The sequence below is a fragment of the Mercenaria mercenaria genome, chromosome 19 (assembly GCF_021730395.1).
Source record: "Mercenaria mercenaria strain notata chromosome 19, MADL_Memer_1, whole genome shotgun sequence".
NCBI classification, from domain to species: Eukaryota; Metazoa; Mollusca; class Bivalvia; order Venerida; family Veneridae; genus Mercenaria; species Mercenaria mercenaria.
In genome coordinates this window covers 27,005,416-27,077,504 of record NC_069379.1, presented here as the reverse complement: position 1 = coordinate 27,077,504, position 72,089 = coordinate 27,005,416, and the positions used below count along the sequence as shown (strand labels likewise).

Genomic DNA, 72,089 nt, shown 5'->3' with positions numbered 1-72,089 from the left:
CGCCAAGGACCAAGACAGCTGCCTTTTTGACAATCATGGAGATGATAACGCTAAATGACACTACAGTTGCGTGGTCTTAAGTAGGAGTCAACCCAAGTTAACGACTTAGGACAAACACCATACTGGCTTTGAAGTTTATTAATAAGTATACTGTCACAAATTGACATACGGGCCTTATTTTATATGTATTGTAAATGCAGGTATTGCATCATCATTTTGTAAATTTTTGAGTTATTGAGGTAAATGTCAGATTTCACGCATGAAATACCTCTCATGTTTTTCTGTATTTCATAACTTAAATTTCCATGTAAATTTCATTAAATTCTGTTCAGTAATAAGAAAGTTGATATTTTATAAACTTCAGTAATTTATGTTTTTATCCCCAAAACCACTATAATGGGCCTCAAATTGTCAATTTAAATTCGCGCCAAAGTAGTTAGATTCCCCGGCTATATCGTGAATCCCGTGAAAATAGAAATAGTAAGAGTCCACGGCTTAGCCGTGAATCCTATGAAATTTAGTATTTGGCGGGACATTATCCTTTAAATAGACTGGACTAGATATGCCTTGCGCACACCACCTTCCGACATTATAGACGAATCTATGTCTGAATTATTTTCTTGCTAGAAATTTATGCTCGATCGAGCTTCTTCCGCCAGACGATTTTCCTGGTGATGTCATAACCCGGAAGTACAATGCCCGAGGTTCACTTGTCTTCACTCGCCTGGATGTGATATTCCCAGCGCAGAGCTTTCGTCCCATGGTTGTGCCGTAAACCGCAAAGACGATGATTTTTGTTATCCTCTGAAGTCAGCTCAGGGATGCAATCACCTACCACCATAGGGAGCCAACACGGAATCAACGTATTCACGGTTTAAAGGGACTGTATTTTGAATTTAGAAGCTATGTTTTGTTTGTGCTACTTAAAGTTCACAATTACATTAAAGACCTGTGTCACGTCAGATTAGAATGGACTATAAGAACTTTTGTATCTAGAGATACTGAACTTTCTTTTTTTTTCTTTCTTATAATCAGTTTTTTTTCTTTTCATATCTATTCATTGTTAATAATCATCTTATGTAAATAAATTTGTAAATATTGTAAAGGGTGTTGATTTGTTTTGATGGTTACTGTCGCCGGTACGGCCTTTCCTGTCACATATACAGTGTCAAAGGCTGCACAGCGATCATTTGCAATCAGAACCTCTTGTCACTCCATTCCGTCAAGCAAGTTATTCACATGTATAAGTAATTGCTGACTTTGAATCACTTGCTCCTCAACGTTGTGGGTTTGAGTATAGCATTCTTTCATGAAAGGAATCCTTCCTGGTCGGTGGTTCTACCACGTTTCCCGCCAGTGACGAAATAATGGCCGAAGGGGCATCTGGAGTCTTTTTCCACCACAAAAATGCTGGAAAGTCACAGTATGACCTTTAAGTGCGCCTGTTATGCATTAAACCTAACTGAACAAACAAACAGAACTTTGATTTAGAGAAATGTCAAACAAACTTAAAACGCGTCTTAAGCTTCGTATTACACATGAGAAATTATATGTATATGTAATTTTACAGAATGCAGAACATCTAACATACGATTCATTTTATCATTATATTGGTGGGCAATACTTAAATGATACACACAAAATAATAAAATCTGTAAGAACACTTGATAGAGTCTGATCAAATTTATTTCAAATTCATTTAAAAAATCGGAGAATGTAGTGCCGTGTAAGAATACTTTTACTTCAGGATGACTGTAATTTCATTAAAATATTATAAAAATTGTGGTGTCAGGAGCTTTTCTCCTGATTCGAACAATTGTATATTTTGATATCTGTCTGTATTCGAGCTGTAATTTGATTTGTTTGTTTGTTTTGGGTTTAACGCCGTTTTTCAACAGTATTTCAGTCATGTAACGGCGGGCAGTTAATCTAACCAGTGTTCCGCGATTCTGTACCAGTACAAACCTGTTCTCCGCAAGTAACTGCCAACTTCCCCACATGAATCAGAGGTGGAGGACTAATGATTTCAGACTCAATGTCGTTATTCAAATAGTCACGGAGAACATACGCCCCGCCCGAGGATCGAACTCAAGACCCCGCGATCCGTAGACCGACGCTCTACCTACTGAGCTAAGCGGGCGGGCTGCTGTAATTTGAAGCACAGACTCACTATAAGGACATTATCAGGTCTAAATATGTACGATACTGACACAGGCAAACATTAGCAGTAATGAAATCTCCCTGAAAAGAAATTTACCAGTATATTTTAAAAGTGATGGCGATATACAGTAGTGGTGGCGCCGTGGCTATGGTATGCGTTTTCAGTTCAATTGCGGCTACCAACGTACACGTCTCCCTTGTTTAAAATCTGAACAAATTGAACAGTTTTATTTCTCTTATAAACAAAACATCTCCAATCAATAAAAGAAAACACACACAGGAAAGACAACAGTTAGTATATATATAACTAAGCATTTCCGAAATAAAAGTGTCCACGACTTAATATTTACTATAGCCATTTTCCCCCGAGAAATATATCGTTATACATATCTAATTAGCTGAATACCATCTGCATTGAATCATTTTATTACATCTAGAAATTACATACATGTAACATCAGCATCTGGAATTTTCCTGGCCGCGACTCTGAAATGACAGAAACTCAATTTTTACATTTTCAAATATTTCCAGCACATCTATTAATACTTCTGCAATGGTTTTCTCTTTGTTCAAAACAAAGGAAACAATTTACTTATCTGTCTTATTAATGACAGAGTCTACACGCGCACCAAATTGATACAATTAAGTGTCGCATTCCTCCATTTCGCTAATATTTTCAAGTACTTCTCCATATTCATACTCATGGTTAGAATCGTCTCATATCTTAAAGTGTTTCTTGATTTGAAGGTGACTGACTTGTCAAAAGTTTTGTTCAATTTGGAACGTGATTTTAGTTTTATGACCTATTTTTGTATCTGTAAACAAATTAAGCCCTTTTTGGGTGGCTGTATTTTGGAGGAGTATGCGTTCTTTTTGTAGAATTTGCATTCAGTTGGATAATTGTGTTAATTTGAATTAATCCGTTCGGAGATAAAGGCTTGGCAAGATATTGTTCTTCTTTTAATTTGTTAGGAGAGATCTTATTTTCCCTTGTCGCTTGAGACTGTTCATCTGCAATGGATAAACAGTGTCTACATGATACTTGAATATATAAAAGTTTTACAATGTGGTTAAAAAATTAGTCGTTCAATCGTTATTCACACACATTCTTCTCTTAATTCTAAAATAACTTTAAGACATTATATTTGAATAGGTAAATGACAATCCCTGTAATCATACCTTATTTCTCATAAATAAAACTAATTATTTGTAGTTAGACGTTCTAACGTCTTAACCGTCTGCGACATCACCACCACTACTGTATAGCGCCATCACTGATGCGAAAGCTCCACCACTTTTAAAAATGTCGGTGTACTAAGTATTTCATTTACGGTAGCTTTTATTAATATAAATGTATGTCTGTGTGCGTATCATACACATTTAGACAATTTGCATGCGCGATAATGTTCATATAGTGTGTCTCTGCATCAAAATTTAGTTGGAATGCATACAGATGTCAAAATTAACAAACGTCAAAATCAGGAGAAAGGCTCTTGACACCACAATTTACATAATATCTTAACGAAATCACAGTCAGCCTATAGTAAAAGCGTTGAAACCGGTGATGTCGAAAGCTCTTTTCCTTATCACCACTTTTTGGTGGCGCTAGGGTTTAGTAGCCGTGCATATGAGCTGTGGCAATTTATAGAAAGGTTAGAAGAATCTATGGTAAAATGAACGAAATTACACCGCAAATGATAGATATGTACAGTATCGTTATCTCACAGAAATACACGAAAGTTCAACTAAAGCAGAAACATATTTATCTGTACCATCAAAACGCAATTTGACTGGTCAACCATCAAATATGCAGACTACCTTTAAAGGCAAGTACATGTTATTTGCTGTTCGCCTTATATAAACTCCATAGGCTTCATGGGCTTCATAACCGCATGGACTTATATGAAATAAACTAAAATCTAGAAACTGGTTGAGCGTTTATTTCAAATACGTTGGTCAATACTGCATCTGTTTACAGACGTGAAAAGATTCAGATTTTGAGCATACACTTTGTGATACGTTTTTATTATTACACGAATTGCCCTCTAAATTGCTAATGAAACATACTTCATCCGTTTTTGATTTGCAGGAAAGTCACCTTACACTATTACCATCGTACTACAATATGCAATTTAGTACAACAATTATATGTCTACTTTCAAGCTGGTTCAATTTCGAACATTTACAATCGTCGTGCCATTGACAGACAGTTAATATTTGTTTATAATTCGTGCTTTGAAGCAGTCCGACAATAAATTTCAACCATGTATCAGTTAGAAGTCTGAAGCGTGGTATGAATGATAAGGTCACAAACCATATTATTTTGTGTTTGTTTGTTTGTTTGTTTTTGGTAGGTTTAACGGCGCACCGACACAATTATAGCCTTATAGGTCGTATTAATTCGACTTTCCAGCTTTGATGGTTGGGGAAGATCCCAGGTGCCCATTCGTGCATTATTTCATCACGAGCGGGCACCTGGGTAAAACCACCGACCTTTCATAAGCCAGCTGGATGGCTTTCTCACGACGATTGAGGCTCGAACCCACATTGGTGAAGGGCAAGTGATTTGAAGTTACCGACCATAACCACTCGGCCACGGAGTCCCCACCCCTCTCCGTTTTATATTAAATGTTTGTTTGTATGATATATATTTGCAACTTGCTATAATTAAATATATGAAATTTCCGATGGCATGGAATTCATTAGCATTGTGACCTGCCTTACTGATCTGGTTAAAACATTTTCCTTATCTTTTTATTGATCTATTTAATTCAGTGAAGATTACTTAAAATTAAAAAAGCCGATTTCTGAAATAACAAACTGTATGTTCCCATGTCAGGTTTGCAAGCATTTCCATTCTTGGGTATTTTGAGAACTATACCAGGTTGATACCCTTCAGCGTGTAATTTGTTTTAGTGGTGATTTGCCCATGTGACGACTATTTCTGTGGTAGAAAGGAAACGTCCAGTTTTTTGTTTGATATAGGAATTGGATAGCGGTATACATGTATACCTTTCTAGAAATGGGGGCAAATAAAGTTTTTTTTGGCATACTTTTACAGGAATTATCCCTTTTTCGTTTCTTCACAGCCTCCTTATGGCCGTATTGTCACACCAGTATTATACCTTCACAGCCTCCTTATGGTCGTATTGTCACACCAGTATTATACCATACGTTTTCTTTCACTTGTATTTTATCTTTAAAGACTCTCTCGTACGTATTGAATGTGAATGTCCGTTGGGTATCATACAAAAACACAGGAAAATGTTTTAGACACTTCCATGAAGCTATTGCTGATCTTTACTCAATTGCTACGGGTACATCCAAGAAAGTACTTTTACTGGTTGAAGATGTTAGCTAGTCCTTTGTGTGTGGGGGTGGGGGGGGGGGGGGGGGTCAAGGGAAAGTAAACTTGAAAATTCTACTCCTTTGCATTATAAATACCCATGGGGGAAATCATTAATAGTAGAGCAGCAAACCCCCAGTTTTAGTATTCAACCTGGCCACCAAAAGTTACAAAATATGTCATCATACCAAAATGTTTGGGAGGGTCTGAAGTTTATTGGACTGCCGGTGTAATGAAGTATTTCGACCCCCATAAAATAACGACCCCCGGTCATTATTCTATAGAAAATGTGACTCTTTTCCTGTAAAATATTGACTCCCCTTATAAAAAACTGACTCCCTTTGAAAACTCTATAGAATAACGACCCCCGGTCATTATTCTATAGAAAAACTGACCCCTCCAAGTAAAATACTGACTCCCTAAAGATGACTCCCTTCGAATCTCATAGAATAACGACCCCGGTTATTATTCTATAGAAAAAGTGACTCCTTCCATGTAAAATACTCACTGCCAAAATTACTACATTCGAACTCTCGTACAATATCGATTCCCGAACATTATTCTATTTAAAAAAGTTACTCTTTCCGTGTAAAACACCGTCTCCTAAAAAGACTTTCGACGATAATATCTATTAAAAAGTGATCCCCTAACGGACAATTTTACTAGATCTACAACTCTAATACCCTCCATTGCCAATAGTTAACATTTTGATTGTACTACTACTACTACTGGTGCCGCTACTTCTATTGCTATTACTACATGTACTTCTTCTTCTTCTTCTTCTACTACTACTACTACTACTTCTACTACTACTACTACAACTGCTACTACTGATACTACTATACCTGCTTCCACTAATACGTCTTGTTCATCTACCTCTTCTTCTCCTGCTGCTGTTGTTGCTGTCACTTATTCCTCTGCTGCTGCTGCTGCTGCTGCTGCTACTGCAACTGCCACTACCACTGCCACTACTACTACTACTACTACTACTACTACTTTCTATTGTTGCCGCTACCGTACTTTACTGCCACTGCTAAGTATTGCAACTTCTATTAATACTAAGTTCTATGCTAGCAGTTTCTTGTGCAGTTTTCTTCTGAAGAATTACTTCATACCGAAGTTTGCAGGGATTATTGACACTGGTGTTTTGTGAACGTATTGTGAATTGTTATTTTCTTGAAAAAAATGTATACACCAAGATACAGCGTCTAGAAATAGAATCCCTTTTCCCGTTGCGGAATGCTCTGATTTCTGTGTCAAGTGATGGTATCTGGGGCTAATTGTCAAACGGAAGGACGGACGGACGGACGGACGGACAAGGGCAAATCTATATGCCCCCTCCCCCGAGTGGGGGCATAAAATGCAGCAATTAGGCCTTAGATACATGAGTTATCACTAAATTTGACCAAATGACCGGAGGTCGTTTTTTTTATGGGAGTCAATATTCTTCGTGAGGTTCAGTTTACTTCACGTGGGGGAGTCATAGTACTATGATCTGGAGGTCATAATACTATGACCGGGGGGTCACTTTTTCTATAGAATAATGACCGGGGGTCACTTTTTCTATAGAATAATGACCGGGGGGTCATTATTCTATGGGGGTCGAAATACTTCATTACACCCGGCATAAACTGCAAATTTTTGGTGCGGACCGAGAAATCCAAGATGGCGTCCAAGATGACCGCCATTTTAGTCCTTATACGTAGATCTGTAAATAAGGCTAGTAAGTATTTATAAAAAAAAACAAGTGACTTAACCACATACAGGTATCTAAACTAAGAAAGTATTAAATAATTGTTATATTCTCAAGGTCACTCAAGGTCATGTTAAGGTCATATTTAAGGTCAAAAGGTCAAAAACGGACTAAAATCACTGTTTTAGCTACAATCTTTTTATTGTCTCCAAACTGAATGACGTAATATGTCATTTCTCATATCAGAGTAGATCTAGGTTTACTGCAGTGTCATTTGCACTACTTTACAGGAGTATATTTGGTTACCATAGTCGAATAACTAAATGCATTTCAATATAGCCGCTATTTCAGATCTATTTGATGGATTCATGTACAAGGTTTTGAAAAGAACAAATGTTACAAACTTACTTCTGTTGTGTGTAGTAAAAAGAAGTGATATAATTTTGGAACTGGTCAATGTCATTTCATGGGCAAGGTCAAGGTCAAGGTCAAAATAGACCAAAATTACTTTTTCACTTACAAATTGAGAGGATAGATCTGGTAACTATAGTAATACCTAAATGTTCTTTACTATGGCCGGAATTTAATCTCTATTAGGCAGATTTAGATACTTATGAAGAAAACGCATGTAACAGAAAACCTGTTTTTTTTCTGAAAGACAGTTTTTAACAAACAGAATATTCTGGTTCATGGTCAATGTCATTGCAGTGTTTTAAGATGGCTGCTATTATTGTCCTTTTAGGTCGCGTCAAAAATAAGGCTATTAAATATCAATGAAGAAAACACATGTGACCTAATGGCATACAATTATTCGAACTAAAAAAAAATTAAAATAAATGTTATATTTTTGAGGTCACTCAAGGTCATTTCATGGTCATACACAAGGTCAAATACGGTCTAAAATCACCGTTTTAGCTGCAACTTTTCTTCTTCTGAGACTCCAAAATGAATATCATTACTTTTTATTTTTTATATATCAGACTAGGCTTGTGTGTATGACAATTCATTTGATTTTAATGGTAAAATATTTTGTTACCATATACTGTAACCATGGTGAAACCAAATGCATTTCAATATAGCCACTAGTTTAGATCTAGTTAGTGAAAACCGGTCACGGCCATTGTCAAGGTCATATTCAAAGTCAAAGGGTGAAAATAGCCTAAAATCACCTAAACCCTATACACATTTTCAATATTTTAAATTGCACGAATTTTCATATTAAAGATTGTTCATTTGTTTAAACATATACTATAATGATACATATTTTGCTTGTTTGACTGTGTAGAAGTAACAATAGTAGACGTCAAGATCACGGTTTCGGTGGGCGTTCTAGACATAATGACCCGAAAGCCAATGTGAAACTAGATGTGCCATTAGTATGTACCTTTTCAGCTTGATTATGATGAAAGCTTAAAGCTTATTTGAACCACTCTCGAGTCCGTCTCATGGAAAAACTAGTACCGATGCCATATGAGTTTGCATGGTCATGACCCCAGTAGGGCTCGTACTCAGAGACCCCGGGTTGAGCGGTTGATACCTTAACCATAAAACCACTGCCATTTAGAGCAGAACGCACACCTAAGTCGTTTATTGACAATATCATGTTATCAACAAATGTACCAAAAGGTTTTTGTTTACTTTTAACATAAATTTTGTACTATTCATACTAAGTATATAATACGTTTTAACACTATGGCTGTCATTAGTGACGTCACACGCCTGAGTTAACAACAATATTGACAGATGTTCCATTTCAAAGTTGAAAATAGTATGTTATAATAGAAATTACATAATCACTTTAGTTACGTATGCAACTTTTGATTTTCTAATTGGTATGGTAAATAATCTACACCCAATTGTTATAGTTATCATGTCTTCTTCAAACATCTTAATCATTAAAATATGTTACAAAATATTGCAGATATAACGCTTCCTTTAGCATTTTTAACCACATATAAAAGAATGTTTCAAATCAAAAGGAAGTATTTCCTTGTACAGTTAGTTAATATCTCATCTCAGAATAAACATTATCTTCAAATGTTTTTGATATCTACCAATTTCCGTCGGCTTCAACATCTACAAATGTAAAATGGTTGACAAAGGCATATCTTTTGTGGTAACTGATGTCACCAGCACAATTGTTTTTGCAAGTCACTGGAAAATGACACTGCTAACTGCTTTTCACCTTCAAATTGCCACTTTTCCGATATAAAATATATTATTTTATAGTTAAACTCTAGTAGATATTTACATCCAACTTAAATTTGTAGTTTCAGGAACCATGAAATCAAACAATAAAGCAAATTTATTAGATACCAAGTTTCAATTTGTATTAGTCAACAATCACCATAATCTTTCAAACAAGAAAAGGTTTTCAAAAACAGAGGGTCTATATCTTTCTATTGTAACATTACCAGTATCCCAATATTTCTTAAATCCTAAATGAGAGAATTGCATGGTCTAAAAGTGCTAGCTAACCTTTTCTCAGACAAAGCTTCAGAATAAGACTGTATTCACCCAGTTGTCCTTAAGCGCGTCGGGTAGAAATTGTTGATGTTCCAAACCTATTTCCTTTGGTTACTAGCCTAGCGGATTAGTCCCGCTGCTCAAAGAGGGAGACCCAATAATTTAGCAGACTATTGGCTTATGCCATAAACTTGTATGTTTTGGTTAAATTTTTGCTCACCTTACGTAACACAACATTCTTCATTACCTCCTACATGGCTTTCATGACAAAGTCTTGTCTGACTGATTATATTTAATCTAACAGATGAAATGACTAGAAACATCACCATTTATAAACAAACTAACTTGATCTTGCTAGACCTAAGTTTAGTTTTTGAAAAGTTAAACCACTCAAACTTCTTCTTAAGGTGTTTGCCTACAATTTCTCGAGTGACCTGTGGCATTCCTACTCAATAGATTCTCTTATTTCACACAATAGAAGTAAGTTTGTAACATTTTTTCTTTTCAAAAACTTGTACATGAATCCACTAAAGCTATATATTAAACAGTTCAGACAAAATATGGAATGGTTTGCAAAAGTTAACTAATTTCTGTGTCAGAGGATGGCCTTAACTGAGCTACAGTACTTGTCCTAGTTATGTAGTCTTGCCTACATTTGTAAACTATGGTGGTAAACAAGTGGTCAAAGCCATTTGACAAACATGTTTGACAAAATATGGACTGGTATGAAATATTTAACTGATTTCCAAGTCCATAAAGGGCCATAATTCAGCCGAAATAGTTCAACTATTGCCTAAAGATCGAAATCATGATGAAAAGCAAGTGTTAAAAGTTTCAAAGCCACATATCAAATACAAATAGTTTCGACGAAACATGTACGAAAACTGAACCAATATTCAAATCCAAAAAGGGGAATAATTCAGTCAAAATATGTAATAGAGTTAAGTACTTTTGTCTACAGATGGAGACTTATATAATAAACAAGTGTTCAAAGTTTCAAAGCCACATGTCCAATAGCTGATGCAAAACATGGACTTGTACGTAATCTGAACCAATTTCAAAGAATAATTCAGCCAAAATACATGACAGAGTTACTTACTCTTGCTTACTGGTAATCACTGTTATAATAAACAAGTGTTTCCAAGTCCATAAAGGGCCATTATTCAGCCGAAATAGTTCAACTATTGCCTAAAGATCGAAATCATGATGAAAAGCAAGTGTTCAAAGTTTAAAAGCCACATTTCAAATAGTTTTTACAAAGCATGGACTTGTACAAAATCTGAACCATTTTTTAGTCCAAAAGAGCCACAATTCAGCCAAATTACTTGATAGAGTTATGTACTCTTTCCTAAAGATAGAGACTAATATATATAAACAAGTGTTTAAAGTTTTAAAGCCACATGTCAAATAGTTGTTAGAAAACATTGACTTATCATTAGAATAGCTTCAAATGCAAATTTAACTTTAGGCTTCATAAAACGAAACATCACAACAACCAGTGAAAAAGTCAAAACTCTACCATATAAAACTCTTATCCACCCATACATGACATAGCTAGAATATACACCTACCATCTGCATCCATACACTCAAATTAAAACACACAAAATTGAAATTGCTCTACATTCCCATTTGGAGAATTTTCCTGCTATACTTTCTTAAAGAAAAAAAAAAACATGTTTGAAAAATAGAAAAAATGAAATTAAAAAAAAAAACACTGCATTGTAAGCAATGTTTTTATCATTTAATTGTACTTATTTCATAATTACACACATAACGTTAACAGATTTTTCATCTTATTGTGCATTCTCACTTTATCTGATGTTAGACCCATAACTAATAAGTCTGAAAGAGGCTTTGGCATTACCACAAAGATAGAAAATAGCGTTGAATTTTTCAGAGTTACGTTACAAAACAGCCTTATTTCTTTATATCTCGTATAAACCCAGTCCTTGGTTAGCTTATTTTCTGTCTCGCTACAGGCAGTAGTTTTTCAAAATTCAGAAAAAGAAAAATGTTTACGTCAATTTTAAGCGTTGGAACTTAAATAAAGCTTCAAAATGAAACATGCAGCGACTGTAATTCAAGATGTTTATGCAAGTGCTGTTTAAGTATTTTATAACTACAAAGAAAAAATGATTTAAATACAGGTATTAATATTGATGTAACTGGATTCATATTAGTTTAAGTTTATTTGTTAATGTAGGAAATAAATACGAATATGTCTTTTTGGAAACGAAACAATTTAAAAGATAAAAAATGATATAAATGTCATTTTGTATAGTTAAAAAATGATACAATGGTTATTTTGACATTTTAACCTCAATACATATAAACTTAAAAATTATCTTGAGAAACCTAAAATATAACATATTTTAAACATTTGAGTATATTGCAAATATATCTTAATTAAGATTGCAAATGAAATTGTAAAACATATAGGTCTATTCTGAAATGAAAATTTGTACCATTTGAAAAAGAATGAACACCTGTGTACGCCTACAGTATATTAAAAAGTGTTCTTTTTTGTGTTCTTTTTTGCAATTTTGTTCAACTTTTCTTGAATGACCTCAATCACTCCCAACAATGTAACATTTAAAAAAATCTTTCACTACAAACAATTAAAGAGAGTTTGTAAAATGTGTTGTTTTTTTTCACATTTGTATGTGATTCCACCAACTAGATCTTAATAACAGATGTATTAGAACCAATTTTGTTTCACCATGGTAACCATGTTAGCCAAATGTACTCCTCTAAAAATACTGCAAACAAAATTGTCACGCACACAAACTTGTTCTAATATGAAAAATGGCCAGTTATGTCATAGAATTTGGAGAGAATGTAAAACAATTGCAGACAAAATAGTAATTTTAGATATTTTTGACCTTTTGACCTTGCCTACGGCCTTGCAATGACCTTGAGTGACCTCAAAAATATAATATGTTTTTACACATTGTTAGTTTAAATACTTGTATACAGTTAAGTTACAGGGTTTTTCTTCATAAATTATTTACATCTTTATTTTTAAATTTACCTATAAAATCTTAAAGTGGCGGCCATCTTGGACGCCATCTTGGATTTCTCGGTCCGCACCAAAAATTTGCAATTTATGCCGGCAGTCCGATAAACTTCAGACCCTGCCTAACATTTTGGTATATGACATGTTTTGTAAAATTTTGTGGCTAGGTTACTCATTAACTAAGCCATTAATTAGGTTTTGCTGCTCTACTATAAATACAATCTTGCAAAATTTCAGGAATTGGTAGAGCGACTGTATTACATATAATTTCAGAACTTCATCAGGATATATTTTTAGTCTGTTCACTGTTGTTTTTACGATAAAAACGAGAAAAATTCCGAGTTCAGGACACAATCTTTATTTAATGCAACATATACATACTGAAATGTAGTAGAGTCAAAGAAAACACGCTGCTTTTCAGAAAGGGCACAGGGTAAACAAAAGAAAGGTAAGTATGGTGTTCCGTTTGGACCATCAAGATTTTTATTTCTGAACCCCATATCCACGCTGGTTAGGCAAAACGACAGTGCTTGCGTTGTTACGTCAGACCGAGCATATTTGACCACCTTGCGAAAACATGGCGAATTTTAACCACAATGTTCAGGAAAAGCTTATTTTTTCATTGTATTTTCTGTTGTATGCACATTCCACTTAGTGTACATGACTTAGTTCTTTAGATCAATTAATGAGCACTGGGGCACACTGTATTTCAACATAGGCATCGGCAAAACTAACCATCAACGCACTCAGTAGTCAATTAGTTTTCCATTACTTGCCATTACTTATCTATATATTGAGGGAATCCATGCTTTTATTGTCTTTAAAACAAATATTTCAATAAATAAATGCACCCTCTGATCACAATGTAGGTGTTAAACAGTTCATTGTTTGATTACATATAAGGTGCGAAGGATAAGCTATAGAACAAGTACAATACCTATTGTTATGGACTGTAATAATATATAACATTATATATATAGTAAAACAAGCAGGTCTGAAGGATCAAAAGTCCTATTTCAGCATTTTAAAACTAAATCCTGTGCAAAATTTACCATTCTACAATTCTACAGTACTGCCGGGGGCAACTCAACACAGTATGTTGTAAATACTATGCTTTATTTTTTATGGTTAACAAAACTCAGGATACTTATTCTATTAATTCAAGAATAGTCTGTTATTATGTTATACCTTATATGTTCACTGTATAGATTAGTATATAATTCGCATCTAGTTTGGAGTATAGTCAAGATGGAAACACTGAAAACCCATTTTGGGATTCCTTCTGGTATATCTGGAAACTGCCGCCATTACCTGACATTTATAAGTGGCAGTTTTAGAGGAACTTCCAACTTCAGACCAAACAGATGCAGGCTTAGTGGCTTTGATGATGATCAAATGTAACTAAGACAACTGAGAAATTTTAGATCAAATATTTGACATAAATAAACGGTCTCTAAAATGTTTAAATATCATTGTAATGCATTACAATGGCATGTTAATGGTAATAGTAATGCACTATCTTCAAAATTGATGTAACTGTAATAAGTTAATCTCACTGTTGTAATATGGTAATGGTTATGCATTACATTACCAAGCAGTTGACCCCCATCAGTGATGATGGTATAATTTATAGAGAAATTAAATGACTCTGAACTCCTTCAGTCTGATCTGGAAGCTGCGGGTAAATGGGAACATAATTTGTTGATGCATTTCCATCGTGATAATTGTAACATCCTTAGTATAACACAGAAAAATAATCCCATCCAGTTTAATTATAAACTTTACCATCATACTCTAGAAAAGGGCATTACCAACTTTTAGTAACATCTCGAAACCGATAAAGCGGGACAGATCTACCTATCATAAAAATCAATAAAACCAATAATCCAATATCATCGCTACCGGACGGATTCGTTGATTTCCGTACTAATTGTTGTTGTAGTAACACGGGGGGAAAATCGATAACATCTTTGGTCATTATCTGATGCATTTACGGGCGGGCGGTTTGCTAAACGATATATTTGAATTGAAATGAAGTTTTGATAATTATTAAAGTGAAAATCGGAACAAGTCGAAAATTTATATAATACTTTAATTGTCAAATAAAAGTAATATTTATGAATATGTTATCTAAAATATTTAGAAATTGTTACATTTTACACTTCGAACACATAGATTTACTTTCTTTTTTAATACATGAAACATCATGCTAACGTATATCTATGTACAGAAAAGAAATATTTACGCACAAGAAACTGTCTGTAAATAAAATAAATATTCAAGAATATGAATATGTTATCTAAAATATTTAGAAAGCGTATATACATCCTCTATACGCGCTTTCTTTCGCATATTATGAACATTAGAATATGAGCTTTTGATTCTAAAATATTTTCAAAATTCTAAACCACTAACGTTTTTCAATTTTCATCGTAAAAGGTAGTAAAAACAGCAAATTCTCATGTATTTCCATAACATAAAGTTTGTCAGTAATTAAGTTTTGAAGCCTTCATAAGAAATATACCATTTTTTTTCAAGATATCTAAAAAGTATTTTTGTTGTCGAACGATCTGGAGGCCAGTCGTTTTAAGGAAAAAGAAGTATAGAAATAAGTCTTATACTTTTAAAGGAAATACTTAACCCTTACCATGTTGGACACGACTGGTTCTTCCTTTGTAATCAGTGTAGATTATGATCAGCCTGCACATTCGTGCATACTGATCATGATCTGCACTGTCTGCCATTCAGCCAGTAAGGTTTTTGGTATGCACCCTTTTCATAATTAATAGTACTGTCCAAATTGAAAGATAGACAAGTTCATTATTGTAATTTAGCATGGTAAGGACGAAGTTTCTTATATCGTGTCTAAATAGAAATATCATATTTGCGTGACTTGAATAGGTACTGCTGACAAATACTACTAGAACATTAAATAACAATAACTTCATCAATATCTCAATTTTAGAATAGCAGACTTAACTAAGTAATAACTTAATATTTTTCGTGAAATTTGGGCCAGGATCTATACTCAGTAAATATTTACGGAACAACTCTGTTAACGACGTGAATTCTAAATTTGTACTGATTCTTTCTACTGTCATACGATTCATGAAATAAGGGTAAAAATCGTAAAAACAAATTTCATGAAAGAAAGGGAAAAGACTATATAAAGACAGAAGAAAGTGAAAGACATATATTACAACGCAAAAAAAACATAAAACCATAAAAATACCTATCACTTATAGTAAGTGTGGTAATATATCTTTTATGACCCGCCTTGAAACAACACTGACCGGATATTGTTTACCCCTAGGCAATATTGTAATACACAAAAGTCAAAGGGTAATTTTAAGTTATTTGTTACAATTAAATCAAATAATAGATATCGCAATTTTTTTAAAACGAATGATTAAAGAATGTACCAAAAACATGCATTAATTTAAGAATACAGAATAATATATACAAAGGAGGTTCGGAAAGAAGCAGAATTATCAGTTCATCAAGGCTATCTTTCAAATTAACGTTTGGTCATATTATGAAAAATAGAAAATGATTTAAAAAATAAAAAAATATTTTAAAAAATCCTATATGAAGAAAAAATGATGACCGCGTCGGAGATCGGACCCGGACCGCCGCGGCAAAAAAGTCTCCAGATCCTTCGGCAAAAAATAAAGGTAACTGGAAATTAATAAATTAATCGTCGTTATATTTCTTAAGAATGCTTTGAAACTCAATTACTGACAGACTATATTTTACGGAAAGACATGAGAATTAGTTGCTTTAAGTATATTTTGCGTTTAAAATTAAAAGCATTTGTATATTTAATGCGAATTGAACACTAAATCCTCCCTAGCGTTATTTTAAACGACAGCGGATCTAGGTTTCGGCGTTTCTGAGTTCAACAATCAATTTGTTTTAAATTGTCTAATTACAATTTCTTTTTTTTTTTTTTTTTTTTTTTTTTTGTCAATGTGAAGTTGCTTACAATTTATAGGCTTTGAGCTATAGCAATTTGTACCCACAAAGTCAGACTAGCAGACGACAATATTTTCCGTAACAGCTTCCGAGTACTTACGGATGACGGCGGAAAAAGCCGGAATATTTTAAGAAATGTTCACTGTACACACTAAAATGCAAAAAGGACCAAACAAACCATTATAAAATTTAAAACAAATTACACATAACGAAAACTGAATAATTTTTCTACATTTTTAGGGGTATCGAAGTTTTGATTTTTTGCGGAAAATATCTGATTTTATCTGTTATATTTGAAAAAGTCAGTTTCTTTTTACCCGTTTCCTACAGAGTCTATATGAACTGAGGTGGGTCCATTTAAAGTCAAAAAGGACCAACCAAATATTAAAATAATTTAAAAAAAAAATATTCATAATATCCGGAATAAATTAAACTTTAATTTGCGGGGTATCGAATTTTTGATTTCAAAATAAAACTTTTTCTATTTAAGTTTAAGTATTTTTTTCCTTCTTTGTTTATATAGGCAAATTTATCGATTTTCCAGTAGATCGATGTTACTAAAAGTTGGTAATGGTCAGTCATCAAAGTCTGTCACTTCAGAACTTGAAGTGGGGCAAGCAAATAAACTCAATAAATAATAAAGCAAATCATTCTCTTGGTTTTCTGCGTAGAAATTAAAAAAAAACTCTTCTAAAGTGAAAGAACATCGCATATAGGGCCATAGTAAGACCAAAGTTAGAATATTCATGTACTATTATGGACCCACATACTATAAAAGCCATATAGATCAGACTTAGAAAGTTCAGAGAAGGGATGCCAGATTTGTCACAAATCGCTAGATCATAATACAAGTTCAGTTTCTGATATGTTAACAAATCTAAATTGGTGATCGTTAGAGATAAGAAGAACTACAGCCCGCTTAATAATATTCTATAAGAGTGTCCATCATGTAGTAGCTATATATCCAGAAAAGAATTTATTAATTCCAGCTGATCAAAGACCAAGGCATGGTCATGGTAACATATACAACTTCAGACAAATTGGCACATCCAAAGGTTCTTATAAAATTCAATATTCATTTTTTTTTCTAAAACAGTAGTCAGCAAGTCAGTGGAACATGTTGCCCGCTGCCGCACACACAGCAGACGCAGTTAACTCGTTCAAAGCTTTTGTCATTGTGCCTGTCCTACCTCTAAACAGCTACCAGTGTATAAAGTTTTAATGATATAAAATTTGGAAAGTTTTATCGAGTGGCTCTTTAAAACACTTAAAAAATTATTCAGCGCCTGCACATAATCTTCAAAGTGATGAAGGAATGTAGTATCTAGAAAAAGAAAGAGATGACCGGATGTTGCCGTTTTATATGAAACAAAGAAGAATCCTTCAACCTCTACTTTTCCCACACTTTAGTACATTTAAGCCTACACCGTACACTCTAGACGTTCCGGACGGGATTTAACGTCACTTAAACGAAGTCACAAATATTCAGGAGAATAAGTTTTATTTTCTTGATATAATCTAGAGAATCTACATGATGATTATATCTATGGCAGTGCATTTAATTCTTTGCTTTTATTTTCACTCCTTTGATTAAAAGCCAAATACAGACCTCAACAGTGTTGAAAACGAAAGTCACGTGCAATCTCGCGAGATAAAATCTTGCCAACAAAATGGGGACGAAACATTTTGACAGCAGTGCAAAGGCCTGAATGATTAAGCGTATGTTAATATGATAATAGGTAATGAATATTCTCCAGTTCCTCCTCTAAGCAGTGTAAATTTACATTTCTGTAAATAAGTCCATGAGTAGCATACACAAATTATTTCGTAAACAAAAATCGGTATATTTCTTGCTAAACAGAATGTGTATCGTACTCAAAGATACTCGAACCAAACGAACACTTGCAAAATTCGTGAGCGAATTTGTGTCTGTCTGTCAGTAATGAAAAAAAGTATATAATTGTACTGTATAGTGGTGATTTTAATTGTCCTAAACTGCACCTGGAAAAATAGTTTTCCTCTTAATTTAGTTAACTTAGTAAAAGTGATGCCATTATTTTGAGTATATTCCCTTATAATATTGCAAAGAAGTATAAAATACACAGAATGGCAACTGGCTGTAATCTCATGTGAGCTCGTGTCAGAGCGTGATTCAGCGTTATTTTACTAAAAACAAACATCGGCGAGCATGGAGTTACAACTTGTACCTTTAAAACTACATTTAAAATACATGTTAGCTTCTAAAACAAAATTAGTTTAATGAGAAATGGTCTTAAGACACGAAGTACAGGGTTTTTTTTGCCATCGAAAGAAGCGTGGTCATACGGTGTTAATTATTTTACCGATGAATAATTGCTTTCGCATACAAAATGGCGCGTGGAGAAAGCGCCACTTCCGGTAACGAGATCTCGTTTTTTTGTCACGGGAGGTTGGCGAGATTTGCTCTATATGCCTTTCAAGTTGCCAATCTATTTATTTTTATAGCTCTTTGAATATTGGAAGTGTTTAGGGGTGTGGATCCGTACCTCTAGACAGATCAGTAAGGGGTTTTCTAGGGGTACGGACTTCCTTTTTCTAGAGATTTTGGGTTATGTATATTTTAAATTTTGTTGAAAATGAAATGAAAAATAAGACTTAACCAGTGTTCACTTAAAAGTTGGGTCTAAATGGTTTACAGATACCAGCGTTCACCGATTGTTTACCTTCTCTTTCAAAACCTAAATAGCCGAGGAACTCCAAATGAATACACTGTTCCGTGCCGATTAGCTTGTTGTAAAATAAACTGTGGATAACATATATTATTAAATGAGTGCATGTAACCCGTAAATGAATTATATTTTGAATTCAGCAGGAAAAAATGAATTAAGCATAATAATATGCACAAATTTATTTTGTTATTTAACAAAATATAATGATAATCGGCACCAAACTGATTGTTTAATAATCAACTAACCGACATTAAGTAAAAGAAACTGTTTGTGAAAACGGCCCTTGTATCTCGTAACGGCTACCAAATGTGTGGAAAACATAAATACCCTAAAGGTTAATTATCATTAAAAATAGTTTTTTCCCCAACATGTTTAACATTATTTTGTTTAATCTTTACATCTTTTTTTCTGCCAGTTGGAATCCTCATGTTTTTTTTGTGTTCCTCGGTTATTTACTTTTCGAAAGAAAATGTAACAAATCGGGTGAACGTTGTTATCTGTAGACCATTTAGATCCAAGTTTAAGGTGAATTCTGATGAAGTCTTATTTGTTATATCATTTTCAACAAAATTTGAAATGTAAAATGACCCTTAATCTCTAGAAAATCGGAGGTCTGTACCCCTACAGCCCTTTTTTTGTAAATTTGGGGAAGGGTACCAGGTCCCTTTTGGAGGGGAAATTTACGTCGCGAGATCATTGTTTGGAGGAATATATTTGCTGAAAACTGGTTAAAATCAGGACTGAAAATCAAAACTAATTTCATTTTTTTTTGCATGGGGAATTTTTGGCCAAGGTGGGGAAAAAAGTATACTTTTTAGACTGGGGAATGGGGCCGAATTTCGGCCCTAAAATCAGCTTAAAAAAAGGCCTGCCCTAGAAAACCCCTATCAGGATTGTCTAGAGGTACGGATCTGTACAGGTTCTAGAGGTATGGATCCGTACCCCTAGACACATGCACTTCCTATAATATACACTTGACCTTTTAGTAACCATCCATCTCTGAAGAAGTATTTGTGTCGGATTGATTGAGACTGATGTGAGGTATTCATCCCAGAATCAAGTTTGTTAATTGTAAATGATTACTAAATCTATTGCCTGGACAACATTTAAATATAACATAATGATGCCTTTTAGAGAGGGAATGGGGCCTTGGAAAATGGAAAAAAGCACTGTATTATTGAAGGGATGTATTTGGAGGCTGATGGAAACTGATACAAGTACATAATAAATTTGAAGAGGACATATAGATTATTTTTTAAAAACTTCTTAGATGAGGGCATGAGAAAAGATGAAAAAGTCTGTGCATGTTTCTCATCCATTTATGTAGAACAAAATAGCACTTCATGCACATGATCTAGGCTTCGCTCAAAAGCTCTACATACAGAGCTTATGTTAATTGTTTCACAAAGCGACGGTAAATAAAATTTACCTATCTAGGCATCATAACCTTTACCCTGCTAAATTTCTAAAGTAGACTGCTTTATCATTCAATTTGGGCAGTTCCATTTATGATTCAAAGGGGTGTTCACAGAAAATTTACTGACTGACTAGTGAACAGTGCAAACCATGATCTTTGTCAGCACTTGCCGCAATGCTCAGGGCTTAAGCTATGCTAAGATTTTAGGGAGAAGTCACTTCTCCCTCAGGTAAGATTAGGGAGAAGTGGAGAGATTTTAGGGAGAAGTGGCGAGATTTTAGGGAAAACGTTGAAAGATTTTAGCACCATGACATGCAAGCTGAAAAAGGAACTAAATATGCTAAAATCTCTCCACTTCTCCCTAATCTTACCTGAGGGAGAAGTGACTTCTCCCTAACATTACTTTTTTATTATTCCCTGTCTTTGTTTACAAAGTCTATTAATTTAAAGTAATTAAATAACAAATTCACTGAAAATGTCAGTGATTCTGTTTTCTTAACCTTGTGAATCTAATGTGATTAAACTGCAAATTCAAGTTTTTTTCACTCTTGCAATGATTGTCCAAACCAAGAAAACCCTTTAAATATGAATACAATTAACATGATTAAAAAAAGTTAATTCCATATCTGCAAAAAAAATCAAGCTCCCAGTGCTATTGCACTCAAAGTCAGTCACTTTAAATAACAAGTATGTGAATTAAATACATGTCAATAGCAGTGACATCACTATGACATCACACGGAATACACATCTTCTTTGATCTTCTGGTGTCTCTATGATACGCTGGTGTCGGCACACATTAAAAGAAACAGTTGTCAAACAGGTTTTACCCAGTTTCTGATGACAGGTGCCAAAAATCTGCGTAAGCTTCAGTTACGTTATTTTAGTCACAGAAAGTGTCAGTGATAATATTATGTTTCTAAAGTTTGGGTTTTGAAAAATACGAGTAAAATTACGTGGATTTAAGGAAATTACTCGAGCTAAACACGGTAAGAAACTTTCTAATGGTCAAAAAATAATGTGGAAGCTTATGTAATATAAATCCCTACTGCTTTGTTTATCAACAGTCAGTTTACAAAACAAGTGTCACCTTCGCACTTCTCCGTAATCTGAAGTAGGCGGAGCTTAAATTATGCCATCATGTATTACAGTCAAGTGTCAACAGGCCGATAGCGGATAACTGGAGGAGTGTGGATACAAAAATCGGGCGACTTGAATTTCGCTTTGATGTTAGATTAGAGCGAGGTGGGGAGCTACAAAGCGACTATTTCGCTCAAGTCGCTCCCTAGCTCAAGCCCTGATGCTGGCAACAGGCTAAAGGTTATTAAGGATATATTAGCATACTCTATTACTCTAATATCTGTCAAAAATCTTGTGACCAAAGCATCCATTCTGCAACCCTCTGCTTAGAAGGTATTATAATTAACAGTGACATCTTCAATCTTTGCTCCTTAATTGCTATAGGTATGTTGCCAGAAGTAGGTAACATATATGTATCTGGGATTAAATTATTCAGAATAACCATAGTTCTAATGATTCAAATAGTTCTGTTAGAATTCTGGAAATAAGGATTTTCAATTTAGTATTTAGTTACCAAGTAGTTCAGACAAAATTGAAGTTTGGAATTAAATTCTTAACCCTTACCATGCTAGACCTGATTGATTCTGCCTTTGCGACCAGTGTAGATCATAATCAGCCTCCACATCCTGATCATGATCTGCACTGTTCATTTAGTCAGTATCTTTTTGGTAGTCACCCCATTTATTATATCACCCCATTTATCAGTATTGGTACTGTCCAAATTGAAAGATGGACAAGTTCATTATAGAAATTCAGTAGGGTAAGGTTTAAGTATGAAAATTAAAGCACAGGAAAAAGACCTTCCTGTTGTTAATTTTCTGTATGTATTTTTCAAAATCATTTAATTGTTTTCCATTGAAATATTTTTCCTCATCAATAAGTGTTTAAGGATGAAATTTTGGTTAGTTCTCCTTTTATAAATAAGCCTACCACTTGTTTGGAACTGATTGTTTGACATTCTGTCAGAGAAAGTTACAGTTATAGTCTGACCAAAAGAAAATTTCTCTGACTGGTATTTTTATGATTCATAAAGTTTATATTCAATAACAAAAGACATTCTAAGGTTGGCAGTTATTTACAGTAACTGATAAGTCAAAAGATTTATTACATTTTTGTCTAACCCACTTGTGGTGAACGTTACTTACTCGTCACTTTTGGTGGATTGGTGTATGTGCGTGGGTGTGTCCATCCAATTTTGTCCAGACGATAACTTTTACATGCATGGACCAATCTTGCATGAATTGGTCAACCTCAGTGAGAAGAAATGCCATGCACAAACCCATGTTCCCATCTCAAAGGTCAAGGTCACAGTTGGAGGTCAAAGGTCAAATTGAACTTTGTCCAGAGCATTTCTTCTTCATGCATGGTGGGATTTTGATGTAACTTGGCATGAATATTCACCATTATGAGATGGAGTGTCATGTGCAAGAACCAGTCCCTAGGTCTAAGGTCAATGTCACACTTAGACAGCTGGCGGGCTCGACATTCTGCCCGTGGGCATACTTGTTCATCAAGAGAAATAATTATTTTGCCGTTTTGGAATGTATGGTTAGTTATGTAAATGTCTGGTTTCTTGTCTGAGATATTTCAAGAAGGCACAGACTTCAAAATTTGCCTGACATGTCAGATGATAAGACAAATTTTGCATTTTTTAGCCTGTATATAATGTACATATATTGAAATTCAAAGGAATATTGTGGTAAGAAATCTGTAACAGGATATATCACCATTAATTCTGCTACACATTTGATATATAAGGTACTATTTTTAGCTCAGCTATTCGAAGAAAAGGCAGGACTGTAATACTCGCCCCGGGGTTGGTCTCCCTATTCCATTCAGGTTAAAGTTTTATGGCAAGCTTTCCAGTTTCTCTTGTTTCTCCTTAACTATTCCGCACATGTTACCTTCCGACTTCACATAAGTACATGTAGTCATGGGGCAGGTATTCTAAAGGTTAAGGTCACTGGGGATCAAATGTAGTTCCCGTAATAGTTCTGATTAAAATTTTTATGAGAAACTGCTCATTTTTACTGTATTTTCCTAACGACTGCCTCTGTAAGCGTGGAACCAAATAGAAGGATTGATGATAGTAAAGGGCAGATAACTTTTAGCTTAGGGTCAAGTGCCTTAAAGATCAAGATCACAGGGTTGAATATTGTAATAGTGGAGGTCAAAGTTTTATGGTGTATTTTTGTACCCCATCTGCCCACCTCCCCAACTCCCCAACCCCTCGTACAAATAAACAATAACGACAGAAAAAAAATCTTCACACTAAATAATACCCTATATTGTTAGTTAAACTCTATCATATACATACAGCCTCCAGCGTCCACCCCCATTCCACACTCCCCTTCCCCAATCCCACTCCAGCCACTCCTTGCACCCCCCCACCCCCCCAAAAAAAATCTTCTTACATGTATATAATCTAATTATTATCTACTTTGTACATTTCTCACTCCAACTGATATTGTTTCCTAGATTCCCTTATACTTCAGCACCTACCCTTCTTCCCCTCCTGTTACTACTCACCCCCCTTCTTTTTACATTCCTCAGTCACACTAATACTGATTTCAGAATTTCTCTTGGTTAAGAGTGCAGTCCTTCCGACAGGTCTTGTTTACAAGGTATATGCCGTAAACAGATTTTTTAGTTGAAACTTTGTTTATTGTTCATAATTAGCATTATGCCACTTGATAAAAAAAAACAAACTGTAAATCCTTAGGTCATCTTTAGACCTAATTTATGTAAATATATTCATATTCTGTTGATCAGATTTGCATGTACATGTATATCCAGGAAGCATGATCAGTGTATTCTGTTCGACTTAAACCCCCTAGGCAATGTTTGTTTAATTTAAAGTTTCAGTGTTACTGGACATTAATCAAGTTTTGACAGTCTGTTTCATGCAGTTGAAAATGCATGTAAAATGCAGGTGAAAACAACTCATTTATCATACTTATCAAGTTTATTGTAGTGTTTTATTTGCTATCAGTGAGGATTTGATAAGAGCAGTTTTGGATTAGATTTAAGTTCAACAATGTCAATAAGGTTTTGGTATTGGAATAGTTCATGTGAGTTGTTTTCTTTTTTGAAAACCTTTATTTGAACAAGTTGTACACACAGCCAAGTGGTCAAGGTAACTGATTTCGAATCATTCCTTGAGGGTTTGAGTTTTGTTTAGATCTGGCTGACTGAAGGTTGGTGGATCTACGTAAATGCCTTTCTGTGTCTGAAATAATTCCAGTCGCCATGACAAGCACCACTGGTCTTTCTCCATCATTATAACTGCCTTGGTAGCCTAGTGATAGAGGGCCAGCTTTAGGTGAGGGATGTCCTGGCACACTGGCCGCTTTGTACCAAAGACGTGCAAAGTGCCATTAGTAGTTTCATTACCTTGCGTTTACCATTAAGAGGATGATACAAGAAGTGGTCTGCCTAGTGTCTGTAATCATGAATGTAATGTGACTGGGTTATCATGTCACGTGTCTATGGCGTGATATTTTAGGGAGGCAGCTCTATAAAGTTGGGCATTGTGCTCACTGCTACAGGTAGACACTGTCACTGATATGACTGTAAAATTGTTGAAGAGGATGCTAAACCTAAACATACACAATACTGATCCTCCAGCTGGAATGTGGCCATATCACCTAAATTATATTGGTGTGACTTAAAACCCCACTGAGCTTATTAAATTAAGTATAACAGGACTTCAAGTATTTAGCATCTTTTAGCAGTATACTCAATGAACATGTATGTCATTATGGAAAAGGTATTCAACTGTTACTTGGTTTTGGTAAACTATTTTGTATTTTAGAAAGTACTATGTACTACAGTTTTTCAAAAATAAACCAGTTCCCATCTGTTTTATATCAAATTTTGAAACGTACAAATGCCAGATATATCAAAGGAAATATATGCTAAACTCACATATGATATATTGAAGTAAATACCAAGGTTGTAAAGATACATTGAAGGAAATATCAAGACTCCAAGATATACTGTAGGATCTGGTAAATAAGCGCATATTCGAAATTAAGCGCATATCAAAAGTAAGCGTATACAGCCTTACTGTTATTGTACCCCCCGACAACAAAGTTGTAAGGGGGGTTATACTGGTTTCTGGTTGTCTGTCTGTCCGTGTCTGTCTGTCCATCTGTCCGTAGATGCAATCTTGTGCGCACCATCTCTCCTTATCCCCTTGACAGAATTTAATGAAACTTCACACAAGTGATCAGTACTAACAGTAGTTGTGCATGGGGCATGTTAGGTTCTTTTAGAAAAAAAATTTGCTGAGTTATGGGACTTTGTTTTTTTGTTACTATACTATATACATAGACACAATCTTGTGCGCACCATCTCTCCTCATCCCCTTGACACAATTTAATGAAACTTCACACAAGTGATCAGTACCAACAGTAGTTGTGCATGGGGCATGTTAGGTTCTTTTAGAAAAAAAATTTGCAGAGTTATGGGACTTTGTTTTTTTTTGTTACTATACAGTATACTATATACATAGACACAATCTTGTGCGCACCATCTCTCCTCATCCCCTTGACACAATTTAATGAAACTTCACACAAGTGATCAGTAACAACAGTAGTTGTGCATGGCGCATGTTAAGTTCTTTAAGAAAAAAGATTTGCAGAGTTATGGGACTTTGTTTTTTCGTTACTATACTATATACATAGACACAATCTTGTGCGCACCATCTCTCCTCATCCCCTTGACACAATTTAATGAAACTTCACACAAGTGATCAGTACCAACCCTAGTTGTGCATGGTGCATGTTAGGTTCTTTCAGCGACAAAAATTGCAGAGTTATGGGACTTTGTTTCTTATTAACATACTATATACATACAGTCTGCACATGCAATCTTGTGCATGCCTAATCTACCAAACCCTTGCACACAATTTAATGAAACTTCACACAAGTGATCAGTACCAACCCTAGTTGTGCATGGTGCATCTTACATTCTTTTAGATAAATATTCTGCATAGTTATGGAACTTTGTTTTTTTTTTTTGTTACTATACTGTATACATACAGTCTATATACATACAGTCCACATAATTATGCAATCTTGTGTGTGTCAAATTGCAATGTACTGTGTCAGTGCATGCGGGGGTGGGGGGGGGGGGGGGGGGGGTACATTCATCACCTTTAGTGATAGCTCTAGTTCCTTTAGGGATAATAATTGCATGTCATGCCCTTACCATAATTTTGTCTTGAAAGTAGGTGCATATCCAATTACTGATAAACAAACAACCGATGCAGCAAAAATACATAATAAACAGTATTATACCATGATAATTGTTTATCATAAAATGATAAACACAGGTGACAAGTGTTCTTACCTGTTGAATAGCCGATGGGTGTTAAAAGATTTTAATGTCTGTTGTCTGATAAAATGATAATTGTTTACGATAATCATGCTTTTTGAATAGAAAATGTTTTCAGTAAATGAAAATAAAAGTTTGAATACCAGAAAAATTGTTTGCGTTGTCTTAACAGTTTGTCATTCTTTTGTAAATCTGTGAAAAGAATATGGATGAAATGCTACAATCTTAGTGAAGTTAGTGTTGAACAATTATTGAATGGTCCGAGAGGTTGAACATTATTTGCAAATGTAGTTCATTATGCTTCCATTATGTATAAATACTGTGGGCCTATGCAGTAAAAGGAAGTGTTTCACTGAGCATGTCCATGACCATGTTTTACTTTCATTTTTTTTTTTTCAAACAAGGTAAGCACTGTCAATATTCATAGGAGCACACGGCTTGTCTATAAGCGGATATAAAATATAAGCGCATAGTTTTGGATTAAGTATAAGTGCATATCAAAAATAGGTGCATAAAAGTGTCACTAAAATTATTATAAGCGTATACCAGATTTTACAGTATTTAAAAAGGAATTATCTGCTATTCCGAGGTGTCAGTGACAGAGATTGTTCTGTACAATTTTCTGTAGAAATCAGCATTGAAATATAGAATTAAGTTGTACCATTAATTCAGAATAGCAACTTTTTAACAACACTACAGAGCAAAGGCCTATACAAAAACTTTACATGCTGGCCTTCGTAAGGCAGATGTTTTCCCAACCCTACGGACAACATGTGAATAGAAAACCTCGCTAATGTTCAGTTTTCCATTATACATTGTCCCTTAGATATGCAAAAACCCTGTCATTTTTAGCTCATCTGATTTTTTGAAAAAAAATGATGAGTTATTGTCATCACTTGAGGGGTTGTCGGTCCTTCGGTCTGCGTCGCAGTTGCCTGTTAAGTTTTATGTTAGGTCAGCTTATTTCCTTACTATCAAAGCTATTGCTTGAAACTTGGAATACTTGTTCACCTATTATAAGCTGCACCTGTTACAAGAAACATAACTCCAAATGCTTTTTGCAAGATATGGCCCCTTTTGTAAATTAGAAAAGTATCAGATTCTTGGTTTTAAGTTTTATGTTTAGGTCACTTTTCTCCTAAACTTCAAAGCTATGCGTTGAAATTGAAAAAATTTGTTCACACACTCAAAAGCAGCCTGTACATCAAGACATACTCCATCTTGCTTTTGCAAGAAATTATGGCCTTAAGACTTATAAAATCAGTTTGCTTGGTTAAGTTTTATTGTAAGGTCAGCTTTATCCTAAAATATCAAAGCTATTGCTTTAAAACTTGCAAACTTGTTCACATCATAAGTTGACCCTGTATAGCAAAAACATAACTCTGTCCTGATTTTGCAAGATTTATGCCCTTTTGGACTTAGAAAATATCAGATTTTTGGTTAAGTTTATTTAGGTCAAGTTTTTCTCTTAAACTATCAAAGCTATTGCTTGAAACTTGCAACACTTTTCACCATCATAAGCTGACTGTACACAAGAGCATAACTCCATCTGTTTTTGCAATAATTATTGCCCCTTTTGAAAAATCATTTTCTTTGGGTTTATATTTTTGATAAAGTCAAACTTTTCTCATAACTATCAAAGCTATTGCTTAAACTTGCAACAGTTTTTCACCATCATAAGTGGACTTGTACATTCGAAAATAACTCCATCCTGCTTTTTGCAAAGATGGCCTTTTTAGACTTAAAAATCATGGTAGGAAACTTTTATTACACAAACAAAATAGATGAGGTCAGCACCCGCAAGGCGGTGCTCTTGTTCTTGACTACCGTTACTATTATTGAATCATTTTCAAAGATATTGTAAATTAAAAATCGCTTGTACACTGTGACATCATAATTTGACTTCAAAATATGACAGCAGTATGTGCATGTGTGGCTTCTGTTTTCCCAAGGAAAAAGATAAGGTGATCTCCTACCCGGATAACTTTGTCTTTTCCCGCATGGTAGGCAAGAAGAATATTTCCTTTCAGTAAGATATTATTCTTTTTTAATTAATTCTCAGATTTCTGTCTTCCTAGAAATGTTTCCTCATAAGATGTTTCATTTCATAAATTTGATGTAACTACTTAATGAGCTGCGCCATGAGAAAACCAACATAGTGGCTTTGTGACCTGCATGGATCCAAACCATTCTGCTCATCCGCGCAGTCTGGTCAGGATCCATACTGTTCGCTAACAGTTTCTTTAATTCCAATAGGCTTTGAAAGCGAACAGCATGGATCCTGATCAGACTGCGCGGATGCGCAGGCTCGTCTGGATCCATGCTGGTCACAAAGCCACTATGTTGGTTTTCTCATGGCGCGGCTCAAATGAATTATATATTAGCTCTGGAGTATTAAACCTGAAAATTCTTGTACAGTGATTATTATTTATTTTCCAGAAAAGTGAACCAATGGATACAAGATTGTGTTAGAGAAGTATTGGATCTCTGGAAACAGTTTGACAGAATGAGACGTAAACATATCATCTTCTTTGTGGTGGTGATGTTCCTCACCTGGAACATGCTGATGTATGTTACCCTGGTAACCAAGCCACAAAATCCAGAGGTAGGTTATGTGCTAATTCATGTTACCCTGGCAGCCTCGTTATAAAAATACAGAGTTAAATTGTCTTGTTTTTGTGCCCCCCAACACAGAGTGGAGGGGGCATATAAATTTGATCTTATCCTTGCAGATGTCAGTGCGTCAGTCCCTCTGTCCGAAAAAAGTTTGTGACGCGCCTAGCTAAATAATTGTTTGATGAAACCTTGCATGAGTCTTTATCATGATATGAACTTGCGCACCTCCTATTTTTCATCTGGCTCTGCACCCTATTTCTAGAGTAAAGGCCCCTGAAAAAGTTTTTAAAAAAATGCGCATTTTCACCTAATGACGAACCTAGCTCAAAAAGTATTTCATATAAATTGTTTAAACCTTGCATGAGTCTTTATCATGATGTGACCTTACACACTTGGCATTCCCTTGAGATTTTAATACTAGTTACAGAGTTACTGCCGTTGAAATAGCCAAAATAGATTTTTTTGTGTGTGCGATGCTCACAGCTCGAAAAGTATATGGCCTAGAATAATGAATCCTTTTTAGCTCGACTTTTCGAAGAAAAAGGAAAGAGCTATTGCATGCAGCCCGGTGTCGGCGTCGGCATTGGTTAAAGTTTTTGATAAAGTAAAATATCTCTGTTACTATCAAAGCTATTGACTTGAAACTTAAACTAGTTACTTACTATCAAAGTTTACACCAGGAGAAACAATCCCCATAACTCTGATTTTGAATTTTGACAGAATTATGCCCCTTTTTAACTTAGAATTTTTGGTTAAAGTTTTTGATAAAGTAAAATATCTCTGTTACTATCAAAGCTATTGACTTCAAACTTATAATACTTATTTACCATCAAAGTCTACACCAGGAGGAACAATCCCCATAACTCTGATTGAATTTTGACAGAATTATGCCCCTTTTTAACTTAGAATTTTTTGTTAAAATTTTTGATAAAGTCAAATATCTCTGTTACTATTGAAGCTTTTGACTTCAAACTCAAAATAGTTATTTACTATCAAAGTCTACACCAGGAGACACAATTCCCATAATTTTGATTTAAATTTTGACAGAATTATGCCCATTTTTAACTTAGAATTTTTAGTTAAAGTTTTTGATAAAGTCAAATATCTCTGTTACTGTGAAAGCTTTTGACTTGAAACTCAAAATAGTTATTTACTATCAATGTCTACACAAGGAGACACAATTCCCATAACTCTGATTTGAATTTTGACAGAGATATGTCCATTATTAACTTGGATTTTTTTTTACTGGCAAAGCTCTAATTTAGAGTCAAGCACTGAGAAAAGTTGAGAGCGCTGTCTTACGGACAGGTCTTGTTATAAAATGTTTGAGGCTATACACCCTTAGGAATGCAAACATTTGAATTATTGCCTCTATTTGTGACAAATGTACCTGTGGGGACACACCCTCTGTCCTACAGGTACATTCTAGTTTACCTAGAATACGCTAAGGTATTATCTATGTTAGTCTGATTAGCAGTTCAAGGGATACCAATGTAGGTCATCTTGTTTCTGATCTGGAACGTGCTGTTGTATGTTACCCTGGTAACCGAGTCAAAAAGACATGATTCTGCATGTAGATGTCAGCAGATTTTAAAGTGTTATTGAAATTGAAGTATTATACATGTATGTAGTGACATTTTTGCTATTTTTCTAGAAATTTCCCACCTTTTCTTGTAAATCTTTATTGAATTTATCTGAAACCACTAATAAATACCACTGAACCAAAAGTATTTTATTTTACGAAAATGTTGCTGTTAAACATTAACGATGTGAAAGGTATTTTTAATAGTATAGGCCATGTTTTGAAAATCATGGAAAAAAACTAATTACTGATCATGATATTTCCTCTCTTATATTCTAGCATCATCACCATGGAGATGTCAAGGTCAGGTTGAATGACCTTCAAGACCAAATTGTTCTGCAAATCAAAGAAAATGAGAAAATTTTACAGGATCTTCGTAAGTTGAGGGATGAGACAGGTAGAGTGGATGTTGTATTTAAATTTGTCTGTGATATGTGTTATATCGTGCGTATACTGGCAGGCATCTGATGTGTTCCTAAAAACAAAAACTTGACCATGTAGATGAGATGTTATCTGTATGAAGCTACATATCTGAACAGTTTTTACACAAAACTAATGGTTAACTAACTTAAAATTAGCTTCATAAATGATACAGTTTAAACAAATGGTGGACTAACTCTAGTAACATAACATAACTGAAATACCTTACACAAATGGTTAGCTAACTCTATTGTTAACTATATAACTCTTCCTGCATATCTGAAATATTTTTATGCCTATTAGTTTTCAACTGTCCGTCTATTCGTTCGTTCGTCACAACGTTAACTTTTTGCATGAAGGCATTTTACTCGCGAACCACTGCACCAAGGAACTTCGAACTTCACATGCTGATAGTACTTATTGAGTAAACGACCGCTATTGACTTTGGGGTCACCAGGTCAAAGGTCATGGTCACCAAGTCAAAGGTCAAGGCGCTGCGGGGGCATTTGTCACCATTAGTGACAGCTCTTGTTTCATAAATGATGAACTAACTTGTTTCTATATGACTGAAATATTGTTAAATTCAGATAATCTTTTGTTTTACTGTACAAATTTCTTGTGAAAGTGTGCATGCATGCAAGTGGGAATTGGGTCAGTAAGCCCATATAGAAAAATGTTACGTCAAAATGGTATTGCTAGAACTTAACATGTGTTAATTGCTAAATATGTATCTGACATACTACTAGTCTACCAAGGGTTGTGTTTAAAAAAAAGGAATAGTTCTGTTTTACCATTTTACTACACTGTAAAAAACACCACATTGCCTCGGTGTTTTCTGTGTAACTGCATCACTGTTGACGAAATGTTAGGCTTTATTTGTAGAAGAAAAAAAAATAGCTTTCAAAAAACACACACCTTAAGACAGAAGACAGGTAAATTTTATGAAAAATTCGGAACATTTTTATCTTTACATTTTAAAGGCACTTATTTGCTGTTTGGCATTTATCATTTTAATGATTGAAGATAAGTATCAGTTTGTAAGCCTTCTTACCAATTGACTTGATATTTACTTTTCCAAATGCCCTTTGTGTTTACGGATATACAAACTTGCACAATGACCTCTGGTTTACCTAAACATGAAGAAATTATCTTCTACTGATATGATAACATTTGTGAATTCTCATGTCATTGAATTTAAAGATATTGCCATAAATTTCATTGATAAAGCATAAAATGGGGCATAGTGCACATTGACATAAAAGTGGTATGCTTCTAATATTATTATTTATATAAATAAATAAATGTCATTTCATTTGTATGAAATAAAGTCACATAGTGAGTTCTAGACAGTAGTTACAAAAAACTTGTATGACATATGAAATACAGTTGAACCTGTCTTAGTGGCCAGCTCTATTAAACAGCCACTTGCCTTAACCAGCCAGTCAGTTTACCTCCCAAATTGACATTTTGTTCTAATTTCAACCTGTCTTTAACAGCCACTGCCTGATACAGCAGATTATTTTTCTTCTGACTGCTTAATACAGATTTTTACTGTAACAATAATACTAACTGAAGAATTCGGACTCAAAAAATATTACTAGCATCAGTTCTCTTGAAAAAAGGCTTTCAAATACAGTGAACCCTGTCTGTAAAGACTACCATTGACAAATAAAAATGCGGATTTCATTGACAGGTGCTCTCTCAACACATAAATTTACACTTCCTTTGATCAGATGGGAAGAGAAAATAGTTACCTTTATAAACAGGTTCTATAGTAGTGGCTATTTTGGGAGATGGTCTTTAGTGCAGGTTTGACTGTAAGTCCTGATGAGAATGCCCTTTTTTTTATGCCCCCAGTGTCAAATACCTGGGAGTTCTGTAGTGTTTGAACTGTCCCTCAGTCTGTGTGTCACACTTCCTTCTATTCTCAACTCCTTCTACTGGTTTTATCCCGTAAAAGTGAAACAAGATATATACATAATCAACTTAAAGGGGACATGTCCATAATTATTTTTGGGACTTTCATGTCCATTTATTATCTTTTGAGTGATACCTCTTTTTAACACCTGTGAAACAAAACATGCAGGAACATGTGTACCTGGTGCCTCTGCTGAAGATTTCAGCTCTTTGACTTATGCAGTTCTTATCCAGTGTTCACCAAACTTGGTGACAATGTTTTATGGGTGTTATGTCTCTGCCAAGTTCAATAACAACTAGATTGTCTCAGCGACTCTAGAGTTATGGCCCTTGAATTACTCAAAATTGTGAAAATTGACAGTGTCCACGGTCTGTCTTGATTAGTTCTTATCCAGGGCCCACAAAACTCAGTTACAGTATTTATGGGTATAATATCTCAGCGAAGTTTGATTACCATCTGGATCCTCAAAAATATTTCTGGAGTTATGGTCCTTGAATTACTTAAAAATGGGAAGTTGAAAAATGCGATGTTGAAAAGTAATATTAAATCCCACTGAAGAACTAAAACTCTAATTCAATTTAATGTGTTAAAAAGTTGATATCTGCCACTTCATATCCCCATAAATAGACATTTTTGCCCAATCCACGATATATCATGCCTACAAAATTGATGTCACAGCATCTTGTATCAGTCATAGTGAAATAGAAGTAGCTTGAAATAGAAGAATGGAATGTATATTATTTTATAGCACTTTCAAAGTGTTATACTGGCCTGGGATACATAGGTCCAGTTAGTAAAATCATGAAAATTGCGCATCCATTTGGTCAAAAGTAGGAAATGATCAATATTAATTAACTAAATATGTCAGGAAAATATGAGAAATATTTTTTGTACAGCAGCTTGAAGGATTTAATATTTGTGCATTATTCCACCTTAAAATGTGTTCATATTTACACAAACAAATATGCCCTATGTCTACCATTTTCAGAGAAAAAACAGAAACAGCCAAGTAATGAAGTTGTGAGCCAAGCTGTTCCTAAATTAGTGAGACCCAATGATACCGGTGGACTTGAAAATAAACTGAGTTATAACAAGGTGAAAGCTGACAATGTTATTCTACCAATACTCATGATAGCTTGTAACAGAGCTGATGCTATACAGAGAAGTCTGGATCTTGTGTTGAAGTAAGTTTGTTTGTTTTTGTTGGGTTTAACATCACACTGACACACTGTCATGGTGACTTTCCAGCTTTCATGGAGGAAAGTGACCCCAGGTGTATGCATTATTTTATTACAAGTGGGCACCTTGGTAGAACCACCGACCTTCAATAAGCCAGCTGGATGGCTTCCTCACATGAAGAATTCAATGCCCCAAGGGGGATTGAACGCACATTGGTGAGGGGCAAGTGATTGGAAGTCAGCGACCATAACCACTTGGTCACGTACGCCGCTGTTTAAGTAAGCACAAAGTCATTGATATGTGACAGAGTTTGTATAAAGGGAATTCTTGGCACACCAATTTCAGATCACTGGCTCCTCACCAGCTTGGGTTTGAAATCTTTTTTGGTGCGTAGATGAAGCCATCTAGCTTGCTTTATGGAAGGTCTCTGGTTCTTCTCAAGTGGCCTCCCTTGTTGAAATAATGGCCAGAGGGGCACCTGGGGTCTTCCTCAATGGTAAAAATACTGAAAGTTCCCATATGACCTATAACTGTTTTGGTGTAACATTAAATCCATCACCAACCAAAAAAGAAAGAGGTTGTGCAAGACAGAGGAGCTTGGATTTTGTAATGAAAGTAAATACACATTAGAAACTGTTCTAATTTATAATTTTATATGAAATATTTACTCTGTCTAGTAAATCAGTTGTTTTTCAAATGAAAATGCTTTTGTCTTGTAGATACAGACCAGATGATGAAAGATTCCCCATCATTGTGAGTCAGGACTGTGGACATGAACAAACTGCAGAAATGATACAGAAATATGTCACTGACAAAGGCATCATACATATCAAAGTAGGTTGAAATATGCATCAATGATATTTCTACTCACTAGTATGTTTTACGCTAGATGAGGTACTATGAGGTATGAGGTATGACATACTTTGAGATGTGACATGCTATGAGGTATGACATAATATGAGATATGAGGTACTGTCAGATATGAGCTGTGAGGTGCTCTTAGATATAAGGTACTATGAGATGTGATGTACTATGAGGTGTGACATACTATAAGATATGAGGTGTGAGGTACTTTGAGTAAGAGGTACCTTAAGTACTAGGTACTATGAGATAGACTTCTTTCATGTCAGGCTCCATGCTGTTCGCTTTTAAAGCCTATTGGAATTGGAGAAACTGTTAGCGAACAGCATGGATCCTGACCAGACTGCGCGGATGCGCAGGCTGGTCTGGATCCATGCTGGTCGCAAAGCCACTATGTTGGTTTTCTCATGGCACGGCTCATTTGATTTTGTTGGCATGAAATTTCATAGTTTTAGTTTAAGCCAAATGACTTTTTCCTAGGGATGTTCATAGATTTCAAACTTTGTCACCATGTTAATGGGCATAATACTTCAGACAAGTTCTATAAAAGCAGGGTAGCCATTGCTGATATATATATAAAAATAGATAACATTTTTCTGACTGATAAAACCTAGCAGGAACAGTTAGGGTATGCTGTATTCAAATGTGTCGTCTTACACAATTATGAAGTCCAAAATACCAACAAAAATATTATAATGAAAAATATAAATAAATGGCCATTTGTTTCAGCCGGTCCCTCTGGCCAAGTGGTTAAGGTTGCTGAGTTCAAATAACTAAGCTTTTCTTTGCTGTAAAAAGTGTTGGTTCCAAACTTTATTTTGTGTCTTGCGGAGTTGATTTGTTTCATGTAAGGAAGCCATCCTGCTTGCTGAAGGAAAGGTCAGTGATATTGCTCGATATAATGTTTTGGTGGGGGACCTTGGGCAGGGTGTTCCTGCACCATCAAAAATTGAAAAGTTTGCCATATAACTTATATACTTCTTGATACCTCTGCTATATCAGCCATTTGATATTGAGATGTTTTCAATTCGAGACAATTACATTTTGTATTTGAAAAATGGATAAAATGAGTGCTTATGGTGAGGTATTGTGATCATGCTGTGTCCATCGTCCGTCCATCAAGTTTTCCATTGTCAACATTTGTGTTTAAACGACATCTCCTCCAAAACCACTGAATGGATTTTGATGAAACTTGGTCATGATATTCCTTGGGAGGGTTTCTACAAAGTTGTTCAAACAGTTCCGTTTGGCTGCACATAGGGGCTGCCAGAGTTAAAAATAGAAAAAACCTTCAAACGACATCGCCTAAACCAATGGTCTGATTTGAAATAATTTCACACAAATGGTTCTTATGCTACCCTCTACCAAGATTGTTCAAATTATACTGATTTATCAAAAAACATGGCCGCCAGATGGTGTGGTCATTTTTCCCTATATGTATATAGTGAAAACTTTAAAAATATTTTTTGTGTGAAACTGCTGGCCCGATTTTGAAATAATTTTGCACAAATGGTTCTTGTGTGACCAGCTACCAAGATAATTCAAATTTTCCAATTGTTAAAAAACATGGCTGCCAGGGGTTGTGGTCACTTTTCTACTCTGAATCAATTATAGCTATAGAGCCTTGATATTTGGCGTGTTATATCAGATTTGTAATGTCTACCATAATTGTTCAAGTTGTTGCCCTAGGTTCAAAAGTGTGTGTGACATTTATATAACATGTATAATATAGGCTAACATAGAAAAAACCTAACTCTGTACTTAAACAAACACACTTGAAGCCTTGTTCACAGGTGAGCGCTTTAGGGTCAGTAACCCTCTTGTTCAAATTCTATTACATTTTCCCCCCATTTAGAGAAATGTTTGTTTGTTCAGGTACCTAAATTCAAGGTAGGTAAAAAGGGTACAGTTGACAGAGTTGCTAGATTTTTATCGAGACAAATGCAACTGTTTTGCAATTGCAGAATTGTGCATGTTTTTTTTTAGCTCACCTGTCACAAAGTGACAAGGTGAGCTTTTGTGATCGCGCGGTGTCCGTCGTCCGTCCGTGCGTCCGTAAACTTTTGCTTGTGACCACTCTAGAGGTCACATTTTTCAAGGGATCTTTATGAAAGTTGGTCAGAATGTTCATCTTGATGATACCTAGGTCAAGTTCGAAACTGGGTCACGTGCCATCAAAAACTAGGTCAGTAGGTCTAAAAATAGAAAAACCTTGTGACCTCTCTAGAGGCCATATATTTTATAAGATCTTCATGAAAATTGGTCAGAATGTTCACCTTGATGATATCTAGGTCAAGTTCGAAACTGGGTCACGTGGGTTCAAAAACTAGGTCAGTAGGTCTAAAAATAGAAAAACCTTGTGACCTCTCTAGAGGCCATATTTTTCATGAGATCTTCATGAATATTGGTCAGAATGTTTACCTTGATGATATCTAGGTCAAGTTTGAAACTGGGTCACGTAGGGTCAAAAACTAGGTCATTAGGTCTAAAAATAGAAAAACCTTGTGACCTCTCTAGAGGCCATATTTCTCAATGGATCTTCATGAAAATTGGTCAGAATGTTCATCTTGATGATATCTAGGTCAAGTTTGAAACTGGGTCACGTGGGGTTAAAAACTAGGTCAGTAAATCTAAAAATAGAAAAACCTTGTGACCTCTCTAGAGGCCATATTTTTCATGAGATCTTCATGAATATTGGTCGGAATGTTCACCTTGATGATATCTGGGTCAAGTTCGAAACTGGGTCATGTGGGGTTCAAAACTAGGTCAGTAGATCTAAAAATAGAAAAACCTTGTGACCTCTCTAGAGGCCATATTTTTCATGAGATCTTCATGATTATTGGTCAGAATGTTCACCTTGATTATATCTAAGTCAAGTTTGAAACTGGGTCACGTAGGGTCAAAAACTAGGTCATTAGGTCTAAAAATAGAAAAACCTTGTGACCTCTCTAGAGGCCATATTTCTCAATGGATCTTCATGAAAATTGGTCAGAATGTTCATCTTGATGATATCTAGGTCAAGTTCGAAACTGGGTCACGTGCCATCAAAAACTAGGTCAGTAGGTCTAAAAATAGAAAAACCTTGTGACCTCTCTAGAGGCCATATATTTCATAAGATCTTCATGAAAATTGGTCAGAATGTTCACCTTGATGATATCTAGGTCAAGTTCGAAACTGGGTCACGTGGGTTCAAAAACTAGGTCAGTAGGTCTAAAAATAGAAAAACCTTGTGACCTCTCTAGAGGCCATATTTTTCATGAGATCTTCATGAATATTGGTCAGAATGTTTACCTTGATGATATCTAGGTCAAGTTTGAAACTGGGTCACGTAGGGTCAAAAACTAGGTCATTAGGTCTAAAAATAGAAAAACCTTGTGACCTCTCTAGAGGCCATATTTCTCAATGGATCTTCATGAAAATTGGTCAGAATGTTCATCTTGATGATATCTAGGTCAAGTTTGAAACTGGGTCACGTGGGGTTAAAAACTAGGTCAGTAGATCTAAAAATAGAAAAACCTTGTGACCTCTCTAGAGGCCATATTTCTCAATGGATCTTCATGAAAATTGGTCAGAATGTTCACCTTGATGATATCTAGATAAAGTTCGAAACTGGGTCACGTGCGGTCAAAAACTAGGTCAGTAGGTCTAAAAATAGGAAAACCTTGTGACCTCTCTAGAGGCGATATTTTTCAATGGATCTTCATGAAAATTGGTCAGAGTGTTTACCTTGAAGATATCTAGGTCAAGTTCGAAACTGGGTCACGTGGGGTTCAAAACTAGGTCAGTAGATCTAAAAATAGAAAAACCTTGTGACCTCTCTAGAGGCCATATTTTTCATGAGATCTTCATGATTATTGGTCAGAATGTTCACCTTGATTATATCTAAGTCAAGTTCGAAACTGGGTCATGTGCGGTCAAAAACTAGGTCAGTAGGTCGAAAAATAGAAAAACCTTGTGACCTCTCTAGAGGCCATATTTTTCACGAGATCTTCATGAAAATTGGTGAGAATGTTCACCTTGATGATATCTAGGTCAAGTTTAAAAGTGGGTCACGTACCTTCAAAAACTAGGCCATTAGGTCAAATAATAGAAAAACCTTGTGACCTCTCTAGAGGCCATATTTTTCAATGGATCTTCATGAAAATTGGTCAGAATTTTTTATCTTGATGATATCTAGGTCACATGTGCTCAAAAACTAGGTCACTATGTCAAATAATAGAAATAATGACGTCATACTCAGTTCAACACTGGGTCATGTGGGGATAGGTGAGCGATTCAGGACCATCATGGTCCTCTTGTTTAACTTTGTAAAGAGGGCAGATTTGTCTGTGCAAAGCTTATAAACTTCTATAACTTGCACATTTATGCTTTTGAATGATAACCAATGGTGAAATATATGCTTTAAATGGATGACGTGTGACATTGCCATCATGGCCGAGTGGTTACAGTCACTGACTTCAAATCATTTATCCCTCCTCCATGTGTGCTGAGCCTCACTCTCGGCATTTAATTCTTCATGTGAGAAAACCATCCAGCTGGCTTACAGAAGGTTGGTGGTTCTACCTAGGTGCCTACTGGTGATGAAGTAATGCACTGAGGGGTCTTCTTCCACCATCAAAGCTGGAAAATCACCATATGACCTATTATTGTGTTGGTGCGATGATAAACCCAACAAAATAAAATAAAGTGAAATAAATTGCAATTGCCAAACCTGCCACTTGTCGGTATCAAAAGACATTGAATTTCATGGACATAATAATAGCACATAATCAATTATTGCTGAAATTTGGCGGACAGTTGTTACAGAATTACAACTTCAAAGTCTCCTTGCAATCTATGGGTATTTGATATGAAAATTTAGCAGTCTACATTTCAGCCTTTAAAAAATGATGATTATAGGCCAAGATTACCAGCAAAACATGTAGCAAATTGATAGCACCATATTTGAAATTCTAGCCTGCTGACATGAACTGAAAATAACCAGTATCTTTTCTTTCTTTTTTTTGCATGACATTGCTTGTTTTCTTGAAATTGTTGATTTTCAGAAATTGCACATTTTAATATTTTTTACTTCATAAACATGATAAATTTTCCATTATCTGCACTTTTCATTTTTAGCTCACCTGAGCACAAAGTGCTCAAGATGAGCTTTTGTGATCGCCCTGTGTCCGTCGTTCGTCCGTCGTTGTCGTCAACAATTTGACTGTTAACACTCTAGAGGTCACAATGTTGGCCCAATCTAAATGAAACTTGGTCAGAATGTTACCCTCGATAAAATCTTGGGCAAGTTTGCTATTGGGTCATCTAGGGTCAAAAAACTAGGTCACCAGGTCAAATCAAAGGAAAAGCTTGTTAACACTGTAGAGGCCACATTTATGACTGTATCTTCATGAAACTTGGTCAGAATGTTAATCTTGATGATCTCAAGGTCCAGTTTGAATCTGGGTCATGTAGGGTCAGAAACTAGGTCACCAGGTCAAATAAAAGAAAAAGCTAGTTAACGCTCTAGAAGCCACATTTATGACCATATCTTAATGAAATTTGGTCAGAATGTTAATCTTGATGATTCCTAGGTCAGGTGAGTGATACAGGGCCTTCATGGCCCTCTCGTCTTGCATTTCGGGAAGATATTTGTTTGCTTTTATGTGATTAAGATTTTCATAGGATTCTACTGAAAGGAATGTATTCTTGCTATTAATCCTGAGGGTGAATGTAGCATATTAGAAATTACGTTTTACCTAAACTGTGGTTTAATGAAAGTCTGTTACATTCTGTACCTTGGGATATATTTGGGGTGATTTATTTTCAATAAAATGTCATAAAAAATACTACTCGCAAATTCAAAATATTTGTCAATATGAATCTGCATTATGTCATAGAACACAAACACTTGCATTCTGCAAATTCTTAACACTGCTAATGAGTCAGCTAACCATGAAATAGCTTAAGAAAGTGGAATTTACCAAGTCTGCGGTAACCAGTGCCTCTGGATTCCATATCATAGTGCGGGTGACTTACAACTTCCACACATCGAAGATAGAGGATGGATTACCTTAGACATGTCCATAGCAAGTCTTCATGGAGAAAGTATGCCTTGTCTAGGATTTGAACCGGCGACTTCCTAATTAGAAGTCTTTTGTTCTATATATTGAGCTATCAAAACAAAAAGCAAAATAACCTATTTTAGCAGTCACCTTCATCATACAGCCATTTGTCTTAAGTAGCCACATTGCTTGTATCCATTTCTATCCTAACAGAGAAAATTAACCCGTATTTAGCAACAACCTGTCTGAAAGGTTAGCTTTTGCTCGTCCCTTGATTGGCTTCTTAATACAGGTTTGACTGTTGAATAATATTATTAAAACTTTTTTACACAAAGGAATATAAAATATAATGTACATGCTTTTTCAGCAACCAGACTTGGGTAAAGTGAATGTACCATGGCCACAGAGAAAATTTGAGGGTTATTACAAGATTTCCCGACATTACAAGTGGGCGCTGAATCAAGTGTTTCACACGTACAACCACTCAGCTGTGATTGTTGTTGAAGGTAAAGTTTGTTATGTATATTGTGTTTCTAATTTTTAGCTCGGCTATTCAAAGAATAGTCCTAGCTATTCTACTCACCCTGGCATTGGCGTTGGCTTTGGCATTGGGATCGGGGTCACACCTTGGTTAAAGTTTTGCATGCAAGTACATATAGCTATCATTTAAAGGCATATAGCTTTGAAACTTATTTTTTCGATTTCTAGGTCAATTACCAACTTCACTGGGTCTAGCCCCATAACTCTGATATGTATTTTAGGCAAATTATGTCCCCTTTTGGACTTCGAAAATCCTGGTTAAAGTTTTGCATGCAAGTTACTATCTCTATTCTCTAAAAATAATGCAGATACTAGATTGAAACTCTGTAGATATTTTAAAATTTAGGATAATATTCCTGCTTCTGGGACAACAGTTTGAATAGCACTGGCTGTCTTACGGCAGCTCTTGTTCTTCTTTTGAAGGGCCCTTTTGGCCAAGTGGTTAAGTTGTGGACTTCGAATCATGTGCCCCGCTGTGGGTTGGAAAGCTTTCTTGGGATGTACAGTTCTTTCATTTGAGGTCTGTTGTTCTACCCAGGTGCCTGGTTGTGCTTGATAAAACTTCTGGGGCGGCTCTTGGAGTCTTCATCCGCCACCTTAAGCTAGTCCCAGAATTAGCTAAAATAATATCCTGTGTGCACTTTTAAATCAAATGTGATTTCTTGGTAGAGTAAATGAATTTGACTCAAGGTCAAACACATAAAATTGTAGTGTTTGTAAGTCGGCCATTTGAAAAATGATATTGTTTCCGAGAATGCCTACCTTAAGAGGATATCCGTTTCTGTAATAATAGAGGTTGTTACATGAATGTGTTGTTAATCCATATACATGATAAAAAATGCAGAAAATTGTTTGCTATTTCAGTACAGCTATGTAAATTTAAAACCTCAGGTTTTGATTTAACAAGAACATTTTGAATGCTTACAACTAAATAGTGCAAAAGTTGAAGTGGTTTGAATTTTGAGACCTCTTTAACTAACGTGTGAAAATTTGAAACTCTTACTTAAGAACAGTAAATATTGAATTTGCCATGACTTTGTCATATAAACTTTCAAGATTTCTGTAGCTGTCAATTTCACATTCGTGCTAAGTTTCATTGCAATCTGCACAAATATAACAATGACAGAGCAAAGAAAATTTGGCATACTAATATCTTAAGTCTAAGTTTCAGATTAGAAATGTAAATGAAAACGAAACCCAGATGCTTACCTGAAATAAAGAATGAAATACTTAAACTTAAAAGTACACAACCTTTCTAATGAGTCTTTCTACCTGCTTACAAATTTAAATAAGTAAATTGATTTTCTATTTCAGATGATTTAGACATCTCACCAGATTTCTTTGAGTATTTTGCTGCCACGTTTAGAGTTTTGATGTCGGATAACTCATTGTGGTGTGTGTCAGCATGGAATGATAATGGGAAACGAGGGATGGTCAAAGATGATCCAGGTAATGAATGTTTGCCAGACCTTTTTAGCTTGTCTGATTTTGTTTCTAAATGAAGCTTTGTTGTCACATGATTGTCAGCATTGTTTAAGATTTTTGTTTAGGTTGGTGACCTTTTCTTGAATACTATAACAGCTATGGCTTTGAAACATAGAAAACTTGTCTGTTATCGTTTGATAAGTGAGTAGAGTAAGAACAATAACTGTCTTGCATTTAGTCAGCCCTTTTTAGCTTGGATTTTCTTAGAAACTTGTTTCTTTTAGGTCCTCTTTTCCTTGAATACTACAAGAGTTGTAGCTTTGAAACTTCACACATATATCTATGTAATCAGTAGTTGAGTAACCAGTGCAAGAAACTCTTTCGTGGGTATTGCCATATGTAAGTTTTTCAAACAATGTTGGCACACACACAAGCAGTGTTCTTGTTGTTTATTTAGACTCTTCTTGAAAATCGTAAGAGCAATTGAAAGCATCTCTGATAAGTTAAGATCTAATTATCTACTAAAAACCATTTGCAAATGACTTAATCTACTAGTGTACAAAGTTTCCATAGGCAGTCAAGGTTTGAGCAAAACCAAAGTTAGATAGTATTTAAATTTTTCAGTAGCTTTACAGATTTATTTGTTGTTACTCTTGCAGAGTTATTACATCGAACAGACTTTTTCCCAGGACTTGGGTGGATGTTAGAAAGAAGCATGTGGTTAGAATTAGGGCCAAAATGGCCAGAGGCGTAAGTAAAGCCATGAAATATGCATGTGTCGGTGTTGAGATTGAAGTGTATACTTAAAATGATTCTCAAAACTTGATCAAGGACAATGTACATTTTGACCTTTGTTCTCAATGTGTTGATTGGAGATAGTATGTATTGTATACGAGTCAAGTTTGTCTTGACAGGCAAGGATGGGTCATTTGCCATATGGATTAACAGCCTTGGTTTAGGGTGTTAATTATAGTGTATGGGCTTTGTATGTAGAAATGTGCGCAAGTTCTTCAGTGGAAATACTGCGCCACATTAGAAATGCTGTATTATTCCGCAATTGGTAAATGAGTACATATTTCTCGATACGAAATTAAAAATCTTTTTATTACACACAAATGTAATGTTAATATAGTGTTTATTTAGATGGAGTGAAATTGAAAATATTGCTGTTTATGAACTTCTTTAACGCAAAGACACACAGGATGACATCACAGATGATGTCACATACCTGATAGAAAATTTGCACGGCAGTATGGAAAAATATTGACGTCTCAGGTCCCATTGTAGGTACATGGAAATTGAAAATACATACGTAGTAATGTATTATATTGTTTCTAGGTTTTGGGATGATTGGATGCGGCACCCTGATCAGAGAAAGAATCGGTCCTGCATACGTCCAGAAATCAGCAGGACAAGTACATTTGGGAAAAAGGGTGTTAGCAAGTAAGTGTAGAAATATACATGTTCAAAAATCTCTCATTTACCTTAAAGTTTTTGTATTAGATAATTTATGTACTGTAGAATCTAAGTCATGGCTGCAACTGGTATTCTCTCGGTGAAAAATATATTTTGATCTTACACTGAAACAAGCAACTGACCTCTATATATTATACTAGTTATATATCTTAATATTATGGTTTCTAACTTGTGCAAATTTTGGCCTGCTGTTTTCTTAGTCCCGCCATAATGACATAATTGTTTTTTAGCTCGACTATTCGAAGAATAGGGGAGCTATCCTACTCGCACCGGCGTCGGCATGAGCGTCACACAAATGTTAAAGTTTACATACCACCCCAAATATTTTCAAAGTCCATTGAGATATTGCTTTGATATTTGCATACTTGTTTACCATCATGACCCCAGTCTGTATAAAGGAGGAGGCAACTCTATCAAGCATTTTGACTGAATTATGGCCCCTTTTCGACTTAGAATATGCTTATTGTAATGTTAAAGTTTGCATACCACCCCAAATATTTTCAAAGTCCATTGAGATATTGCTTTCATATTTTGCATATTTGTTTACCATCATGACCCCAGTCTGTAAAAAGGAGGAGGCAGCTCTATCAAGCATTTTGACTGAATTATGGCCCCTTTTGACTTAGAATATGCTTATTGTAATGTTAGAGTTTTACTCATAGCTTAGTTATACTATCAAGCACTGAGAAGAGTCGAGCACTGACAGCTCTTGTTTTCCCATTGTGTTATCATATTTTTTCCTCCAACAGATGTTATGGGCTGTTAAACAGCATTTATATTTATAACCATGATTTCACATTTTGATGTGACTGGAATGGCTGTCAAAAACCTGGCAGAAACTAGTCAAAGTGTAAAATTTGAGGAGTCTCCGAGGCCAATGGTTATGGTTGCTTACTTCAAACCACTTGCCCCTCATTGCTTTGAGTTAGAAACCTCGTTTGAGATGTAGAATTCTCTTGTAAGGGGAAGCTATCCAGTTGTACAGCGGAATGGTTTTACCCAGTTACCTGACCATGGCTGCAATAAGTCTTCCTCCATCAATAACAGAAAAGAAAAATACTTGTTATTGCCGGTATAGTTCACTGCAGTTGTTTCAGTCGTACATCAGTATTGAAACTTGTATTTTTATTTTTCAGGGGCTTGTTCTTTGAGAAGCATCTAAAGTTTATACAGTTGAACGAAAAATATGTGCCTTTTACACAAAAAGATCTTTCTTATCTTATAAAGGTAAGACTGTCTTATACAATATTTATTTTAGGGCTTTCATTGATTAACTTATGTGACTTTGTCTGTTCAAAAAGGGGTTAACAAGTTTACTGGATATTTCATATAATCCTTCACTGTCAAATAAAATGGCAAAATCAAGCCATTCTGAGGATTTTGGATGCCCTAGCATATATCGCCACATTATCACTAAGTACATTATATGCTTGTTTTGGACAGAACAGGAAAAAGGTCGAAAAAGCTTGGTCAGAATGTTTATTTGTACTATTTCCATAATCAGAGTTACATCCCTTGTATTATTCAAATTGTGATGATTAAATCTGTCTGCTCAATAACTTGGGCAGTTTTTTCCAGTGTTCACCAATCTTTGTCAGGATGTTTATGGAGATGAATCTAGTACTAGAGTATTTTTGTCTTTAAACTAAACCAAATTTATACGGAATATGTATCTCTATAAAATCTAGTTCAAGTTTGATAACCAGGAGGATCAGGATTATTACCTCCTTTGTATTACTCAAAATTGCAATTTTCTTTTATAACTTGATTCTTAACTTTATATATTTCACCATTCAGATGAATAATTTTGTTTCTCCTGTACCAAATGAATAATTATGTTTTTTGTTGTTGTTTTTATTTCAAATTAATTGTTGTGACAGTGTTTTACAAATCAATAATTTTCTTTATTCCAGGAGAATTATGATCCACCATTCCATAAATTTATATATGGTATACCTGAGATCTCACTGAATGATGTTGCATCTGATAAAGTGAAACATTTACCTGAAGTGCGTGTTACATACAGGACAAAGAATGATTTCAAAGCTATAGCTAAAAAATTAGGCATTATGGATGATTTTAAGGTATATACATTATTTGTGTTCTTTTGAAAGTCAGTTCGTGTGTATTTATTATCCCCTGCCAAAGGTGGAGGGATACTGTTTTTGCATTGTCCGTCTGACTGTTTGTCTGAGCAGACGAGGGGACATCTGTATGGTACTGAGGACAAGATGTAACAATATATTCTGTTCATACCATACTTCCTCTCGCTTGTTAGGTACTTTGTATATATCCAACAAATGTCTGTTTGTAAGAACGTATGTCCATTTATTCGAAATTGAAAATGCTTATTATTCAAAAAGTATTTAAGCTAGAATCACTAAACATATAATTAGCACAGGGGCCTCCGACTAAACATATAATTAGCACAGGGGCCTCCGTGATGTGGTTAAGGTCGCTGGTTAAATCGATGTGGGTTCAAGTCTTGATTGGGGCGTTCAATTCTTCATGTGAGGAAGTCATGCAGTTGACTTAACGGAAGGTTGGTTGGTTTTGTCCAGGTACCCACTGGTGATGAAATAATGCATAGAGGGGCATCTGGTGTCTTCCTCCACCATCAAAGCTTGAAAAGTTGCCATATGAACTATAGTTGTGTCTGTTTGAGGTTAAATCCTACAAAATAAATAAATGAGCCGTGCCATGAGAAAACCAACATAGTGGGTTTGCGACCAGCATGGATCCAGACCAGCCTGCGCATCCGCGCAGTCTGGTCAGGATCCATGCTGTTCGCTTTTAAAGCCTATTGAAATTGGAGAAACTGTTAGCGAACAGCGTGGATCCTGACCAGACTGCGCGGATGCGCAGGCTGGTCTGGATCCATGCTGGTCGCAAACCCACTATGTTGGTTTTCTCATGGCACGGCTCAAATGGCCTTTGCTTACACTTATTATCTCCCTTGACCCAGTAAAAGCAGACTCTTTTCTCTTGATTTGTTTTGAAAAAAAATGAAAATGCTTATAATTCAAAAGTATTTCAGCTGAAATCACCAAATCTTGACACTTAACTAACACATTGTATTATCCCCCTTGGTCCAGTAAAGGTTTTCTCCTTGATCTAGTAAAAAGAAAAACATTCAAAAAAGCTTTTAATTCAAAGTCTTTTAATTAGAATAACTTAACTTTACATAATTATTAAGTAGCACCTCACCTTTGCTCACATATAGTAACGTCCCTGGGTCCTCCGTGGCCGAGTGGTTAGAGTCGTTGACTTCAAACCATTTGCCCCTCATCGATGTGGGTTCAAAACCTCATTTGGGGCGTAGAATTCTTCATGTGAGGAAGCCATCCAGCTGGCTTACGGAAGGTCGGTGGTTCTACCCAGGTGCCCGCTAGTGATGAAATAGTGCACGGAGGGGCACCTGGGGTCTTCCTCCATCATTAAAGCTGGAAAGTCGCCATATGACCTAAAATTGTGTCGGTGCGACGTTAAACCCAACAAAATAAATAAGATAAATAGTAACGTCCCTATTGGACCAGTAAAAGCTGAGTTTTTCCCACTAATTGGTAAAACAGTAGGGAATCTTGACTGTATCTAAGTAACCAATCGATGAACCTTAATTAAACTTTACACAAATACAGATCACTATAGGGCAGAGGTGTACATGCCCTTTCGTCAGGATCACTTTATTAACCAGGGCTATTGCTTTGTAATTATTTCACAATCCATAAAGTCCCTTATATAACAAAGTAATCCATATATGGATCTTTATGAAATTTAACACATTCAAATATAGATCACTATAGGGCAGTGGTGCTCGTGTATCTTTCATCAGGATCTCTTCAGAAACTGCAGAGTTATCGCCCTTTGTTTTAAAGTTCATAAATTCACACAAAACAAAGTAACCCATTGATGGATCTTCATGAAACTTAATACAGATATAGATGACTATAGAGCAGAGAAATCCCCCTTGACTTTGTAGAAACTAGGAACCAACAAATCCTTGCATGCTCCTTTTGTATTTGTGTATATCTTGAAATTAAATATCTTTCAAAATATAGTCCCTCATTCAAAACAACATATGCAGCGGAGAATATAAATTTAAAGAGTATTTTAAAGTATTCAATACAATAAATTCAGGGATGGATCCAGGAATTTTGTTTTGGGGGGAGGGGGGGAGGGAGGTTTGCAAGTGTACCTCAAATAGAAATCTGACAAACTTTTGATGTAGTTTGAGAATGAACAATTTGGCCTACAGTGTCAGACTAAATAGGATGATTGGCTGTGGTCAGTAGATGACCTTTAATGTTGTTTAGGGTCAATGGTCAAAGGCTTAAGGCCTCAGTAACTTTGTGACTGAAAACAGTTTCCACTCCATAATTGTTGTGACATTGTGATGTGCTTCTAAAAGACACATCCTATTTTAATTTTTGGTTTTATTTATTTTCTTGTGTTTTAGGCTGGAGTAGAAAGAACAGCTTACAGAGGTGTGGTCAGTTTTACATATAAAGACCAACGTGTACATGTTGCACCACCCAGAGAATGGAAGGGATATGATCCTACATGGACTTGACGACAGTTTCCAGTATAATTTAGTTGTTAACAATTGTTTTATAACTATTTTGATACACATTAGATTTTAAGGGTGGAAGGAGTTTTGTTTAATGACTGAAACAGATTGTTAAGCTTTTGTTTTTCTGGACATGTAAAAGGTTGAAGTGAGTGTAAAATCTTGAAATGGCTCAAAATATTTTAACAGTACAGTCAAGCCTATTGTAGACACCACCAAAAACAACAAATACCACCTTTCTCTGAAAGACACAAGTTCAGTTTCCTGTTTCTACTTTTGCAGCATTTTTAAATTTACAATTAAAGGCTGCTTTCTGGCTTTTTCAAGTCATGTGTTCAAATGCATATTTGCATAATCGAAAACAGCTACCATCCATGGTCCCAGTACTTTAATCTATCTTTAAGACATTAATATGATTTGTTAAGTATTGAGTTTGTGATGTTAGAGTTGCGATGTAATGCCACACTTAGTCTAGCAGTATTGTAGTGGAATATGTCCTTTAGATTATAAAGTGCACATGCTAAACAACTATGCACTGTTTAGCTGTGCAGTGTGATACAGTCAGTACCAGAAAAATACATATGAGCCGCGCCATGAGAAAACCAACATAGTGGGTTTGCGACCAGCAAGGATCCAGACCAGCCTGCGCATCCGCGCAGTCTGGTCAGGATCCATGCTGTTCGCTAACAGTTTCTCCAATTCCAATAGGCTTTAAAAGCGAACAGCATGGATCCAGACCAGACTGCGTGGATGCGCAGGCTGGTCTGGATCCATGCTGGTCGCAAACCCATTATGTTGGTTTTCTCATGCCACGGCTCATATTATCTAAGGTATTACTAAAGAGTACGAAGGTAGTACCCAAGGTCACTGAAGCAGTACCAAAGAAAGGTTAAAGAGACAGTACCCAAGGTCAGCATTCATGTTTTTATTGTGCAGATGACATTTTACTGCACAGCTGAAAAGACCCAGTAGTTTGATATAATGATGTATATATAAATACATGTCATGACAATGGGTGTCTAGTTCTTCGATTGTGGATGACCATCTTACGTAACATATTGAGTCATGTGAATATATGTAATTGATGTAAGGTATTTAAAATAGCATTAGTCGGAAAGTAGTTAATTATTATTTATATTTATATATATATTGCTATTTATAACCAAAGCAGAAGTGTGTGTTCACGAAGTCTTGCTTCTGTGTTCTGTATTTGAAATAGAATTTGCATATTTTTAAAAATTTTGCTTGAATTATAGTTCTACTGCATTGTATAAAAAACATGTAACTTAAGCATACAAACTGAATTGTTAGGAGATTTAGCAAGTTCTAAAGCCAATCAGATTTCCACAACGTCTCTTAAATATCCAGTGAGGTAGTCTGTGTTGATACATCTTCTACGGAACTAGCTTTAATACTGAATTGTCTACCATATTTAGAAATTGCAATAAATATTCAGACAAAGGGCATACTATGCAGATGAATATTTCATAAATTTGTTTTATGTGAGAGATTGAAAGAATTAATAGTAGAAAAACTGTTACTAGCAAAGTAATTACAGACCTACCCTAAATGTGTTTGTTCCTGAGAGGGAAGGAAATGTACAACTTCTCTCAAGTCTACGAACACCAGAACTATTATACATAATCATGGAGGTGACTGTGTTCCCAAAGGACTAATATACCAACACTGAAGTCAAATACTGAGCAGTTTGAAGAGTTGCCACACTGCATTTTTATAGACTGTTTAAAAATGACAGAATTACATGCCTGCTGAGATTGACAGTATTATTGGTAGAAGCTTTATTCCAGATCATAAACTAGTTTCTGTAGAATCATTACAAGAGATTCTTACATAGCTTCATACTTGGCATTAGATAAAGTGTGTAGTTTACTACAGAACAAACATGTATGTCACTGAGTTGGGAAATATATGCAGCAAAACGGGACTCCTAAACCTAGGCATCACAATACTGTTTAGATGCTGTACAGACTGAGCTGCCTGGCCGCTGACAAATAATTTCCCCGATGATATAATGAAGCTTGATACCATGACATATGTAAAAAGAATTGTTAGGATTTCCTCCTTAGGTCTAGAAATACCCCCACCCCCACCCAACCCCTCCCCTCTCATTTTTCTGTAATTCTTAGAACTATCACATTTATATTTTTAGGTGTTATATTTAGTCTCTTTGTTCATTTTTCAGGAAATAATATAGCATAGAGATTCATTCATGTAGTTTCAGATTAAAAATCAAAACAGCAGGGCCACTCGGAACTTTTATGAACTTTTCATGTTAACATGATAACCAGATGTTATGGCTAGTTTTGCTTCAAATTGAAATTTTCTTTTCATAAAAAATAGAAATGAAAATTTTTAAATTGTTCACCTTGCAAATGGTGCCTGAATTTAATAGGTATGTTTTATGTATCATGCTTTAGGTGTTGTTAAACTTTCAATGAAATCATAGTTGCTAAAATCTTCAAAGGTTTGTTGCTTCTTATACACCCGTCTGTGAAAGAGCGGAGTGTATTATGTGAACACCCGTGGCATGCGGGCGGGCGGGCAGCAGTCGGCGTCCATAAGTATGTCCGTTCTCTAAGTTGAACAGTTCTCATCCGATCTTCACCAAACTTGCTGACAATATTTGTGGGCTCAATAACCAGCCAAATCGCCTCATGCACTTTCGGATTATGGCCCTTGAATTACTTGAAAAACTGCGAATTTAGCCTTGTCCACTCCAAGTCAAACAGTTTTCATCAGATCTTCAACAAACTTGATGACAATGTGGGTATAATATCTCGACCAAGTTCGATAACCACCCAAAGTGCCCCATGCACTCTTGGATAATGGCCCTTGAATTACTCGAAATCTGCGAATTTAGCCTTGTCTGCCCTCTTATTATAAGTCAAATAGTTTTCATGCGATCTTCACCAAACTTGGTGACAATGTTTTTGGGCATAATATCTCTGCCAAGCTCGATAACCACCCAAATCGCCCAATGCATTCTTGGATTGTGGCCCCTGAATTACTTGAAATCTGTGAAATTAGCCTAGTCCATTCAAACAGTTTTGATCCGATTGTCAATTTCATCCCACATTGAACCTCACAAATACCTTGATTCCTTCTTACTCTTTTTGGGGGTTAACAAGGCATACAACATAAACATTATTACCTTTATGATACGTAACTGAATATTTAGACGGGCGTATTTTGTGACAGTCTGGCACTCTTGTTGATATTTAGACAGTATGTAAACCTTTTTATTTTTGTGAAGGTGTTTCAAATCTATAAACTATAGTGACTTTGACTGAAAAATAAAGATTTTAGAAAAATAAGATTTCATGGAAAGTACTGCAACAGTTACTACATACGATATGAAAAATCGTCTTGGTTAAATATCAATGGAAAACTGGATTTAATGCCACTGATAGTTCCTTGTTATTTAGCAACTTTGTTAGTTAAGATATCATTTTATGACAGGTTATGCTGTTTTTGACGAAATTTCCTGTATTGTTTAAGATCAGGGCTTGAGCTAGGGAGCGACTTGAGCGAAATAGTCGCTTTGTAGCTCCCCACTTCGCTCTAATCTAACATCAAAGCGATATTCAAGTCGCCCGATTTTTTATCCACACTCCTCCAGTTATCCGCTATCGGCCTGTTGACACTTGACTGGAATACACGATGGCATAATTTAAGCTCCGCCTACTTCAGATTACAAAGAAGTGAAAAGGTGACACTTGTTTTGTAAACTGACTGTTGATAAACAAAACAGTAGGGATTTATATTACATAAGCTTACACATTCTTTTTGACCTTTAGAAAGTATCTTACCGTGTTTGGCTCGAGTAATTTCCTTAAATCCACTTAATTTTACTCGTATTTTTCAAAACCCGCAAACTTTAGAACTGACACTTTCTGTGACTAAAATAACGTAACTGAAATTTACGCAAATTTTTGACACCTGCCATCAGAAACTGGGTTAAACCTGTTTGACAACTGTTTCTTTTAATGTGTGCCGACATCAGCTAGCCTATCAAAGAGACACCAGCAGATCAAAGAAGACGTGTATTCCGTGTGATGTCATAGTGATGTCACTGCTATTGACATGTATTTAATTCACATACTTGTTATTTAAAGTGACTGACATTGAGTGCATTAGCACTGGGAGCTTGATTTATTTTTTTTTTTTGCTGATATGGAATTAACTTTTTTTAATTGTATTCATATTTAAAGGGTTTTCTTGGTTTGGACAATCATTGCAAGAGTGAAAAAAAACTTGAATTTGCAGTTTAATCACATTAGATTCACAAGGTTAAAAATGATAAGAAAATACAATCACTGACATTTTCAGTGAATTTGTTATTTACTTTAAATTAATAGACTTTGTAAAAAAAGACAGGGAATAATAAAAATAGTAACGTTATATTAAGCATGTTTAGTTCCTTTTTCAGCTTGCATGTCATGGTGCTAAAATCTTTCCACGTTTTCCCTAAAATCCCGCCACTTCTCCCTAAAATCTCTCCACTTCTCCCTAATCTTACCTGAGGGAGAAGTGACTTCTCCCTAAAATCTTAGCCTAGCTTAAGCCCTGAAGATATCATGTTTTGTATTTTGTTCTTGTCTTGCAGTGAACAGCTCAATAGATTAGTGTATTTTTATATTGCTTTGTTTAAAGTCTAGTCAAGATGTGTTGTACAAATATATTCGAAATGCATGAAAAATTGTAGAAAATTTTATCATGCGGCATTTCTTGTCCAATGTTTAAAGTTTTTTTTATTATAATTGTTTTTACTATGCCTGAAGTAAACTCTCAGTGTAATATTTACACAGACAAGATTTATTTTGAATACTACATTTCGAACAATATCAAGGTTTGAATAATTTATGGCCAGGTGTAATTTCTTTTCAAAATCCCTGTAGAGACAAGTGCTCCATTGATTTGATCCAGCTGCTGAAAAGATGTTTTTTCCTTAAGTACAACCTGGACTTTAATGATTTTGTCACTCTGTGAAAATTTTAATTTCCAATGGAAGGAATTTAGTTTTAATTAAGTTTTTCAGCTTAATTCAAATTTATGATATTTGATAAATGTGGCTGTCCGTGTTAAGCATTTTGATATAATGATGTACACTAAGGTGTACGGCCATTTAAGGTAGTTCTGCATGTTTGATAAACAGGAAGTCGGGGCATACCGTCATTTATCCCAGAGACGTAGACTAAAACCTGGACCGAGCATAACGAAATGAAAATTAGCTTTAAAATAAATAGCTACACATACGATACATTTGAGCCGTGCCATGGGAAAACCAACATAGTGGCTTTGCGACCAGCATGGATCCAGACCAGCCTGCGCATCCGCGCAGTCTGGTCAGGATCCATGCTGTTCGCTTTTAACGCCTATTGGAATTGGAGAAACTGTTAGCGAACAGCATGGATCCTGACCAGACTGCGCGAATGTGCAGGCTGGTCTGGATCCATGCTGGTCGCACACCCACTATGTTGGTTTTCTCATGGCGCGGCTCATTTGTAAAAATGGCAACTTTACTGTCTAAAGATAAAATATAGTATTAAAAAAGTTGTCATATGAATATGAATTCCAGTAATGTCTTAAAATCAGCTTGACATTTGCAGATCTCATTAATCATGTGCAAATATCTCAAAACTTAGAATATTGATATAAACATTTCATTTGATAGTATAAAACACACTATTTCTGTACAGTGTCAGAAGATTCATTAAAATCTAAAAAAGTTTTCACTAGGTGAAAGTCATCAAAATTGTTATTTTCCCATAGGCACCCAGTATCAAAACTTGCTTAGGGTCCAGATTTTTCAAATGAGAGTAATAAGATCACACATACATAACCTTAACTTTTTGATTTGCTGAATTTCCTTTAGTAGTACACCCTGAGGTTTTTAAAAAAAATCAGGGTTGAATCAAATACTACATTGTAGAAAAAAAGATATATTGGAAAATGCAGAACAGTCTTTCACTAGGATACAGTTTAACTGGAATGTGTTCAGGGACAGAGTGCTTTTACTTTATGCTATTATTTATTGCCACATTCTATGCTCATTCTTAAAAGTTTAAATGTCCTTATTATTACAGAAAATGAGTGGAATAATTCATTATAATCTGGGTTCACAGAAGCCTTGAAAAGTCCTTGAATTTAAATGTAGTCATTGAGAATTCCTAGAAAATGTATTGCATGATATTGAATAGTACCCACATCTATATTAGCACACATATATTTTGTGAATGTTTAGGTGACAGGCTGATTTATTTTTTTGAAGTTGGGGAACAACTGTAGGACTGTTTCCTGTTGTTGCAGTCCAGGTACAATAAAATAACTGTTTCATATGAAATGCTCAGTAACTAAGAGGAGTTTTGCCATTTTACTGGATGAGAAGCACATATTTGCAAATTTTCTGTGTTTCCCATTTTCCACAACATTTAACAGTTCATCTTGCAGGGTAACAGTTTTAAATGTTCATTGCTCACACCTAAAATTGACCAGAAACAGTTAAAATGATGAGTTAAGTTTTTTTATGATTAGGTAACATCATAAAGTGTGTACCATTTACAGTCTGTTTGTCATTATAAAGATGTGTAAATCCATAAAAATAGATCAAATAAAAATCAATGAAATGTACATAACTTTGTGATCTATATGTGTACTTTACAATGATATATCACACAAGTATCGAACTCCCATGCAACTAGGTTCATGTGGCCTCCAGGCTAGATATCTCGAATTCAAACTGACGAAATGTTCATTCTGTGGAGTTTTGCAAATGTCTCTGACTGTAAATACTGATGTTTTGTATATTTTGAAATTCTTTTAATGTTATGCACGTATTACAAGTTAACTTTTTTAAACAATTTTGTGATAACTGCATATAAAAGTCCCAGTTATACCTTTTTAGCTCACCTGTCACAAAGTGACAAGATGAGCTTTTGTGATCGCGCGGCGTCCGTCGTCCGTCCGTCCGTGCGTGCATGCGTCCGTAAACTTTTGCTTGTGACCACTCTAGAGGTCACATTTTTCATGGGATCTTTATGAAAGTTGGTCAGAATGTTCACCTTGATGATATCTAGGTCAAGTTCAAAACTGGGTGACGTGCCATTAAAAACTAGGTCAGTAGGTCTAAAAATAGAAAAACCTTGTGACCTCTCTAGAGGCCATATATTTCACAAGATCTTCATGAAAATTGGTCAGAATGTTCACCTTGATGATATCTAGGTCAAGTTCGAAACTGGGTCACGTGGGGTCAAAAACTAGGTCAGTAGGTCTAAAAATAGAAAAACCTTGTGACCTCTCTAGAGGTCATATTTTTCATGATATCTTCATGAATATTGGTCAGAATGTTCACTTTGATGATATCTAGGTCAAGTTTGAAACTGGGTCACGTGGGGTCAAAAACTAGGTCAGTAGGTCTAAAAATAGAAAAACCTTTTGACCTCTCTAGAGGCCATATTTCTCAATGGATCTTCATGAAAATTGGTCAGAATGTTCACCTTGATGATATCTAGGTCAAGTTCGAAACTGGGTCATGTGGGGGTAAAAACTAGGTCAGTAGATCTAAAAATAGAAAAACCTTGTGACCTCTCTAGAGGCAATATTTTTCATGAGATCTTCATGAATATTGGTCAGAATGTTCACCTTGATGATATCTAGGTTAAGTTCGATACTGGGTCATGTTGGATCAAAAACTAGGTCAGTAGGTCTAAAAATAGAAAAACTTGTGACCTCTCTAGAGGCCATATTTCTCAATGGATCTTCATGAAAATTGGTCAGAATGTTCACCTTGATGATATCTAGGTCAAGTTCGAAACTGGGTCACGTGCGGTCAAAAACTAGGTCAGTAGGTCTAAAAATAGAAAAACCTTGTGACCTCTCTAGAGGCCATATTTTTCAATGGATCTTCAGGAAAATTGGTCAGAATGTTTACCTTGATGATATCTAGATCAAGTTCGAAACTGGGTTGCGTGGGGTTAAAAACTAGGTCAGTAGATCTAAAAATAGAAAAACCTTGTGACCTCTCTAGAGGCCATATTTTTCATGAGATCTTCATGAATATTGGTCAGAATGTTCACCTTGATGATATCTAGGTCAGGTTCGAAACTGGGTCACGTGGGGTCAAAAACTAGGTCAGTAGGTCTAAAAATAGAAAAACCTTGTGACCTCTGTAGAGGCCATATTTTTCAATGGATCTTCATGAAAACTGGTGAGAATGTTCAGCTTGATGATATCTAGGTCAGGTTCGTAACTGGGTCATGTGCGGTCAAAAACTAGGTCAGTAGGTTGAAAAATAGAGAAACCTTGTGACCTCTCTAGAGGCCATATTTTTCACGAGATCTTCATGAAAATTGGTGAGAACGTTCACCTTGATGATATCTAGGTCAAGTTTAAAAGTGGGTCACGTGCCTTCAAAAACTAGGTCATTAGGTCAAATAATAGAAAAAGCTTGTGACCTCTCTAGAGGCCATATTTTTCAATGGATCTTCATGAAAATTGGTCAGAATTTTTTATCTTGATGATATCTAGGTCACATGTGCTCAAAAACTAGGTCACTATGTCAAATAATAGAAATAACGACGTCATACTCAGTTCAACACTGGGTCATGTGGGGATAGGTGAGCGATTCAGGACCATCATGGTCCACTTGTTTTCTAATTCAGTCCTGTTTAAATTTGCACTCCTGGGAAATGAAATGTTTTGCTTTAAAAATCAATATTTTCATTCTATGTATATACACTGAATACTATATTAAACTATGACATTACATTGTCTCTTCTAGCATCAATTCTGTTCACACCAAGATTTTTATGCCCCCAAAGGGAGGCATATATAGTTTTTGAACCGTCTGTCGGTCTGTCCGCAATTTTCGTGTCCGGTCGATATCTTTGTCATCCATGGATGGATTTTCAAATAACTTAGCATGAATGTGTACCACAGTAAGATGACGTGTCGCACGCAAGACCCAGGTCCGTAGCTCAAAGGTCAAGGTCACACTTAGACGTTAAAGGTAATTTTTCATGATAGTGCATTGATGGGCGTGTCCGGTCCATATCTTTGTCATCCATGGATGGATTTTCAAATAACTAAGCATGAATGTGTACCACAGTAAGACGATGTGTCGCGCGCAAGACCCAGGTCCGTAGCTCAAAGGTCAAGGTCACACTTAGACGTTAAAGGTCATATTTCATGATAGTGCATTGATGGGCGTGTCCGGTCCATATCTTTGTCATTCATGCATGTATTTTAAAATAACTACGCATGAATGTGTGGCACAGTAAGACGACGTGTCGCGCGCAAGACCCAGGTCCGTAGGCCAAAGGTCCTAAACTCTAACATCAGCCATAACTATTCATTCAAAGTGCCATCGGGGGCATGTGTCATCCTATGGAGACAGCTCTTGTTAAGGTGTGCTATGACCATATTTCCTATATGAAAATATGAACAGTTTCACAATATCTGAGTTAACACAAAATAAATTGCATGTCTGTAAAATAACTAGACTCTGTTATGTTTAAAATACTACATATTGTGTAGTATAGATATGTAAGTGATGTGGTTCTGGGACGATCTGTGTATGAAAAGAATTGGAACCACTGCCTTACCCTTGCATGATCGTAAGAGGCGACTAATAGGGCCTTAACACTTGGTTTTGCAGTAACTCTGTGATTCCAGCAGGTATGCAGATTTTGATTCCATACCTCGTGTTTTTATTTCGATGTAAATGAGATGTGGAACCAAAATTTGTAGTCCTGTTTGGCGCCATATAACCTATACTGTGTTGGTGCGCCGTAAAACCCAAATGAATAAATACATAAATTTGTGTTACCGCATCACATTTAGTTTAAGAAATAATATATCTCATCCAGTGATTTGTCGTTGAATAAATCATTGTTTTGGAGTTCAGATGCGAAGGAATTATATCACGAGGGCGCAGCCCGAGTGATATAATAATATGCATCTGTCCAACAAACAATGATTTATTCAAGAGCAAATCACTAAATGAGATATATCATTTCGATTCTAACATGTTACCAAGGATTTTTAAATACATCCTTGACGACATTCATTAAATATTTGCCCGTTTTCAATCGGGTTTCTTTTCCAGCGCGCCGCTATGCCGTTTGACGCCATGACGTTATAACTGTGACGTCAGAACAGTGATTTGTTGTATAATAATTCACTGTTTTCTGCCTTCTTTGTTAATCCCCCGCCGTGGCGGAGGGATTATAGGAATGGTCTGCGTCCGTCCGTCCGTCCTTCCGTCCGTAACAAATTCGTGTCCGGTCCATATCTCCTAAACCCCTTGAAGGATTTTCATGAAACTTGGGTCAAATCATCACCTCATCAAGACGATGTGCAGAACCCATGAGTCAGCCTTGTCGGTTCAAGGTCAAGGTCACAACTCAAGGTCAAAGGTTTGAGCCTGCCATTTTGTGTCCACTCTATATCTCCTAAACCCCTTGAAGGAATTTTATAAAACTTGGGTCAAATGATCACCTCATCAAGACGATGTGCAGAACCCATAAGTCAGCCATGCCGGCTCAAGGTCAAGGTCACAACTCAAGGTCAAAGGTTTGAGCCTTCCATTTTGTGTCCGCTCTATATCTCTTAAACCCCTTGAAGGAATTTTATAAAACTTGGGTCAAATGATCACCTCATCAAGACGATGTGCAGAACCCATGAGTCAGTCATGCCGGCTCAAGGTCAAGGTCACAACTTAGGGTCAAAGGTTTGAACCTTCCATTTTGTGTCCGCTCTATGTCTCCTAAACCCCTTGAAGGATTTTCATCAAACTTGGGTCAAATGATCACCTCATCAAGGCGATGTGCAGAACTTATGAGTCAGCCATGTCAGCTCAAGGTCAAGGTCACAACTGAAGGTCAAAGGTTTGAGCCTTCCTTTCGTGTCCACTCTATTTCTCCTAAACCCCTTGAAGGAATTTTATAAAACCTGGGTCAAATGATGACCTCATCAAGACGATGTGCAGAAATTATGAGTCAACCATGCCAGCTCAAGGTCAAGGTCACAACTAATGGTCGAAGGTTTGAGCCTTCCATTTGGTGTCCACTCTGTATCTCCTTAACCCCTTGAAGGATTTTCATCAAACTTTGGTCAAATGATCACCTCATCAAGAACTCATGAGTCAGCCATGTGAACTCAAGGTCAAGGTCACAACTGAAGGTCAAAGGTTTCAGCTCTGTATCTCCTAAACCCCTTGAAGGATTTTCATGAAACTTTGGTCAAATGATCACCTCATCAAGACGTTGTGCAGAATTCATGAGTCAGCCGTGTCAGTTCAAGGTCAAGGTCACAGCTAAAATCAAAGGTTTTACCCTTTCATTATCCATAGCAGTTGCGGGGGATTTAGCTGTCTTTCAGACTGCCTTGTTTAATAGGAAATGAATTAGATCGTGTTAGAATTATAAATAATATATTCAGCCAAGTTAAGGTAATTTCTTTCTTCAAAATTTCAATATCTAATGATTAAAATGTATTAAAAATATTTCAGTGAAAGATGTTAACAGTATATCTGTAAGAAAAGTAGAAATTGTGCCTTAGCATTATGGATACGTAAAATTTGTAGTTTTACGCTTCTTCTATAAAAAATCCGAAGGACTGAACTGTAATTTTATACTTTTCTTTTTTGTGTTTCATAAGGAATATAATGTTTCCATTTGTACATGTACTAGAAAAATCATTTTCATTTTTACATATTTTTAAAAAGAAAGATGTTTATTTACATGTATTTATTGATGACTAGAAAATTCTGTGAGCTCATTTCCTGAAGTATACAGTTTTTTACTTTCAGCCAAAATGGCTGGCTATTTCTCGGGGACTTGAATTCCTAGATTTTAAATCTTAAAGTTGTTACATTTGTTCGGTCAGATTTGATATTGTGAACTGATGCAGCAATGAACTCTGGGTAAATCAGCCCCCCATGAATATTTATGAGCTCACAGTACTTTATGTCATTTCTGATGTCATTTATATCTAAAGGTGCTTGTCTTGGTGATAAATTGTTGGCCTCTCATCAGGCAGGTTGTAGGTTCATATATTCTCCAACCCGCCCGCTTAGCTCAGTAACTAAGGGAGAGCACAGATCTATGGATCATGGGGCTGTGAGTTCAGTCCCCAGACATAGTGTATGTTTTCCATGACTATTGTCTGAAAGTCAAACATCCTCCACCTCTGATTCATGTGGGGAAGTTGGCAGCTACTTGTGGAGAACAAATTTGTACTTGTGCAGAATCAAGGAACACTGGTTAGGTTAACTGCCTGCCGTTACAAAACTGAAATAATGTTGAAAAAGAAACGGTTATAATCCCAAAACAAACAAAACCTACTAAGGTCTGGTTCTTGCCCTTTTCTGTGACGTTTTCCGAAGAAGAATACCTGTGTCCACATTTATAACACTGTGTTTGGTGACCAGTCTAATAATTCTAGCATCTGATTGGTTGTTTGTGAGATCTATTTTGAAATTGACCAATGATATTTCAGCATTCTGAGACTGGTTTTCAATCTCAGTTTTATAGCTGCGGAACCAGACTCACCCTTGTGTTGGTATATAAGTCAGTAAATAGAATAAACTAGGTGGATCAAAGAAAGTCCATATATAAAAACACACAGAATAAGCTGCTAAAACTTGATATTTACCAGTTGTACAGCAGGTTCTGTGGTTGTGTTATATACATGAGGTATTACACATAGTACAGTATGCTTCTGAAATCATTGTTTTTCACATCATTTTATACCCCAGTCACACATACGGCGGCGCGGATAGCTACGTCTAGCTACGGATAGAAACGTAGAACGTAGTAATCCGTATCAATCAGTATCTGAGCTGTACAGATTGGTACGGGTTGATACGAATTACTGCTTTAAGGTACGGATTACTACGTTTCTACCCGTGGCTGGACGTAGCTATCCGCGCCATATGTGTGACTGGTGCATAAAGCACTCTTGTTGATATGCATACTTTACATACTTCATTTTGTAAATAAACAATCATTCACTGTTTGTTGCACAGGCCAGTTAACATTTAGCCTGCCAAATTTCTAAAATGGATTGCTCTATCATTCAATTTTGGCAGTACATGTACCATTTATTATTCAAAGGGGTGTTCATGGAAAATTTACTGACTGAATAGGGAACAGTGCAGACCATGATCAGCTTCCATGGAATGCAGGCTGATCTTGGTCTGCACTGGCCGCAAAGGCAGAATCACCTGCTGCCAGCTGGCTAAATGTTAAATACATTTGAAGAGTGTCATTGTTGAATGTTACAGTTTATATATAGATACTTGGTGATAGGCTGAGCATGAATTCATGTTATAATTTTTTACAGACTTTACCCATTGTATTGATGATTGGTAGAACAAATTTTAATAGCTAGATTTTTAGTTTTTTCCACATTTATTTCAGACTATGAAACATGCCAGACTCTAAAACAGCGGGAAAAATTTACTTTTTCACAGGTTAAGGCCAATATTCTATATTTTTACAGTAAATTTTACTTTTAAAAAATATGCTATAAGTTGGCCAGTGTTACATTGTATTGTAAAGGTAGATGAAAAAAATTAAATGGCAGATATGTGAAATATGAAAAAATAATGTGCACAAGATGTGATAAGTGTGAGCATGAAAGTTTGTTATTGTTTATGAAGTTAACTGTGCCAAACAGAACATTTTATACATGTGGTAGATCATTATTCAGGTATTCATTGCCCCACCCTCTTTTACTGCTAGAACATTGAAAGCTCCCTAGTATTTCATGATCATGTCATAATTAACACTGTTTTTGTACTTAATGCGCATTATTATTAATCATATTTGAGCCGTGTCATGGGAAAATCAACATAGTGGCTTTGCGACCAGCATGGATCCAGACCAGCCTGCGCATCCGCGCAGTCTGGTCAGGATCCATGCTGTTCGCTAACAGTTTCTCCAATTCCAATAGGCTTTAAAAGCGAACAGCATGGAGCCTGACCAGACTGCGCGGATGCGCAGGCTGGTCTGGATCCATACTGGTCGCAAAGCCATTATGTTGGTTTTCTCATGGCGCGGCTCATTTAATCATGCATTATGTTAATTATTAAAGTTTCCATGGTGAATAGGGAAAATAAATCAGAAGATGACATAGTCTTGTTGTTTTGTTACACTCTCGGAATTTATCTCCTTTTACTAGATTATTGCATTATCTCCCTTGTCTTAGTTTATTGTATGTTTGGCTGATAATGACACACGTGTTGAGATCACATATATGAAATCACTTGCCCCCTACTTGCTGTGGGTTCTAGGTGAAAAAAAAAACAAGAGGGCCAAGATGGCCCTAGGTCGCTCACCTGAGAAACACATCATAACAGTGTAAATATGTTTCCCAGATGACCCATATTTGAACTTGACCTAGATTTCATCAAGCCAATCATTCCTACTAAATTTTATGAATATCCAGTGTAAAATGCAGCCCCTATTGCATACACAAGGTTTTTCTTTAATTTGACCGGGTGACCTAGTTTTTGACCCTAGATGACCCATATTCAAACTCAACCTTGATTTCATCCAAACAAATACTCTGATCAAATGTCATGAAGATTCGGTGTAAAATGCAGCCCCTACTGCATACACAAGGGTTTTCTTTGATTTGACCTAGTGACCTAGTTTTTGACCCAAGATTACCCATATTCGAACTTGACCTAGATTTCATCAAGGAAATCATTCTGACCAAAATCCATGAAGATCAATTGAAAAATACAGCCTCTATGGCATACACACAGGTTTTCTTTGATTTGACCTAGCTTTTGATCCCACATGACCCATATTGATAATCCTCCTGGATTTCATCAAGGCAATCATTCTGACTAAATTTTATGAATATCCAGAGTAAAATGCAGCCCCTATTGCCTACACAAGGTTTTTCTTTAATTTGACCGGGTGACCTAGTTTTTGACCCCAAATGACCCATATTCAAACTTGGCCTAGATTTCATCCAAACAAACATTCTGATCAAATTTCATGAAGATTCGGTGTAAAATGCAGTCCCTATTGCATACACAAGCTTTTTCTTTGATATGACCTAGTGACCTAGTTTTTGACCCCAGATAACCCATATTCAAACTTGGCCTAGATTTCATCAAGGTTATCATTCTTACCAAAATTCATGAAGATCAATTGAAAAATACAGACTCTATCGTATACCCAAGGTTTTTCTTTGATTTGACCTAGTGACCTAGTTTTTGACCCCAGAAGACCAATTTTCAAACTTGGCCTAGATTTCATCAAGATAAACATTCTGACAAAATTTCATGAAGATCAGTTGAAAAGTACAGCCTCTATCGCATACACAAGCTAAATGTTGATTGACAGACGCCGGACATCGAGCGATCACAAAAACTCACCTGAGCAGCATTGCTCAGGTGAGCTAAAAACAGTGGTAGGTCAGTGGTGCTCCTAATGTTCCTGTTTGTCCATGTAATACCTGGAAGTCCACCTTGGGTCTTTCTCCACAGTCTGTCCCTGATACAGTAATTATTCTTTACATTCTTTAGTCCGGTAGAAACGTCGGCAATAACTGAAATAATACCAATGAAACTTCACATAAAAAGTATGATTAGAGATTGTATGACCAGCAAACGTCCGTTTATTACAACCCCCGTGACTATGTATTCCATCAGGAACGATGTGTCGAGAGTGATTAATATAAGCTGTAGAACTTCCTTCCGCACAATCTACCTAAAATAAATTATGTATAAACTATTAACACCAAGATCAAGGTCAGATACGAGGGTACTTAGGCAGTCGAGGATTATCTTAATAGAAACATTGTGAACATTTGTTTATTAGACCAATATGAGCAATTATGATATTGGCCCGACATTCAGTCGATATCGGACATAAACAGCTTACCTCTGTTGGTCGGAATATTACTTCCATTTTGCAAAACTGATATCGGGCCGATACGGAAAAAAAACATCGGCCCGATATGAAATGCTTGCTGGGTGTTTTATAAATTAATTCAACTAGATAAATTAGCGTGCATAATTTAAATTTTTAAATTATAAACACTGTGAAGATTAGCACGTAGACAATTTAAATTAAGTTTTATCGCATTTGCATGTAGATGTTTCAAGTGATAAATCATTTAGTAAATTAACCCACTTAGATCTACTGTATCATGAAATCGGTCACATTCTTGTGAAAATAGCGTTTAGCGTTGTACGAGGACCCCAATATTTTTTTCAGCTGTTAGCTGCCCCATGTTGGTGTAATATAAAGGCACTTTCTCAATAGACGTTAAAGTGACCAACTTGGCCAATTTCGTTTCTGTTTTACGTTATTAATTGAAAGCACCTCCTGTATGCTGCAAAGATCGTGCCACAATGTTTTCCTTGCAAGTTCAGTATTATGCTCGAGAGAAGCGTACACCCGTATCATTGCTTTATATTTTCATCTAACTTTTTTTATCTTTTCGCATTACAAACATACATGTCACTTCAGACGAGGAAGTATTGACATATCTATTGACATGTAACATATGTTCACGTGATGCACTTTTTTCGTCATCGTTGTGGTTTTTCACTTTATCAATTTTCTTCCTTCTTGGCTTGAAATCAGTCGAGTATTTTAAACATTACTGAGAAAGTTACGCGCATTTTGTTTTCTTCAACAAAAGGTCAATACTAAGCCTACTACATGTATTAGCGTAACTTATGACCAGACCTATTTTTTTGAGCGGATGCATTGATCCAGTGGTAACAATGTCTGACTACGAAACCAGGGGATGCGAGTTCGATCCTCCGCTCCTCCTGAAGTAACTTATATTCGGATAAGAGTCCAGCGTGTATGTGCTTTAAATTTACATCTGGCACACTAAAGAATAAAGTGACGCCTCTGAAGTCTTCAGCACCCTGCCACTATATTTTAACTATAATCATAAGACATTGTTTTTTGTTTTTTTCTTACGTGTATCTTAATCAAATCATTTTATGCAGTCATAACTCATACACAGTGACTTTGTACATAAATATCTAGCAAACTATTCATGTCCTTTTACACTTTTATTTTATATATGTCGTTGCTGTGCAAAAGTGAGACTATAACAAACTCTTCCCTGTCTGTCTGTCTGTCTGTCTGTGAGAACTAAATCGGTCATTTCCTCTCAATGAAATTGTGGCTAGGTATCGGGTAACTGGAGTTGAAACTGTGTATGCCGTATCCTCAATAATATCTTTCATATTTGGTTTGAAAATAATTGTGGATCGGCTTACTTTAGTTTTTTTTTCTGAATTTTTTTTCATGTAAGCTAACATCTGCTATATTACTTTTTCTTTATACATGTAGTAAACAGCTGGGTGGCATTTTAATAAATAGACTGTTTTTGAACCTGATTCGGATGAATTATTTTATGGATGATTTATGATTTTCGTATGAATGTGTTTTTTTCTCAACGGATGAGGGGATTGGCGATATTTTGAAAAAAAATCACAAACATGTTTACCTAAATATAAACACACGGATATAAAAAAAACCGCAATAAATAATCATAGCGTCCATGGTACATAGTTAAATAGTTTGAACAGCTCAAGGTTAAAGAAATGTAAACAAAGAACTGTGTACTTTTAATGCCCTCTATCATTTTATCAGGACTCAAGTATTCTTAGATTTCGTGGAAAAAGAGAGAAAAAAAAAAACTCATTTCTTCTTAAGAAGGTATATCTAAACTGTTAATAACATTTTCAGTTTCGTTTTAAGCTAACTTTAAATCAAATGAATATCAAGCAGTTAGATCAGGTTACTGCGAAACAAAGAATGTCAGAAGTACTTTATTCTTTATGTATTAACACTGTAGAAATATACGCTGTCATAATTCTGTTTCATATAATACTTAAATATTCAACATAGCTTAACATAAACACTGTACGCATTTTTTTTTCCGAAAAACAATGGGTTATAAGTCACCTCTGAGACTTTAACACCCAGGTAACCTATATATCCTTTATTGGACACTGACCGATCGAATGATACCATCTTCGTATCTAAGTCCACAGAAAAAAAAAATATTCTTCGTTATATGTCCTAAATTATACATGACCTCTGTTACGATTTATTCATGATTAATGTACACATTGTTCTATAAAGCTATCACGGAGGAATTTAATAAATAAACAAACAGATATTAACATATACATTGGTAACCGGGTATGAAGGAGAGTCGTTGCATGAACAAATGCACGTAGGCAAAGACAAAAAGCTCAATGATTTATTTGACTAATACCTGATCAATATCTTAATATGCTTAAAATGATGTATGATTACTATTTATAGCGAATTTGTTTTGATGGAGCGTAGCATACCACGCAACCATAAACCGTCCACTTTGTAGTGACTGCCGACTCCAGCGTATCTGGCAGAAAATTTAGTAGTCCGGGAGAGTGTGTTTTTCCATTAATTTTGCCGAACATTGTGGCATTCTGCTTACGTCAACCGCCACGGAAATGGGAGATCGAAGGTTCAAACCCCACTAGGTTCTTAAGAGGCACCAATCTTGTTTAACGTAACGCTTACACCAACTTTCATTTTAAACTACTCCATCATTTCTTTAGTAACCTTCATACATTCTACAAGATTAATTATCAAATTCTATTAACATTTGTAAAAATTTGTTAGCGGCAAACCGTTCTAAGATCATTTTCTCTAGTTTTGCCGCTATTTCAGGGAAATAATTATTTTTCAGAGGATTATCAAATGTACAGCTAATAGATTTTGGCAGAAAGTCTGCGATAATCCCTCGGTTGGTCCAGTTATCGGACAGGAGCATGCCCTTGCTATAGATTAATTATTGATGTTTTGTACACGCAAACGGAATAGTAAGTACAACACATATTTTGAAGCATGAATGAAAAAAACGAACGTGACTAGTCTAACCAATATGACTTTCAACCAATCCCGCTATTTTTAAATCCCCGCAATGTTTCGTATGTTTTCGTGTTTAAAGGGAGTTTTTCAATCGTAACTGTTGAATATTCGCCTTTCATGTATTTTGTTTCGAGAGAAAATTTATTATCAAATGTAAAACCAAATGTTTGTCTACCTTATGTAAACGTAAACTTAAAAACAAATTTATGATTTTTTTTTCTTATTTCAGAATGTTATATATATATATAATATATTGCAAAGTAACCTTTAACAGTACATGTAGCTTCAAGTGATGAAGACTTAAATCTTATCTGAACCGCTCTCGAGTCCGCTTCCTGGAAAAACCAGAACTGGTGTTATATGAGAAGTCATGGCCGTGAACCCAGTTGGGCTCGAACCCACGACCCCCAGGTTGAGCGGCCGACACCTTAACCACTCACTAGTCCACCACATTTGAGTAGCACAAGGGGACAGACTGCCGATATTAACGAAGAATATGAATATCAAATTGTTTTAAATTATCCTTAAACAAATAAACAAGAAGAAAAAAAAAACAATTCCGCGAACCGCCCACACCTATAATATAATGTTAACGAAGATATCCGAATCGGAATCCGCGTTTGGAAAGCGTCTACGTGACCAACTACACGCGAGATTCTGATAAACTATCGTCTGCTTTAATGATGTCCTTTACAGGTTATTTCGCATTCCGGAATTGAACGAGTGTAAATACAGTACGGGTGGACTTTAAATTTAAAATCAATTAACGTTTCGTATATCTAAGTAAGTTTTTTTCTTTATTATATTTTCTTTATTTTTTATATTTTTGCTATTAGATTTGCACAATATAATTTTATTTTTTGATTAATAGTTATTATTATATAAAGATACTCATACTTTCGTATTCGTTAATTTATTTCTTATTTATTTTTATCTTGAATAAGAAATAGAGCGACTGTTTACACTATTGAATGAGTTTTAAGTTCCTACAGGAAAAACGGAGTCGATTAAATAATAAAAGATCTTTTATAAGTATGGAATGCTCATAATAGCAGACTCGATGTTCACAAGTACAATTTACCACCGGCTTTAGTGGAATTCTACCATATTAATATTTTAAACATAACAATTTAGTTCCGCTTTTGTTTGATTTCGTATTAACACCAGATGTTAAGTGATCTTAATTGTTTAAGGAAAACATGCGGTTTTATTCAATACTTGTAGTATGATGCGGATATTTATTTTCCGGCCTCTACGGGATATTTTTCTTCATTGATTCGTGAGTGGGTTTGAATAGGTGTTTTACTGTATGATAGTTCTGCCTATTACCCAGCACAATTTAGTGTTGAACTATTGACCGGTCAACGGCACAAACTCGGACCGGCGTTTTATATAAGGATTAGAGTAATCATTATCAATATATGATTAGGTAAATCTACATCGTTTCTGTTTCTATTTTCAACGAGTGTTTAATTACTTTCCAACCTACAGGCGGATCCGAAGGGGGTGGCTCAAGCCGGAGTGCGGGTCCGGCTCGCACCCTCTCTCAGACCTGTAAGGCATAGTTTTTTTCGGGGCCTTAGACGTAAAGCTTCTTCATCTTGGAAAAAAAGACGTTTTGTACTCGAAATACAGTTTATTGTGTGTGGCGAACCACTCGTGCAATGCATTTCAAATCTCGTGCAATGTATTTCAAATCTCGTGCAATGTATGTCAACTCACCGACCAACTTTCCATGTTTTATACTAGTGTTAATCAGTTTACGTACATATACCCAGGCCTCTCATCCTCTGTTACCAAAAATCCCGGATCCGCTCGTGCTGGCCGGCAAAAGGAACTGCGACTTCCGGATGGGAACCAGAATTTCAATAAAACCCTATCAGAATGGTTTTATCATCAGTTTCTAACGTTATAAGACGTTGGCGGCGTCTCCAGTATCGGGCTACTGTTTAACATTTCCCGGAGAAGCTCTGTCCTTGAAAAGAAAACAAATCAGAAACATCTGAAATATGTAACAACTTTTAGTAGAAAAAATACTGATGTAGAGCATTGTATAATAGAAGTTTTTCTAAAAATACGAAGGATTTATACAGCAGCTAATTCGAGAGGTCGAGTAGAATATAAATCTTAGAGAATCAAATTAATATTATTGTGGTAGGTATATACCAGAAAACTGTATACAATAAGTTCTTCCTGGTTAAATAAGTCTTGCTTGAAAATGAAATATATTCTATGACGTGTTCATGTACGCATCCCCTTGGCCACATTGAAGGCAAACATTCTTGGACGATGAGGTTGTTTTTTGTTCACATTCACAGCACATGTTTGGTGTAAGGGAAGAATTTTACTAAAGCATATTTATTAGTAATGCGTTTATCAAACGGGAAGAATACGGGAATGCGAGACTTTTTTTGGACACAAATCTCGAATATCCAGCAATTGATTGGTTGTTTTTTTTTTTAGCGTAGACTTGAAATTGACCGATGACAACGTTGCATTGTGAGACTTGCTTCCAACATTTTTTCAAATATTGGACCAAATCCAGTGACAGTTAAGAACTTTATTATGCCCCTCTTCGAAGAAGGAGGGATATATTGTTTTGCAGATGTCGGTCTGTCGGTCCGTAGACCAGTCGGTTTTCGGATGATAACTCAAGAACATTTGGGCCTAGGATCATGAAAGTTGACAGGGAGGTTGGTCATGACGAGCAAATGATCCTATTAATTTTGAGGTCAGTAGGTCAAAGGTCAAGGTCACGGAGACCTGGATGAAAACTCGAGAACGATTGATCATGAAAGTTGATAGAGAGATTGGTTATAACCGGCAGATGACCCCTATTGGTTTTGAGGTTAATAAGTCAAAGTTCAAGGTCACGGTGACCGGGAACAGTTAAACAGTTTCCGGTTGACAACCGGCTCAAGAACGCTTAGGCTTATGATCATGAAAGTTGATAGGGAGGTTGGTCATAATTTTGAGGTGAATAAATCAAAGGTCATGGTCACAGTGACCCGGAACAATTAAACCGTTTCCGGACGATAACTTCAGAACGCTTGGGCCTATGATCATCAACTTTAATAGAGCGATTGATCATTCCCAGCAGATGGACCCTATTGATTCTGAGGTCAGTAGGTCAAAGGTCAAGGTCACAGTGACCCGGAACAGTTTAACCGTTTCTGGACGAGAACTTGAGAACGGTTGGGTTAGGATCACGAAACTTAATATTGAGGTTGGTCATGTCCAGCAGATGACCCCTATTGATTTTACGGTCAGTAGGTCAAAGGTAAAGGTCACAATGACCCGGAACAGTTAAACCGTTTCCGGACGATA

General features: G+C 35.7%; 1 protein-coding gene across 3 annotated transcripts; it reads left to right on the top strand.

The window, feature by feature from the left end:
• Window positions 1–18,135: 18,135 nt before the first annotated feature.
• Window positions 18,136–63,985, top strand: LOC123542746 (alpha-1,3-mannosyl-glycoprotein 2-beta-N-acetylglucosaminyltransferase-like). Of its 3 annotated transcripts, none has more exons than XM_045328733.2 (12): window positions 18,136–18,397; window positions 29,642–29,807; window positions 31,680–31,776; window positions 34,727–34,922; window positions 35,637–35,751; window positions 42,190–42,328; window positions 43,677–43,811; window positions 44,447–44,537; window positions 45,126–45,230; window positions 46,400–46,490; window positions 47,177–47,347; window positions 49,720–63,985. In XM_045328733.2, the coding sequence occupies exons 2-12, from the start codon at window positions 29,709–29,711 to the stop codon at window positions 49,831–49,833; spliced, it is 1,353 nt and encodes a 450-aa protein (XP_045184668.1). In that variant the 5' UTR covers window positions 18,136–18,397; window positions 29,642–29,708; the 3' UTR covers window positions 49,834–63,985. The 3 variants fall into 3 exon arrangements, with proteins under 3 accessions (XP_045184668.1, XP_045184667.1, XP_053386846.1); XM_045328732.2 differs by having other exon boundaries at window positions 18,137–18,397; window positions 31,680–31,797; XM_053530871.1 differs by lacking the exon at window positions 18,136–18,397 and adding an exon at window positions 24,794–24,933 and having other exon boundaries at window positions 31,680–31,797.
• The last annotated feature ends 8,104 nt before the right edge of the window (window positions 63,986–72,089 follow it).

What these genes read in the sequence shown, in the direction of transcription:
- LOC123542746 (XM_045328732.2), top strand. Translation starts at nt 29,709, where the DNA reads ATGAGACGTAAACATATCATCTTCTTTGTGGTGGTGATGTTCCTCACC. An exon ending in AAGGCATCATACATATCAAA is followed by an intron (nt 35,752 to 42,189) that starts GTAGGTTGAAAT and finishes ATGCTTTTTCAG; the next exon opens with CAACCAGACTTGGGTAAAGT. An exon ending in GGGCCAAAATGGCCAGAGGC is followed by an intron (nt 44,538 to 45,125) that starts GTAAGTAAAGCC and finishes TATTGTTTCTAG; the next exon opens with GTTTTGGGATGATTGGATGC.